We start from the raw sequence: 72,089 nt of genomic DNA, 5'->3' as shown, positions 1-72,089 counted from the left end.
CTCAAAACCATCACTTCTAATCCACCATATACAACCATCCCTCTCAAACATCACTCCCAGTGCCTCACTGTCAATCCATCATTTCCAATCCCTTACAATAACCCCTTTTAATCTCAACCATCACCATCAATCCTCAAAACCAACCCACTCAGCCGCAAACTTAATCCTATACCTTTTTACTTGGGGCTCCTTCTTGGAGGCGTCACCCCATGCTTTCTTTTGCCAAATTCCCACCTTCTCACTCTAGGGGCTTCTCTTCCGAGATGCTGCCGTCCTTCATTCTTTAAGTCCAACTAAATCCCAAAATAAACAACATTTAGCCTAGTGCTCGGTTTGGACGACGGCAATATGTTAGTTCCGCTCTCCGAAGCATCACACCTCAAGAAGGGGTCTCAAACAGGCAAACGTTGGCAAAGATATGCAAAGAAGATGATATGATTCGTGCTTTTGAAAACCCTCAACCAAGCGGACCTTCTACTTCAAGGATCTGATACGCATTGTCCCCCTTTCTTAGCTAGTAGTTTCACATACCTAGGCAAAGTCTGTCAGAGTCATCCACGTCTCGTGTCAAACCTTAGTTTGGTGTCACGTTCACGTCAGTCTGTCAATCTGCGTCCATATGAGTCAATCTCGTTACAACTCACGTGTCTTGAACCTATCAAATCATGGATATATGAGCATCAAACTCTAAATCCTAAAAACATTTATGCTTTACAACTTTCAAAACCTCTATCTCCCCACACGCGAGATAGTACGTGTTAATTGCTTACATGCTTATGTGCTTATATGCTTACTCGCCTGCGTGCTTGTCTATGAGACTGCGAATTTGTGTGACCACTAACCATGCAAATAATCTTGAGAAGCAAAACGCACTTTAACTGAGTACTGAGTTCTTCATAGCAAACGCCAACCCGTCAAGGCCAAGGGATTTAAACGCGTTAATTACTTGTCATACTTTACCTCTCGGCGAGCAGCAACTGATGTCCCTAGTGTGTCCTGGCAAGTTTGTAACTCCCCAGCGAGTACCGATTTTTAATTGAAAGACACACAGGTCTTTCGAAGATCCTCGTAACATGATTCATGATTCCGAAGCAGCGTTCTTCCTAAATGGTTTTTCAGAGAGCCTTGCTAAGATGGTTTATCCCAACGTAGTTCGTTTAGGGCCCTGAGAAAGCTGGAGTTCATTTCTCTTTAGCAAAACCTCTAAACGTCAATATGATAAAGAAGTCACTACCCTAAGACACCTGGGATATTTAAACCCAATAACCTAGAACCCAAAGAAACTTTTGGCCACACAGTTAACCCTTAGGTTATCTAGCGTAGACACTTTATATCCTCATTAGACTCCTTAGTCTTTGCTTAGATTTCTTGACCTCCTTTGAACTGTTTTAGAGAAACCTTTTTAACTCGTTAAGCATATCCAACATCAACCTATAATTTAAGCTCCTTAGTAACCCAAGGTTTCCAAACTTTGAGCCGTTAGGACTTTTCTTGAACACTCTAAGTCTAACCCTTTAGACTCTTGAGATTACCATATATCATCATATTGGCTAGATTCTTTAATCTAGATCTACTCGATGCTATCCACTACGCTAACATGAATCCTTTAAGAAATCCTTAACTTTCTAGCACCACTCTTAGATTGTCTAGTCTAACCCTTCGGTAATCAAGTCTCTGCTGTGCATCCTCCAGAAGGTATCCTAGGCATGATCTCTTCTTATGGCTGGCCAGGCTTTATACATAGTCTAATGGACTTTAAACGACCCGCATCGACAGTCGACAAACTCTAAAATGTTCTCGACGGCAAGTCCTTGACTCAAATCCCCGAGTCGCCTCGACATCGCCCTTCCCGCCGGCAGGTCCTTGGCTCAAACCCTTTGATTTAACTGGGGGCTATGCTTTGACTTTCACCATGTCCAAGCCTCGGTCAAAGTGGGTGCTCTGTAGATACCCAGTATTTGCACCTTCTAAAAAACACCCGATGATGATCGGTCTTGATATGCGTGCGTAAATTGGCTATACATGAGACGGTTTAATACGTTACTCGGATATGAAAAATAATGTCAAAATGGTTTTCTAACTTCATTTGCATTAAAACAACACTTTTTAGAGTTAAAACCGACTTCAGACCCAAAATCAACTCAGAAACCCGCAACCCGAGTCTTGAACATCTAAAATAATGCCATAAATGGTTTATTCATGCCATTTTCATTAAAATGAAACTAACTAGAGTCAAAACCGACACCAGGCCAAAACCGACTCAAAATTTAAATCCATACTCAATACAGGTCAAACCCGAGTCAAACACACAAAATACCCACCCCAAATAACACCCAAAGAAAGCTTAGACGGCTAAGCAATCACATAAGCCACAAAACACAACCAACCAAAACATTGGTTAGAACAAAGAAAAAATCCAAATTTTCGAAAAGGACAGGACACCCCATTGAGGCACTAGGCTACTCGCGCCTTAATGGGCTTCCTCCTTAACCTCCAAGCAAACTCAACCGACCTACCATCCCACATTTCTCTATAAATACCCCCTCATTTACACCACTTTAGGGTACACGAGTGTTCCACCCCTTCACCTCTCCCTTAAACTTCTAGACCTCTCGACTTACTAAGTCAAAAAATCGACTTGTGTTTCGACCTACTGATCGAAAACACAAGCCTTACACATTTTAAGCCTACTCTATTACCTGAAATCAATCTACTCCCCAATATTTGGTTCATCACAAGTTTTTAACGAATACACGGTCAACGAAACGGTTGAGTAGGAATATCTAAATAATAGGGATAAATATAAGAATAACACAATCAATTATGCAAATGCTCAAAAACCCGTTCACAATTCCGAACACCGATACATACTCCGAACAACCATAAATACTCCGAACACCCATAAATGCCCGAACACCCATATATACTCCGAACACTCATATATCCCGCCAATCTGTGGACCGGGTCTTCATACAACAACAATACAAAAGTATGCAACATGGATAATAATTAATCAACGGATTAACAATAACAATTCTTGTCAATAAACATCCAACAAACAATTTTCAATTCCAATCATAATCCAAATATTAAATTTTGTAAAGGCATATTCAAGTTGAGTAAATAACCTATCTCAGCAGCTATAATCCAATAACGCAGTGCAAAGAATAATAATCAAAAGTACTCCACTTTAAATCCGTCACCTAAATACAATATTATAATTTAATTACTCATTATTCGATTTACTTAAATAATTCAACCAATTATAATTTAATTACATTAATTATATTCCCGTATAATTTATAATTCAAAAACCCGTTTTAATAAACAAATCCCATTACCCATTAAAACCTATGTCAACCCGTTAATAACCAACCCATATCACCCACACAAAGCACGGTTGAAACCATAAAACTAGGATACTGGTCTCGCATTGCAGCTTCAGCTTCCCATGTAGCTTCTTCCACCTTATAATTAGACCATAAAACTTTCACCAACGCTGTCTCACCATTACGAGTCTTCCTCACTTTTATTTCCAAGATTTCTTTAGGCTCCTCAACATAAGACACACGCTCATCTATCTCAATATGCTCATGCTCTAGTACATAAGTAGGATCACTCACATACTTCCTCAACTGTGAAACATGAAGCACATTATGGACCCTATCCAAAGCTGGAGGTAGTGTTAGACGGTAAGCTACCTCTCCAACTCTGTCTAAGATCTCATATGGCCCAATATACTTCTGACTCAGCTTCCTTTTCTTCCCAAATCTCATCACTCCCCTCATTGGATACACTTTCAACAACACTTTATCTCCCACGGAAAATTCTATATCACTTCTCTTCAAATCTGCATAGCTTTTCTGTCTATCCTGCGCCGCACGCATCTTCTGACGAATAATGTGCACTTGCTCCACCATTTCTTGTATCATCTCAGGTCCTAACACAACCGCATCTGTTCTGTTATCCCAATACACTGGACTCCTGCACTTCCTCCCATACAATGCCTCAAAAGGTGTCATGCCAATACTAGAATGGTAACTGTTATTATAAGAAAACTCAATCTAATCCAACCTCTCCTCCCATGATCCACCAAACTCCATCACACAAGCTCTCAGCATATCCTCCAATGTTTGAATTGTTCTCTCCATCTGACCGTCTATAGCTGAATGAAATGTTGTGCTCATCTTCAACTGAGTCCTCATCAAAGATTATAATTCCCGCCAGAATTTAAATATAAACCTTAACTCACGATAAAAAATAATATCCTTAGGCACATCATGAAGCTTCACCACATTCTTGACATAAGCTTTAGACAACTCAGCCTTATTCCAAGTATCTTTCATAGGAATGAAGTGAGTTGACTTAGTCAATCGATCCACAATAACCCATATCATATTATTCCCCTTCTGAGTCCTAGGCAACCCCACAATGAAATCCATCGAAATGCTCTCCCACTTCCACTCAAGTACATCCAAGGATTGAACTCTGCCTTGTGGTCTCTTATCCTCTCCCTTTACCTTTTGACAAATCGAACACCTTACAACGAACTCAACAACCTCCTTCTTCATCTTAGGCGACCAGAAAGTATTCTTCAAATCTTTATATAGCTTATCTCCTCCAGGATGAACAAAATATGGAGTAGAATGAACTTCAGTTAAAATATTTCTTTTTAATTCTTCATCATCAGGTACACACCATCTCCCATCAAATCTCAAACTACCATCACCGGCCACAGAGAACTATTTCCCCACGTCATTTTCCACGGCATCATTCACGGTCCCCTTCCAGCGAGTCACTCGTGCATCTTCCGCTTGCTTTTCTCTAATCTCAACATACAACTCTGGCTCAATTGTCAAATCTCAAATTATATCTCCCTTCTTAATCATAGAAATGCCCATGTTCTGCACCTCTTCATGCAATCTCGCCCTAGACATAGCAGTGCACAAAGCATGGACAGATTTCCAACTTAGTGCATCTGCCACCACATTAGCCTTCCCTTCATGTTAAATTATCACCATGTCATAATCTTCAATAAACTCTATCCACCTCCTCTATCTCATATTTAGCTCCTTCTGAGTATAATGTACTTTAAGCTCTTGTGATCAAAAAATATCTTAAAAGTAGCTCCATAAAGGTAATGGGGCCACAATTTCAAGGAAAATACCACTGCTTCCAATTCTAGATCATGAGTTAGATAACTTGCTTCATACTGTTTCAGTTGTCTCGAGGCATAAGCTATCACCTTCCTATTCTGCATAAGTACACATCCCAATCCATTCTTCGAAGCATCTGTATAAACTTCAAAATTCTCACTCCCCTCAGGTAAGGCTAGAATAGGAGCTGTAGTCAGGCACTCCTTCAAGGTTAGGAATGTCGTCTCACAACTCTCATCCCACTGGAACTTATTCTCCTTCTTCATCAAAGTAGTCAAAGGCTTAGCTATTTTTGAGAAATCATTTACAAACCTCATATAATAGCCAGCTAACCCCGGAAAGCTTCTAATATCACCCACATTCTTTGGTCTTTCCAACTTGGACACCGCCTCAATTGATACCGTCGTCAGGTATCAAAAATAAAATACCTAGTTACACTAACAGAAGCTAGCAGTAAGTAGGGTCGATCTCCACATGGAGGCGGTCACTATCTACTTGTCTACTCGGTCTGTCTAAGGTCACAGGATAGGGGTTTTAATTGATTTCTAAACTACTGAAGATTAACGGAAAGAGAAATAAAGGCAGAAAATGTGATAAAGATAACAGATAAGAGAGAATATGTCAAGATTTCGGTTCACCATGGTAGTCAATCGACTCAGTTGCAAATAGCCTAGACAATCTACTGTGAGAAGGATAACGGAAAGGTCCTTCTGGTCCACTTTCTATCCTAGAATTCCACTAACTTAACTTCCGTCCTCATTAGGGTAGTCTACTGTTCATAGCAGGTCTGTTCATTCCAATCTTCCGATCCAGGAACGAAATTAACCAGATTAATGTAATTTAGAAGCATGCATTCAACTAAATTGGTGTACAGTTATATTGCTATGGGACAGATTCTCACAAGTAAACCATCTAGTCTATTCGCTACATCGTCACAATCCTACCATGGATTTCCTAGTCCTAACATAGGAGAAATTAGCTACTCATATTACTAACGTTGTCAATACTAATAATAATGAATAAAGTAATTAAAGGCATGATAGAACAACAATAATTATGCATAAGATGAATTAGGGCAGAAATTAATATACAGAGAAACTAGGATTAAAGCAAGGAAATAATAGATTAAGATTAATAAGGGAAGAAATATTACAATCACAAGAGTTTCGGCGCAAAGAACAAATCCACTAGCAAGAGATTAAAGAAAGAGCAAAGTTACAGTGGAGAGAGATTAGAGAGATTCAGAAAATGAGAGAAGCGTAAGTAAAAAGTGCGTTTATGAACTAATCCCGACTTCCCTTATATAGGGAAGTCATTATCAACATAAAATAAACAAAACACGGGATAAAAATCCCGAGTATAATAGCTAAACACTCGATCGAGCAACTTTATATCACTCGATCGAGCAAAACCAAGCTAAAACCTCTCGATCGAGTACTTTAGGTACTCGATCGAACACTTATTAAATAGGCACTACTCGATCGAGTAGAAAAAGGAGTCGATCGAACACAATTGTACTCGATCGAGTACTTTCCAGTGCACAATTCCTGCTTCGCGCACTGAACTTCAAACAGATGCCATGTCTTCGTTACTTGGGCAAATAGGGCGTTTCCGGTGGCGTTGGAAAGCTAAGAGGACAAGCTTTCATATCCAATTGGAATAACCTGAAAACTAATGTAGAACTCGAGATATGGCTCTTCAAAGTAGGCACTAGCAATTTGAAGTTCTTCCTTTACTCGCCTAGCTATCTTACTCCTTTGCGCATCTCAAAATAGTAGTCTTAAGGCTCCGACTCAACTCATCTCCTAAATGCATGCATAAGGACATGTTTTAGACTTGATTATGCTCCTTTCCGGTTTTATACCTGCAAATAATACAAGACAAACCAAAGTAGACAATTAGGGGGACATTTGTAGCTAAATACTACACAAAATACATAGAAATGCGTGCAAATAAAGTACAAAATACTTATATAAAATGCACGCATCAAATCTCCCCAAACCAAACCTTTGCTTGTCCCCAAGCAAACTAAATGCAAACTAATGAAACGGAAAAATAAAGCTCAGAGCTAGCTATAACTTGTCTACTTGAACCAATTTAATGCAACAGAAATCAACAGTCATAGCTACAATAGTTAATACGCAACGAATTATAAGATGTCCATAAATAAAGCTGACCTATCGACCTTGCAAGACCAACAAATCGGACTCTCACGTGATCATTCTTCTCTCATGAAGCAAAGGGTGAATAATTATGTGTAAGAGGGAAAGAGAATACAGTCACTCACCTAAACTGCGACCTACATAACATGCATGCAACAAAAATGATAGACGATTCAAGTACTATACATACATTGCAATCAACAATGTCCGTCACAGCTGAGGGCTTACAAATGATATGGGAAAGTGAGGTTACAGGTGAGAAAAGGCGAAACAGATTATGGTAGTGTGGAGGTAAAGCGTCAAGCTAGCTCCTAAACAAGACCATATAAAGACCATCCAAAACTTAGCTGTCTAGAAAATAAAGCTCAAGTGCCCTTCATTGGCACACATCTCACTATCCAATACACTATCTCCTCAAAAAGATGTAAATAAAATAGAGGAGTAAGACCGTCACAAGATAGAAGTAAACACAGTCGGTCTCTTTTATTCATACAACTCAATTCAATTTTTTCTTTCTTTTTTCTTTCTTTTCTTCTTTCTGTTTCACGTGAACTTCAACTTTTTCATTTTTTTTTCTTCTTTTCACGTCTCTTTTTTTTTCACATTCTTTCTTTTTCTACCAACTCCGCACAGTGGATATGAGCCAAATTCGCAACAAGGATAGATATACCACAAAAGTCACACTAAACTAGCTTGACTGGAAGGCTAAATTTGGGTGTAGCTAATGGGTCAAAAGGCTATTTTTGGCTAATGTGGAGCTAAGTGGGTGAAAATGAAAGAAAGGGAATTTGTAAGCACCTCTCTGCATGTGACACCAACCACAAACCCGAATGTATGCAAATGACAAGAAATCGAATTTCATAAAACTGCAAAAGTAATGGACATGTTATGCAAGGAGTATTACTCTCAATTCCTACATAAACAGGTCATGAATGTCACCAGTTATAAGGCTCTAAGTCTCAGAAATTGTAAGTAGGTTGCCAATTTATCAGGTCAAGTCTAAACAGTCAGCTAAATTTTTGACATTAACTCGTAGATAAGCGCAGGACTAAACTAATAACTGTCAATTAGATGCAAGGCTCAAGTAAAAATGACAAGTTAAAGTGCAATATCATCACGGAAATCTACCGTTCCGACTCAACCTATATGCAAAAATAAACGTGAAATTTTTCGAATTTTTTTGAAATTTTTGAAATTTTATAAGATTTTTGAATTTTTATAGAAATAAACAACAATGCATACAGAAATTAAACGTGATAACAGAAATGCAATAAAAACATAAATGCAGACACAGATATGGATGCATAACCTCCCCAAACCAAACCGTACAATGCCCTCACTGTACCCAAAAATAAGGAAAGGAAATGCAAACTAAAAAGGAGAGGGAAGATGCGGAAAACTTACAAGATAACGCGAAGTAGGGACCTCCCCAAACCAGCCAGCAACATGGGAGGTCACAAATAGCTGCAGGACATCATCACAGGAAGCGAATCAAGGAAAAACCAACTCGATCGAAAGAGAAGATTACTCGATCGAGTGCAATGGGCAGTAGAAGTGTTCGATCGAGAAAGTAGGGCACTCGATCGAGAAGACACATTATTAAACACACACCAAAAATCGAAATGTTAGAAAAACAACTAAAAAGCGTAAATTCCGGGTTGCCTCCCGGACAGCGCTAGTTTCAGACAGGTCCCAACTCGACCTTCTTTTCTTCAAGCCTCTCTAATTTAGCCTAGTCAAAACAGCTCAAAGCGCGCAGCAACTGATCAAACAGCTGCGCATGTGCTACATAAAACTGTAAGTAGCACCATAGTAGATAATAGCATAGGAAAATAAAATAGTAAAAACGTTTAAGCCTAACAAATTTCCTATGACAGCTCCTAAATTTGTCCACAAAATAAATTAAGGAGCTCGGGAGCAATTAATAATAATCTAGGGCATCGTTTTAGTTTAACAAATTTCTGACGACAAGGACGGTGAAAAACTGTTAAATTATTTGACCGACTGGGAGGGGGTATAGCATTGAAATACGAAGCATAAGTCAAGTGAGGCAATGTACTATTCAAACAAACAATAATATAAATATCGTTAACTACCTCGGTTTGGTTGCTCTCAATGATGGAATCATTGACAAAGGAAGATATTACCTCTTCCGCGCTAGGAGTGATTACTGACTCAGTTGTCTTCTCGTCACCCTCCTCTGTGGATTTCGTCCCATAAATCGCGGCCTCAAGCGCATCCAGCTCGGCTTTGAAAAGGGGAGATTCACCGTAACCATTGTCTTTGTCAAAATTGTCTTCCAAAACGAACCAAGATGACGTTTTATTGCTCTCCATGGCCAAACTTCTCGATCGAGCAGCTATGGAACTCGATCGAGAGGTTTCTTCACACATTTTACTCGATCGAACAGAGTAAAGCATTCGATCGAGGTCCTCTAATTCAGCATTACTCGATCGAACAGTGTGGGGTGTTCGATCGAGGCCTTCTTCACACAAACCATTCGATCGAGCGGTTAAATCTACTCGATCGACTTCCTCATCATAGAATTTACTCGACCGAGCAATGTGGACTGTTCGATCGAGTGGATTAGGCTGGACCGTGGTGAAGTGCTTGAGAAAAGCTTCATCTTCATTATCACCTTCAACTTCGGAGTCATAAATGTCTTCATCATCACTAGACAACTCGGGTCTTTCATGGGAAAGACTACTGACAGGAAAAACAGCATATTCCATCTCTGAGTCGCTAGAATCCAACTCGGCAGCTAATTGAGCTACTTGAGATTCAAGTAGCTCGAGGTAAGCTTCCCTAGATTTATCGCTTTCTTGCATTTGAAGCATAAGTGATTTTATCATAGACTTCAACTCGGCAGCCACTTCATTCTCTTCAACGGGATAAACGGAGGCTTTTGATAGCCTCGTTGATAAGGCAAATGTGGCGGCGCAATTACAACTGAATGGCTAGCTTGTCTACGCAGCTTGAACGCACAAACCTCGTGATTTTCAGCTAAGCAAAAAGCTGCATTGCGCCCAGCAGCACCACATCTCCCGCAATAAATCACCTGCTGCGCCATATAACGAAACATAGGTGATGGGTCAAAGGTACTCAAGCCTTCCCTTTGACGATCTTTTACCTAGAATTGTCTAGGTAGGACCTATAGTACCTATCAAAACAGCACTAAAGAAAAAGATGAGAACGGCCTCAAGGGAAAAATCCTTTGAGGCTAAAGACAGAAAAAATTAAACAAATAAATAAAGTAGTAGCCTCCCCGGCAACGACGCAAAAATTTGATACCGTCGTCAGGTACCAAAAATAAAATACCTAGTTACACTAACAGAAGCTAGCAGTAAGTAGGGTCGATCTCCACAGGGAGGTGGTCACTATCTACTTGTCTATTGGGTCTGTCTAAGGTCACAGGATGGGGGTTGTAGTTGATTTCTAAACTACTGAAGATTAACGGAAAGAGAAATTGTGGACAATGAGGCCCACGGGGGCGCTTGGGAGAGAGAACAAGCGTTTGAATTTTGTGGAGTCGCCACCAATTTTTATGGGAAATTGGAACCGTTTGAATACCTCGTGTCATGTCAAGACACAAAGTAGTGACATGAACACTAAGCAATCGTTACCCTTAGCATTCTATGTCTAGAATGACTCTCGTGGATGCCAATGAACACGGATGTTCACAGAGATCTGGAGTAAGGGGTGAGGGTACGTATTAGGAAGCTCTTTTGATCGAACACCTAATCCCGCCCGCCTCGATAGCGGCCTCTACTAATGATTAGGGACATCATCTATACTCGATATATCGTCGATTATATGCATGAAATGCAACATCCAAGTTTTAATCCTAGCATGTGAAGAATTAGACTAAGTCGGTTAACAATCAATTTAACATACAATTAATGTCGAAGTAGGATTTAAGTTCAATTACATGTGAAAATACACAATGATACAAGATACAATGATAAATATAATAAACAAAATTACAATAATGAAAAAATACAATAATTACATCGGGTTCATTGATCTATGTCAAAAACACCTTTAAAACGGATAATTTGAGAAAAAGAATAAAAGAAAGAATTAACGAACAGATCAGTGGGTGATAATATGATTAATAGTTAATTATACGTAAACTAATTAAACTAGGTCAAGCAACAACGGAGTTCAGAGACAGAACTCAACCTGGAACAGGCGCAGCAGGACTGCGCCCTTTGGAAGAGGCGCAGCAGTTGCTGCGTCTGTTCCAAGGGTGAGTTCTGGCTGTGAAGCCGGAACTGCAAATCGTTAATGTAAATTGGTGATTTTAATGGTTAATTAATATATTTACTCGGATGGAAGTGATTAAATACGTTATTTACATGTGAATAAGGTCATAAAAGCAATAAAACATGGATGAGGCGGATGGAAAGACGGATTAATTACATGAACGAACGATTGATTAGTGACATAGGTGAACAAAATAGGTTAGACATGACGAATTAACGACAAATTAATGACGAATACGACAAAAGACAGATGAAAATATATCAAAGATCGAATTCCAGAAACTCAATATGAACAAATCGAATTCCTACAACCCGGATTGAGTTTTAATGAAGAAAACCCGCAAATATGAGATTATAAGGGATTTAAGTCGGATTTAATGATGAATTACACGTGTTAATGAATGAACAATATTATACAGATGAAATTATTATGATTGTATCAAAGAATTAACGAAAACAAACAAAAAAGAAACGAAAGAACGAATTACAGAGGACGAAGGAAGAAGAAAGGAAGCAGGAATGCACGGCCTCACGAAGAGGCGCGATAAGAAGAATCACGCTACTTCGAAGAGGCGCAGCAGTTGCTGCGTTCTTTCTCGACAGTTTGTCTTCTGGAAATTCGTAAAAAGGGGTTTTGAAGCACGGTTTTAGAAATCGGTTTTAAAGAGGTGTTTTCGACATAAACCTTACATTAATGATAATACGAAAAGTAAAGAACAATAAATAAAAGAGAGATTTACACCCTCAGACTTACATGCTTGACGAAACGAGAAGTACTAAGTTATCGATTAGTGATGCTCGACTCGAATGTACGAAAGTGCCCTCGTAAGAGGAAAACGATTAAGATTAGTTAAGTTGATTAATGTGGAGTTGGTCAAATTGGTCTGTCATGCAAACGAGGCTGGTACTCAGAAGGATCCGAGCTTACGTGGTCGAATGTTCAAGCACGTAGATGCCAAAAAGTAAGAACGTGGTCTAGAATACAAAGGGAGAAGAGAAGGGCGGACACTTGCGTGAGAAATATAAGGGGCGAAGGCTCCTATTTATACTAATCACGTGAAAGAAATAGGGTTTTCGGAGAGACTTCGGAAGTGAATCTCGGAAAGATATGAAATAGATACGAGAAAAAACGCAGAAAAGGACCTGGGAAGAGGCGCAGCAGTCACTGCGTCTCTTGGAAGAGGCGCAACACCTGCTGCGTCTATTCCCAAGCGGTTTCCTCCTGCGGAAAAAAGACTTCCGTGTTTAGTTTATGGAATGACGGGATAATCTTATTTTCCTTAATATTTTGTATGAATATTACGGGAAATTATTTACCAAAGAATAAAAGATTGTGAAATATTTATAAAACATGGAATAGAAATATCCGGAACATTCCAGAACATTCCGACTCGGGATTTAACGGTTATCAGAAAATGAAGACGGTTTTAGGCCCGGACTCCAAATGTACTCTAATTACTGTCAAAACGACCGTATCGACGCGTAGATGACAATTAAGAGGTAGGCATCAGTGTTTGAGCAATCACTTGACGATAAACTTACGAACTGTCACAAATCGTTCCGCGTACCAAACATGCGGCCCAATCATCACCGGGTAGTTTGCGGGAGGTGCAGAAATGAGGTATCTACAGAGCCCCCACTTTGACTGAGGCTTGGACAAGGCGAAAGTCAAAGTATAGCCATCAGGTCAATCGAAGATTACAACCTGACGACTATGGCGACGCGAGGCGGCTCAAGAGGTCTGAACCAAGGACCTGTCGTCGGGAACATTTTAGAGTCTGTCGACAAATATTTTGAGGAAAGAAAGCAGGACACAGTCTGGAACTGCTGGGAGAAATCTGTTCGTGTTCAGCTTCAAACAAACTTCGGAAGAATTCGGGGTCAATGTTGATCTCCATGTCTCGAGAGGAAGTGATTGTCGGTCGTGAACTCTCGTTGGGGAACATAATCGGGAACTTATCTCCATGTCTCGAGAGGGATAGTCTATCCGCTTACTCTCGCTGGGGAATATAACGAAGGCGTGTCGAAACACCTGTGAAGAAATACCCGCTCATTGTGACAAGCAAAGTCTTGGAAGCGATAAATAACGTATAACAGTCTGCTGTTGGCTTGGAAATGCGGGTCTGAACGAAAGATAATCGTCAAACGGACCAAAAAAGATAAAATGGCATCGAGGAAGAGGCGCACCAATGATGGGCCCACAAATAACGAACTCATAACGAATTTTTGAAAACTCGTATGGAGGGAACACCAGGAAGAGGCGCAGCAAGAGCTGCGTCTCTTGGAATAGGTGCAGCACCTGCTGCGTCTGTTCCCAAGGGTGTCTTTTCTGCGTAAAAAACGCGATAAACAGAGGGTTTAAGTTCATTTGTTCGAAACACAATCCCTCAATTTCTCTCTCAAATCTTAACCATTTCCGCCAAAATTTGATTCAAGAGCTTGCATTCATCATGACTAATCGAGGTATGTATATCATTCTTGCATCAATCTTCTATAAAGGATGAATTTGGATCGAAAAAATTAGGGTTTTCAACCCAATTGATTCGAAAATTTGGGGCTTTTCCCCCAAATGGATTTGCCTTGTAAAATTGGTATTAGAAACGGATAATTGGTAGTATAAGGATCGTAACCATGTATTTGTTTCAAATTTTCGTTGAGTTTTGAGCATTTGAGTGAAATTGAGACGGTTTCACAGCTAAACCGTAAATTGCTTCGAAAATAGCCTTAGGATTGCCCATTTGCGATGAAATTTGATATTTGGGATCCTTGGATGATGGCTAAACTTCCTAACATCTCCGAATTTTGGTTTTTGACGGCTTTTTTAGGACACTTTTCTAGGGCATAATCGCCGTTATAACGAAATGCTGCCGAAATTTCGACTCGAACCCATGACTGGGTTTCAACTTAGGCTTGACTTGACCCTAACTACCACATGAGTGATCGGGTTTGTGAGAATGCGGCCAAAGATGGCGAGAAAAGAGCGATTTCAGGGCTTTCGAAGGCTCGAAAATCCTTTAACTAAGGCTCGTCATCACGTGATGCGGCCTAAATTTGCTTTAATGTTGCAGGTGATGAGGCTTCTACTTCTGGGAGAGCTCCCATGGAGATAGACGCTGCTGTGGACCCTTCTCGCACCATCGAGGAGGCTTTCACTGCCGCGGTGATTGCTGCTGAGGACGAGGTCCGCGAGGAGGAGGAGGCCCCGAGGAGGGCCAACGTTAAACGAGGGGGTCGTCAGCTGAGAGGAGCACCCGCGTGGGCTGAGACCTGGGACAGCAGGCACTTGCTTTGGGCTGCAGAGGGTCACCTGTCCTACAGGACGGTGAAGAGCTTGGTAATATTGAATTCATTACTCATCACTCATCTTCTTTCATTCGATTTGCTCATATTTTCCCAACTTTCACTAAAAACTAAAGATATCTTTTGTTTCAAATCACAATAGGAGGCCGGAAACATCAGGCCGTTCTCGGGTTACACGACATCGATGGAGTGCTACGAGCGGCTGTCAGCGGAGGAGCGCGCCATGATCGAGCGTGGAGCGTTTGGTGCCTTGGTGCAGGCCTGGAGGGATATCGCGAAGAGGAAGCTGCGGGCTAACCTTAGCCTGGTCCGCGCTATCTTGGACCGATTCTGGAACACGACTTCCACTTTTCACATGCCTTTCGGTGAGGTGGGGGTCACTCTCGAGGACTACGGCATGATTTCTGGTCTGTCGTGTGGGGCGAGGGTGGAGGTGGCCGAGACGCCATGAGGGTGGACTCGGCCGAGGCTAGGACGTTGATCGGTACCGGAACTTATCGGCAAAGGCTGTTATAGTGCCTGTTTGGTGCCCGTTCCTATGTCCGAGACTAATTTCTTTGGGAAGACCCGCGCGGTGACGATTGATGGGAGAGAGACGGCCCCTCCTCCCCGTCTGGTGAAAGGAGGGCCCGTTTGTGGCTTTGGTGGTTTCTGTCTACGATCTACCTCGGAGACAAGGGAGAGAGGTCACGTCGACGAAGCTTCTTCCCTTCCTTTCTGACCTGAGCTCCCTAGGGCGTTGGGACTGGATCACTGCTGGTTTTGCGGTCCTCATTCGCTTTATGAGGGCCATGGTTCGTCCGGAGTTGATGGAGAAGGGGACTTCTCCTGGTGCTGTCGGACCTGGACTACTGCTGGAGGTATGAACCTTCATTTAGATTAAAATCAATTCTTTTCTTTATCAACTTACGAAAGATCGTTATTGACTACCTTGCTTCACAGGCGTGGGTGTACTCCTACTTTCCGAACCTCTCACCCAAGAGGAAGGAGCCGCTGGAGAGGGCCTATCCCGTCGTGAGGGATTGGGTGATGTGCAGGACGAGGAGCAAGCGTTCCTCTCACGGCGTTTACCGGCGGGACGTGAACGCTCTTCGGCTGGACAGCGTGAGCATCTCACTTATACTCATTTGCTTCTATATTGCCTTTAATCGATCATAAGAATGATTCCTTGTTTGTCTTGTCTCAGTGGGTGCCCAGGACTTGGGCGGAGTACGATGGAGCGCCTCCTTTTGTGGCTGAGGTCCTTCGTCCTAGGAGCTCGAGCCGGCTACTGTTGAGGACGTCGATGGGTCATGTGTGGTACTTGGGCGAGCGCTTGGCTCTTCAGTGCTCTCGGGATGTATTGACGGTTCCCATCAATCCTCCTAGGACGATGTTCAGGGAGCCTTCTAAGGCTGAGAAGGACGCTGACTTGGCTGGTGTTGGTGGCGACGCCCTCCTTCTTCCTGGCGAGGATTACTCGGCGTTCCTCTACGGGAGGTTGGCGTACTGGCCGGTTGTGGTAAGCATCTTTCCTCTCCTTTATTTGATTTTGAGAATAGGATGAAAGATCATCGATTAATGAGAAACATCTGACTTTGCAGGAGGTTGAGGCGGCGGGCATCGAGCCCCCAGAGTACCCCGAGACCCTCGAGTACACTGAGGCGACCGGGAGGACGACGATCTCCGAGCTGCGTGACTTTGACGTGGCTGTGACGGATGCTGGCCTGGACGATTGGCAGCATCTGATTCGGACGGTGAGCCTCTAATTTTCATAATTTTTGTGTAAGAACACATTTGATTGAACTTATTCAAATATTGAGAATTTTCTTTTTGAAAATGCAGGTAGCGCCGTCTCGGTTCGTGGCGTTATGGAGGGTGGCCAACCGGCTGCGAGCTACTGCCGTCGAGGCACTTGTCGGCGGTCGAGGTCGTCAGGTATGAACCTTGTGTCTATTTCATTTTTGAATTTTGATTTTTCGACTTCTCTTGTAATTGCTTGAAATGATATGACATGAGCCAATTTTGTTGTTTACAGGGGGACCGCGAGCTGGAGCGAGAGTTGGCCCAGTCTCGGGAGGAGACGGCTCGCTTGTTGAGGGAGCTTGAGGTTCGAGATGTCGAGGTTGCTGCTCTCGCGGCAAGAGTTGCGGAGCTAAAGGGCGACCGGCAGTAGTTTTGTTTAGTTTTGTTTGTTTTGTATTTTGCACATTTGTACATTTTGGACCTTCATTTTGGACATTTTGGACTTTGCTTGGGGCTCGAGCCCCCAGTTTGCTGTACATTCCCCTTTTTTGGTTGTATATATGATGGCCTGAGTGCCTTTGCTGCTGGGTTGTGTTGCTTGTACCTGCAGGTTAGCTTTGAACAGGTTTGGTAGATGACGGTTTACGCCGTCATGTTGCCGAAATTTACATAGAAATCACGTAGAACATACATTTGTATATACACACGGCCTGAATTAGCACAAAACGAATGACTCAAAGGAATGCAAGAAAAAATGCGAAAATGAGAAAATTTTGGCGGAAATGACCGGATGGTAGGGAGGGTTACCCCTAAGAAAAGAAAAAAATAGAAACCTATAAGTTAGAAATGAAATGAGAAAAAAAATAAATATATAAAAATAAATATATGAATTTTGAAATGAGTTAATTTACAAATGAAAATTATTTCCTAAAATGAATTACATTCAAGTGTGGTAAAATGACGAAAATGTTGATATCGTCTCGAAACGCGTGCCCGCGGAATTAGGAAACACGAAATATGGCAATTTCCACGTATTTACCAAAATAATAACCTGTAGGAATAGGAAATTATTCGTCAAGGAATTTAGGAAAGATCCAACGCGGAAAATCACAGAAATCTAGCTGAGGAAGAGGCGCAGCATGAGCTGCGTCCCTTTGAAGAGGCGCAGCAGGTGCTGCGCCTGTTCCCAGGTGTGTCTGTTCTGGCAGATTTTAGGAAACAGAATTTAGTATAAATAGAGACGTCGATAGAGCTTTTATTCACACAATTCTTCCGTCTCTTCTTCGTCTTATTACATAAAATTCTTAATATAATCACTCATCATGAATACTTTGGAGAGTCGCCTAAAAGAGTGGACTAATGAGTTTTCCAACATGGAGAAACACGACATGGGCGCCTATAATCTTGGATCATTGTTGAGTTTGAAGCTCATCAAGGTTGTCAAACCGTTCTTGGATGCTTGTCTTGATTATTTGGACCCGAATTACCATGTTTTTGCTTTCCTCGGAGGTGACATTTGCCCATTTCCTTAAGAAATTGCTGCGATCGGTGGGTGGGACCCGGAACACTTGCCCGCCATTCCTTCTACTTCGCAAGGGTATAAGAGCAAATTTAGAGACTTGCTTGGGTTGACTAGAATTGAGGTGGACCGTTTAGTGACCTCAAAGGGAGTGCGAATGTTGGACTTCATTGACCGTTTCATTAATAGGGCCGACCCCGCCGTTTCTTATGTTGCTAGGCGAAGGGCATTTGGATTTTGCTTGTTGCATGTGTATGTCTTCCAAGGGCATGTTGATGAAGACTTGAGAGGTGATCCCCGACTTCTGGACCTTGTTGAGCAAATGGAGCTGCGCAGGAGCCCAGCTTGTTTATGGTTAGGAGAGATCCTGTTGGGCTTGGATAATAGGAAAGCCAATCGTGACCTACCGTACTTGGGAAGTCCCGTTATTTTGCAGGTAAAAGAACATTTTCTTTTCGTTTTTTTTTTCTTCGTTTTTTTTTTTTCGTTGATGTCTAATGCCTGCTTTTGGTAGGTTTGGCTTATGGAGCGTCTCCGATTGATCGAGCCCCCAGTTCATGTTCCTTCTTATCATGCTCGTTCGATTGTAATGAGGACTAGGCTGTACATGGTGGACTTCACTTGAGTCTGCAATTATTGGGAGAACAAACTGAAGAGTGATGATGGCTCCTTGATTAGGTGGATTGTACCATGGTGGCACCTCAAATATGTCACTGGAGTATCTTCCCCGGATCCTACTCGATCTGCGCGCATTCCTAGCTTGGAATTCATGGTGTGCATCTTCCCGGAGAGGTTGATGAGACAGGTTGGACTAAAGCAGACGATCTCGAAGCTTGATACCGTCCCGCAGACTGCCGTGGCGCTTACTACTGAGAGTCGAAGGGAGTGGGCCATTAAATTGGCCCAAAGAAACGTGTGGTTCTTGAACTCCTCTGCTAATGCCTTATGGGTGTCGGATTCTTATCTGCGATGGAGGAAAGCTACTACTCCGGAAGAGCGCGAGAGATTGAGGAAGCGCGAGCCCGTTGACTACAAGGTGCGCGAGGTGGAAAAATAGAAAGAGAAGTATTTGACTGAGGGAGAGGAAGAAGTCGGGTTTCGAGTTGTTCACCCTTCGAAGAAACCGAAGACCCCTCCTGTCGTGGATAAAGTGATTGACAAGAATGGGAAGTTTAGGCCTCGAGAAAGACCATTGGTGATTAGGTCCGAAGTGGCGCAAGAGCGTCCGGCTCGAGGTCGCGACGAGAAGTATGACAAGAATGACAAGGGCAAAGGGAAAAATGGAGGAATAGCCCAAGTCTTTATTATTATTTATTATTATTATTATTGTTGTTGTAATAAAAAGGTGGGGCTTTTAGAATCCTAGCCTATTATTTATTTTTTTATTATTATGTAGCGTATTATTATTAGAAAAAAATGAATGAAATAAAAAAGGTTAATTGTTTATGAAACCGTTGTGATTTTCTATTTATTATTCTTGTCGAATTCCAAATGCAATGCAAATGTCCTTCTATTTACATTTTTTAAAATAATGGGTTGTATCATGTGAAGGACTGCCTACGTATTCATTAAAAAATAAAATCAAACCCTTGCGCGTAGTTCGAGTAAATGTAAAAGAATAATTGTTCTAAGCAAGAGCTTGGAATGAACTTTAGAAAATAAGCATGAGCTTTTTGCTTACTCTTAAGGTGCAAATTTAGTTTATTTGATGATATGAGGATGACAAATTTGTCAAAATGCAAGAGCAAAGTGACATTAGCTTATTTTAGCTTGGCCAGGGGCCGTTTATTTAGTGCCACAAGAGCAACACGTGGGGTTACGCGAGGCGCGTTTTTGTTCCTATTCTAGGCATAATACTGCTTTAGTTGGTCGAGGTTTGTCGGGTTGGAAAACTCATTCCCATCTAGGTCTATGATCCTAACCGCACCCCCTGGAAGTATGGACTTGACTAGGAATGGCCCGGCCCAATTAGGTTTGAATTTTCCCCGTGGATCAATAGGTAAAAGAGCTCTAACTGACTTGAGTACTAAGTCTCCTTCTTTGATGTTCCTTGGCCTAACCCTTTTGTTGAAAGCTCATTTGATACGTGCTTGATATGTTTGGACATTATGCAAGGCGCGTAGCCTATGTTCATCCAGGAGGATGAGTTCTTCATATCTATCCCTCTTCCAATCGGCTTCTGGGATTTGACTTTCGAGTAAGATACGCAAGGATGGTATTTCTATCTCGACTGGTTGTACAGCTTCCATGCCGTAAGTCAAATAGAAAGGGGTGGCTCCAGTGGGCGTCCTAATAGATGTGCGATATCCCCACAAAGCAAAGGGTATCTTGCTTGGCCAATCTCGGTAGTTGTCAATCATTTTCTTGAGAATTGTGACAACGTTCTTGTTTGCTGCCTCTACCGCGCCATTAGTCTGTGGTCTATAGGCGAAGAGTGGTGATGCCTAATTTTGTACTTGGCTAGCAATTGCTCCGTCTCAGCTTGGAAATGTGATCCATTATCACTAATGATCTCATGTGGGCAACCGTATCGACAGATGATGTTGTTTTGTATGAATTTTGCCACGTTTTTAGCCGTGAGACTAGTGTAGGAAGCCGCTTCTACCCATTTGGTGAAATAGTCAATTGCCACTAGGATGAAACAGTGACCTCCTGTTCCGGCCGGGGTTATCCTCCCGATTATGTCAATTCCCCAGGCAGAAAATGGCCAAGGGGATGTCATCGTGTAGAGCAATGAAGGAGGGACATGTTGTACATTCCCGAAGATTTGGCAATTGTGGCAATGTCTTACGTATTTGATGCAATCGGATTCCATTGTGGTCCAATAATACCCCAAACGTGTGATTTTCTTTGCCATCATGGGCCCGCTCATATGAGGACAGCATTCTCCATCGTGAACTTCTTCCATCACTTTCCGTGCCTGTGAATGATCAAGGCAATGTAGGATTACACCAAGAGGTGTTCTTTTGTACAACTCTTCTTGCATGAGAACGTATTGGGAAGCTAGCAGGCGTATAGCACGTTGTCCCCTCTTGTCCATATCCGGTGGATAGGTGCCGTTGAGCTTGAAATTTAGGATTGCTTGGAACCAAGGTTCCTGTGCGATTTCCTCTTCATCGTTGATTTGGTGGACATAAGCTGGCTCTGACGGTTGTTCGATACCTAAAGGCATTTCTACCATGTTATCTGGCATATTAATCAAAGATGCAAGCTTTGCAAGAGCATCTGCAAATTGATTTTCTTCCAGAGATAGTTGTAGATATGTCACGTGATCAAAGAATTGGGCAACTTGGTCTATTCTGGCTTGGTAAGGTGCTAGGCTTTTGCTTCGGATTTTCCAAGATCCCGTAACTTGATTGATGATTAGGGATGAATCCCCATGTACTCGGAGGTTTTTAATGCCTAAGCTCACTGCCGCTTGTAGTCCAATGAGACAAGCTTCGTATTCTACAGCATTATTTGTCACCTCGAAGTCGAGTTTGACAGAGATTGGTGTATGCTCACCTTCAGGAGAAATGAGCAACACTCCTATTCCAAATCCTCTTAAGTTTGATGCTCCATCAAAGTAGAGGTCCCAGGAGTCTACATCAGTTTGGAGTATATCCTTGTCTGGAAATGACCAAGTGTCTATTGTTTGTGCATCATTGATTTCTTTCTCTGCAAATAATTCGGCAACGGCGCGCCCTTTTATAACTTTCAGGGGCACGTACTTGAGATCGAACTCTGAGAGCATCAAAGTCCATCTTGCTAAACGTCCGTTGAGAACGGGTTTTTCGAAGAGGTATTTGACTGGATCCATTTTGGAGTATATTTTAACGGAGTAGCTAAGCATGTAATGGCGTAGCTTCTTCGTCGCCCACACAAGAGCGAGGCATGTCTTTTCGAGTTATGAATATTTGCACTCGTACTCCAAGAACTTCTTACTAAGGTAGTAGATAGCCCTTTCTTCTTTTCCTACGGTCTGAGCTAGCATGGCACCCATGGCTGATTCGGTTACCGTGAGATACAAACCAAGAGGTTGATCTCGTTGAGGTGGCATGAGCACTGGCGGTTTAGCCAATATCTCCTTGATTCGATCAAATGCCTTTTGACAATCATCATCCCACATGGTGTGATCTGTTTTCTTGAGCTTCTTGAAGATAGGCTCACAAATCATGGTGAGTTTCGATATGAATCGACTTATATATTGCACTTTTCCCAGGAATCCTCTGACTTCTTTTTCTGTTTGAGGTTGTGGCATTTCGATCAAGGCTTTGATCTTGGAAGGGTCTATCTATATACCTCGTTGGCTAACGACGTATTCCAGGAGTTTGCCAGATGTTACTCCGAATGCGCACTTCTGAGGATTGAGCCTCATGTTTTATTTTCGTAGCCTTGCGAAAAATTTGCGAAGGTTCGCAATATGCCCCTCTCTATCCTTGGACTTGACAATCATGTCGTCTACGTATACCTCCACTTCTTTGTGCATCATGTCATGTAAGAGTTTAGTTGCGGTGCGTTGATATGTAGCTCCGGCGTTGATTAACCGAAACGGCATTACCGTATAGCAATAGGTTCCCCATTGAGTGACAAAAGCGGTCTTATGCATGTCTTCTATGGCCATCTTGATTTGGTTATAACCCGCATACCCATCCATGAAGGATAGTAATGCGTGGTCTGCAGTATTGTCCACCAATATGTCGATATGTGGTAGAGGGAAGTCATCTTTAGGACTTGCTTTGTTTAAGTCTCTAAAATCAACACAAACACGGATTCTCCCATCCTTTTTGGTACAGTACTCGGTACCCAAATCAGAATACTCGGAAACTTTGATGAACCCGGCTTTGAATTGCTTATCGACTTCTTCCTTGATCTTGAGAGCCCATTCTGTTCTCATTCGACGAAGCTTCTGTTTTACAGGCTTGAAACCTGGCTTAATCGTAATTCTGTGTTCGGCGATATCCCTGTCGATCCCTGGCATGTCTTTGTAGGACCACGCAAAAACGTCTTTGAACTCGTGTAGGAGGTCTATGAAGTCGGCCTTTTCGGTAGAGCTCAAGGTAGTCCCTATCCTAAGTTCTTGGGGTTCTAGTTCGGTTATTTTCAATTCCCTTTATTATTTTTATTACATATTATTATTAGTATTGTATTATTAAATTCACCGTCATACACTCCCATATTACACGAGTCACACGTGTGCCACACGTGAGCTCCAACAATTCCTGACTCACTATTATTTAATTATTTTATTTTCGTCTTACAACTTAATTATCTAATTTATATAATTATTAAATATCTTTTAAAACACATTTTAATATAATTCTACCGTCTTAAATACGGGGTATTACACGTACCCTCATCCCTTACTCAGAACCTTTGGATAGTGGACGACCTTATCCTTGGCAACGAGAGTCATTCTAGCAATAATAGGATGCTAAAAGAGGGACGAGTCTGTATCTTTAGTACCTATGTCAAGTACCGCTTTTTGCTTCGTTTGACCGAGTTATAAAATGGATTCGAACGGTTTTCAAGCATCCCATAATTTCTTGGTGGCGACTCCGAACATCTCTGTATCGTTTCAAGACCTTCATCGAAACGAAACCGACCGATCTAATGTGATCCGGTCAAAGCATTTCTATGTCACGGAACTTAGCTTTCGGACCGCTGCGATGTCCACGGATCGGTGTGCAGGTGGCCCATGTCCACAGGTACTTAATCGATCGAGGCACTGCATTACTCAACCCGTGTTTTATTTCCTAATTCCGTGACGGATTTGTTGAGGAACGGATCTAATACCACTTTCTAGACTTGTCTCTTGAATATTTACGAAAAGGTAAGGATTATCTACTCAATCTAAGCGTTATTTGATATGCAATTGTATGATTTGTTTTATTTGTGTTGCGACGGTGTTACAAGATGATATTGATATTGTCACATATACTTGAGACGGTTTATATTGTGAAGATGAACATTGCGATTAATAAGATGACGGGTTATTGCATATTATATTAATGTGAAAGTTATATTGTGATGAGATGTTGATGTGTACTGGTGTCGAGGGAGCGTGTTATTGATGATGCTACAATACTAGTGTCGAGGGAATGTACCTAGCATATTTATATATGGTGATATGGCACAGTGTCATAGAGTGTGCGATGGACTGAGACAGTGATGGCACGCGGGTAAGTTGTGACCATGTATGGTGATGAGGTTGTTGGTTCTATTAATGTAACTTTGGGTGACAAATCTATTTCAACTTTGTGATAAACCAATTGATATTTTCGGCAATTAGGTAGTAGTGAGACTAGCAAGTAATGGTTTGTGAGCTGTGTTGGATGCTGCGTGGGAATGGGACGATACGTGTACTTGGAGGAGTCAATCACTTAGTTCATGACATTGTTTAAAAGTTGTTCATACTAATGGAAAAAACCCTTATTGTGTCAGTTGTAGAGGGCCTTTTGCGTCGTATTTGGGGTGACGTATATCGAGATGTCCATCAGTTGTTTAGACTTCCGTTGTTTTCGGTTAGACTTTGGTTTATCAGTTATCTAACTGTTGGATAAATTGTAAGACAGTTCAAAAAGTTTCACAACAGTAATGTAATTTATTTAAAGTACCTTTTATCGTTGTCTTTTCTTACTCACTACCTCGGGAAACCGAGATGGTACATGCTCATTTAACTGAGAATGGTCTTGCTAAAGACTCAAAGTGGTATCAGAGAAAACGATCCTATGACATAAATTAATGGATCAAATGAACCGAACATGTGCCTAATTAAATGAACCCTGGGTAGAAACTTTTAGAATCCCCTCTTAATATGGTGAGGGAGACGTCCTTAATATGTACCATGCCTTTTTCAATCTGAACCGGTGACAGGGGAAAGTGTAGAGTGTGGGTAGATATAGTGTAATGCTATGTGGTTAGTTGTACTAGAATTTTTTATAAGTTCTTGAAAGTATGATTGGATGGATGCGAAATTTGAGCTACTATGAGATTGATACAATTGTGATATGAAGTGAGGAGAATATGATATACTGAGAAATTGGTTGGATGTACTGTTAATTCCTGGAGTATGATGTCAAGCTATGAGTTATGCGACTAAAATTGATTCATATGTCTAGTTTAATTAGTTAAGCGATAATGTTGATAGTATGTGATTTGTGGCAACTGTATGACGGTAATTTGATTTGAGCTAAAGTGAAAATATGAAATTACATGTAAAATTGGTTGGTTTTAGAATTACAGTATTCCGTGCATCATACGGCCTATTTGTATATTTTATTACTAGTTTAGATCTCGCACAATGAATGCGCGGTATTTATAAAGTTTTTATTTCTGTATTACTTAATCATGCTAAATTAACATCTCGTTAAATTTTCAAATTTCACGTCATTATTTTTAGGAAAATGATAAATACAGCCCTTAGGGCTGTATTTAAAGTGCCAAAAAAGGAATGAAAACCTTAATTCAAGCATTAATGACATCAATTTACGCGTAATTGTGTCTTAAATTCCTAATTTAATTCCATTTTTGGGAAGTAATTTAGTTCTTAAATACTGTATTTATCATTACCGATATTTTTATATGAGAAAAAAAAATTGAACTGCAAAATTATTTAAGAAAACTAAGTAAAATTGAACTATAAAATAATAGTGGTATCTCATTAACGTAATTGTTCATATTTTCTCGTTATTGTGTTTTGTTTCAAGAAAAAAAAAATGAAAATTAATCCAAGAGAACTGAGTAATGTGCTGAAATGTATTTTTTTAAAAAAGTTTTTTTTATACCACAAAACTAATGATTCCAATTTATAAATTCTCTTAATTTTTTTTGTCATGAAAGTAATCAAAACGATTTATAGTTTTGTTTATACATAGTACAGAGTATGAGTCAACTCATTTTGAAATAATAGCATCAATAAAGGATTTAATATTTTATAGTTTTATATTATTTATATTTTAATTAAAATATTATAGTTTATTATTTAGTAAAAATTATATAATTTGATGAAAAGATTGATTTTAATGAATAGAATTTTATAATGAAATACATTATAATTATTAATTTTATTATTTATTTAGTGAATACAATTAAATTATCAATAGTTTCCTTATTTAAAAAGATGCTTGTTGGAGGGAAATTTGTGAGTTCACCTATTCATTTAGTAGATAGGAGATTATAATTGTAAAAAAAGGTTAATCTTTAACTAGTGTAGATCCCCGTGCTACAGCACGGTATTTTTTAGTTTTGTTTTATAAAGAGACATTCTCATTAAATTAATTTTTTAAATGAACTGTGTACCTTTAATGTTATAATGTATTAATATAATCTTAGTAAGAGGTAGAAAATGAAAGTTTATTACCATCAAAGACACTTTGAGTTAAGTTATTTTGGCCTTAAACCATTTTTATTTTTCTATAAAATTTAACTCTATAATGCTATATCGTTGCATGAAACTAATTTATGACATTAAATTACAATTAAGTGATGTAAAAATGTAAAATCTAATTAAAATGCGTATAAACCTTATAAAAACCAGGTAAAAACAGTATACCACACACTCAAAAAAACGATTTACGAATAATTAGACTAATATTTTTTTTTATTTAAAAAATACATAAAAATTATTACGCCCTTTGAAATATATACTATATTTAAAGTGTAACTGATGAAGGGTTATATAAGAAACAGATTTACATAATTTTAGGGTGTAAGGCCCAGTTCTTTTGGACTGAAATTGTCTCAATCAATCAATCAATCGAATGGAGTTGAATCAACTCAATCAATCGAATCAATTGAATCGATCTCAATCGAATCAATCAATCGAAATAATAATAAAAAGATTATTATTATTATTATTATTATTATTATTATTATTAAAATAATAATAATAAAAATAATAAATATTATAATAAAAATAATACCAATAATAATAATAAATATTATTATAATATTATTCATTAATAATAATAATATATTAATATAATCTAATAAGATATATAAAAAAATAAAATATTAATATAATAATAAATAAAGTTATAATAATAATAATAATATATTAGTAATATAAATGATAACATTATTAATAATAATATAATATATGGGTAGAGTTCCGGTGAGAACGGGGCTTATCGTGAGAACCGTGAGAACAGCTCTCAACCGTCCATCAAATAAGACTCACGGCTGAGATTAAACGCGTGCTGCTCTTAAAATTTCACGAAAAACAAAAAATAAGAGTGTACATGTCAGCAATATCAAGCCTACGTAACAAAATCAAACCACACGAAACAAAATCAATCGATTTCACCATTAATCCTTCCTTAATTTGTAAATTTTTGTCTTTCGATATCAAATTTAGTGATCTAAAATCGCTTATTCATCATCAATTCTTTGTGTTCAAGCGCAAATCGAGTCAATTTGTTCAAACTTTTGCATTCATCGGCTATTCGCTTATTTCAAGATCAAAACTTTGTAAGAAAAATCGGAATTGATTTGGTCATTCATCCGAATTATTGTTTTCTACAAATCAATATTGAGGTATGTTCATTCAATATTATTTAATTCGTTTCTGAATCGTTGTTGAATTGATTTTATGATGATGTTAAAGTTAAATTTGATTAAATTCAACTTAATTTCGGATTTGATTAAATTTAATTAACTAGATGTAATGTACAGAACCACAAAAACATTAATTTTATAATGAAAAGTGTTAAATTAGGGTTTATAGTTTGTTTGTTTGGTTTTAGAAGGATGATAAACGCAAATGTACTTTGTGGTGAGAAACAATGTACTAAAAATAATGAGAAAGGAAAAGTGTGCAATTTGAAGTAACTGAAAAGTAATTTTGCATGTAAAAATAATGTGCTGTGTTGTGCTGTGTTGTGTTGTATACGTTTCATAAGGAAATGTCCAATCAGTCTTAGTGAAATGTGCATTATATATAATAAGTATGTGCATGTAATAATTACGTTTTGCAAGTGGTCTTGCAACTGTTCAATATGTCAAATGACGGATTGTAAGTTTTGCTTAAGTGGTGAAAAGACACAACTATTCACCTTAATTTCAATATTAATTCTAAATGTACATTATATTAATTATAAAAAACATGTTCCATCAAATAAATTGTCCACTATCTATAGTATATTCATAATTTGCATTTTCTCGATAATTAGGTACAACTAAAATATCATTAAGCACTCGTTTTTGGAAAATGTACATTATATAATATTAAAAGGTACATTAAATTATTTAAAAAAGAACATGGAACATTATTTGGAAAATAAATGTGCTTTCAGTTTAATTCAAATGTCCATTACGTATATTTATAGTGTGAATATACTGTTTTATGCGAGACATTTAACTAACATAGATAACTTCTCCCAATTTATTAATTACCATGATTATGTTTGTGGCAGTTGAAAAGACACAACTGTTCACCAAATTTAATCTCTTCTACTGAATTAATCCACTATATAAACCAAGGAGTACACAATTACTTTTCCATCTTACCTTCATTTCTAAAACCTTTTCCAATAACCAAAACTTTTAATCTCTTGAAAAAGTATTTAATTTTCTTAAAAAAAAACAATGGACTACTCAAAATGCACGATAGTTGCCTACAAGAATGATCTCACAAAGAAAATTTCATGAACCATTATAGGGATTGGAAAGTAAGCCAGTTTTCTTCAAACTGGTTTGATGGAGATGACATTCCCGTGGAGATGGATGTACCATCTCCCGAGTCCTTTACATTATTTCCTTACTATCGAGGCTTTGCTCCAAATTTTGTTTGAGCGACTTGGGAGGGAGGAAAAGAAAACATGGCAATGGTGTGCAAGGGCTGGTCAAGTGGTTCCTTATAGGAATGGAGTCGAGGGTAAAGGAAAGGGATTATTATCGAGGGTGGTTCGGGAACAAAAAATGGTATAATCACATCACACAAAGGATCAGCGGCTCCTAGAAAGATTCGCTTTGCACGACTCTATCTAGTCGTGCAGAAATAATTAGACATCATAAACAACAAGAACGACAATTTAGAAACCGAAGAGAAGAATATGAAATTGAGGAGCAGTCTGGTGATGAGGGTTATTATGACTCAGACTATTAGATTGGTTTAGAAATATATTAAGTTAGTTTTCTATTTTATTGTTATTTTGTATTATCTTGTGTTTTTTTTTCTTTTTCAAAGATAAGCCTTAGTAGGCTTTATCATTTTGAAAGCCTTAAATGGCTTTTGTAAATATTTTACTAATATTAATGAAATAGTATTGTGTCTATTTGTTTGTTTACTGTCATTAGAATTCAATACATTTTATATATGCTCTATCAAAATGGACAACAATATTTCCTATGAACATTAGCAGTAAAATAAATGTTCCTTTAAAGGCATGATAATGGACATTCGAAGGAATACATTATATATGAACCTTTATTTGTACGAAATAACTTGCTTATGTGGTGAAAAGACGCAATTATTCACATTAATTTGAATATTACTTCTAAATGTACATTATATTAATTATAAAAAAACATGTTCCATAAAATAAATTGTCAACTATATATATTTGTAATTTGCATTTTCTGATAATTAGGTACAACTAAAATATTATTAAGCACTGTTTGGAAAATGTACATTATATAATATTAAAAGGTACATTAAATTAATTAAAAAAGAACATGAAACATTATTTGGAAAAAAATGTGAATTCAGTTTAATTCAAATGTCCATATACTGTTTTATGCAATAGATTAAACTAACATAGATAACTTCACCCAATTTATTAATTACCATGATTATGTTTGTGTCAGTTGAAAAGACACAACTGTTCACAGAATTTAATCTCTTTTAATCAATTAATCCACTATATAAACCCAAGAGTATACAACTAGTTTTCCATCCTACCTTTTCCAATAACCAAAACTTTTAATCTCTTCAGAAAAGTACTTAATTTTCTTTAAAAAAAAACAATGGACTACTCAAAATGCCTGATAGTTCCCTTCAAGAATGATGGTTACAAAAAAAATTTCATGGCTCATTATAGGGAATGGAAAGTAAGCCAGTTTTCTTTAAACTGGTTTGATGGAGATGACATTTCTGTGGAGATGGATGTACCATCTCCCAGTCGTCCTTTACATCAATTGCTTACTACTCAGGATTTGCTCGAGATTTTGTTTGAGCGACTTGGGAGGGAAGAAAAGAAAAACATGGCCATGGTGTGCAAGGGCTGGTCAAAGTGGTTCCTTATAGGGAACGACCCAGAGGTAAAGGAGAGGGATTATTACCGAGGCGCGGTTCACGGAAATGAAAATGGTGTGATAACTATCACAAAGAATAATCGGATGCTTGACAGATTCTGCATCTGCACGACTATGACTAATCGTGCAGAAATAATTAGACATCACAAAAGACAAGAACGACGATTTTTAAAGGAAAGAGAAGAAGAATATGAAATTGAGGAACAGTCTGGGGATGAGAATTATTATGACTCCGACTGTTAGATTAGTTTAGAAATATGTTGTGTTATCTTCTGTTTATTGTTATTAGGTATTATCTTGTGTTTTTTTTTTCAGTATAAGCCTTAGTAGGCTTTACCATTTTGAAAGCCTGAAATGGCTTTTGTAAATATTTTCTAATATTAATGAAATAATATTATGACTATTTCTTTGTTTAATGTCATTAGCATTCAATACATTATATATATGCTATATCAAAATGGACAACAATATTTCCTATGAACATTATCATTAAAATAAATGTTCCTTTACAGGCATGATAATGGACAATGAGCATATTAGAATTGGATTACTGCATATTAGAATTGGATTACTGCATTATTGATGCAATAATATTTAATATACTTACTTACTTAACTACTGTTGAACCAGACAATGAGTACAAGTGATGCAACTACGTCTTCTTCTACAAATAACAGCTTTAAAACACCAAGGACAATAATTGAAACATTAAATGCAATCCAGTACATTCCATTCTGTCCAGAGGAAAAGAAACCTAAAGTAGGACAAGTATTCGAAACGCTAGAATCAACAGAGTTATTCTACAAAGAATATTGTACAATCTGTGGGTTTACGCCAAGACTTGCAACAACAAAAAGGATTAAAGGCAATAAGTTACCAAACAGTTTTGCATTAAGGAATGTTTTCTGCAATAGGCAAGGTGTAAAGGAAAGTAGGAAAAGGAAGAGGACTGATACTGATACCGATACTGCTGAGAATGATGCAGAATCTGATGTGACAGACATAAGCCGTGTGAGGCCGATTACAAGAATTGGCTGTCGTGCATTAGTGCAGTTTAAATACCAAGAAAATGGAACTTATATTGTTACCAGATTCGATGAAGCGCATAACCATCCACTTGCTTCGCCTGAATCTACAATATTCTTGAAAGGAAACCGAAAAATGACAGAGGTACAGAAGCAATTTGTCACAAAGGTAAAGGTGCTAAAACTAGGTGGTGTGAAAGCCTATAGAGGTTGGAAGGAGCTGTGTGGAGGTTACAACAACATTGGGGCTACTGAGGTTGATTTCAAAAACTTTGTCAGGGACATAAAAACCTACATTGGTAATTTTGATGCACAAATGTTTGTTGAAAATCTTATAGGGAGAAAAGACACATGCAATTCATTTTACTTTGATTTTATAGTAGATGAAAACAAGTGCCTGGCTGGAGTGTTTTGGGCAGATCCGATCTGCATAAAGAACTACATGCTGTTCGGTGAGGTTTTATCAGCAGATGCTACATATAGAACAAACAAGTATGATATGGTGTTTGTGCCTTTCACAGGAGTTGATCACCACAAAAGGTGCATAACGTTTGGAGCTGGGTTGTTAGGTGATGAAAGTATTGAGTGTTATACATGGTCTGTCAAGACATTTTTGGAAGCAATGGGCGGGTGCCAACCGAGAATTATAATTACTGATCAGGACAAATCAATGAAGTCGGTGGTCCCGGAAGTGTTTAAGGAGTCAACACACAGACTGTGCATGTGGCACATAATGAAGAAACTAAGAGAGAAAGTCAGTTATCAACTGTTTCAAGATGAGGATTTTAAGACCAGGCTCAATAGGTGTGTTTGGAACAACCAACTTGAACCTGATGAACTCGAAGAACAATGGGGGAAGATAATGACTGATTATCAACTTGTAGAACACGAGTGGTTTTCAGATTTGTACGATCTCAGGGAACAGTGGATCCCTGCCTACTTTAAAGATGTTTCAATGTCTGGCTTGATGAGGGTTACTTCTAGGTCTGAGAGTGAAAATAGTTTCTTTGACAGGTTCCTCACACCTCATTTGACCCTTGTTGAGTTTTGGGTGTGCTATGAGAGTGCCTTGGAAGCACAAAGACACAAGCAGTCCAAATTGAACAGTGACAACAAACACTCTGAAATCCCACGGAAAACAAAGTCAAACCTTGAAGTCCATGCTTCTGAAATGTACTCGCACAACATTTTCAAAGACTTCCAAACAGAATTGGTTGCGACTTTGTCGATTGCCGTTTTAAAGATGTGGAGAAGATTGATGAGACAAAAATATATATTCTAACAGACTTGCGGATGCCAAATAAGTCATGGAACGTAGCATATTCACCGGATAACATGGAGATTACTTGTTCTGTTCTATGTTTCAGAGAATGGGCTTGTTGTGCGAGCACTTGCCTTTGGATTCTACACAACCAAGATTTTCGAAAATACCGAAACAATACATAACGCAAAGATGGACAAAAGCTGCAATGAGTAAGCTGTCTTTGACAAAGATGGCAAATGATAAATGTCTCTCAAAAGTTTTACGGCCGGAAAAGTTTGAGTACTTGAGTATGGCAAGAGGTTTATTCTTGTGTCGAGCGTAGCCGAGTATGATGATAATGACATGAAGCTTTTGATTGAAAAACCGAGAGATATTAGATTGGATATGATTAGTAACAAAGTGTACCAGCAAAAAGAAGAAAGACAAGATGAAAGAAATAGAAAAGTACGTGGGCTGCAAAATACCCGAGAAGTTGGTGATTCATGTTCCTAAAAAATCTAAAAACAAGGGTAGGACCAAGGGCAAGAGAATTGAATCACAAATGTTAAAAGCCCTAAAGAAGAGAGGAAAAGAGAAGAGGTATTGCAAAACATGTGGCCGCCAAGGACACAACTCTAGAACTTGCAAAGAAACAAACCATCCGACGGTATCTATAATTTGGTTTCTTGTTAAAGCATATTACATTAATGTTAAATAATTATTAAATTATACAAGCATAGCGGATAGTGTTTACCTTCCAAAATCTTCAATCTTATATGGAGGCACATAAGCTCTTTGTGCAATGAACATTATGGTTGTTCTAAAGGCACGAGATGAAAATTTCAAAGAATGTATATTTGGTTAACATTAAATCTATTATCAATTTAGTTGTTCATTTTGGCCATTTTCTCCTTATAAAATCTGATATTTAATTTACATTTTGATGCATATTCACCAAATACTACCATGAAGATGACGACGATGAAGGAGATGAATCTGATGATGTGGAGGACGACGATGAAGAAGATGAATCTGATAACGAAGTGGAAGGTGCAAATTTTTGATTCAAGGATAGACATCCATAATATACACTACGAGAACATTCTTAAAGGCTTGTATGCACAATTCGATTATACTGCCAAAGTACATTACTCTTATAGGGAAAGTATATTTCATTTTTATTAAAGCATCATTATTGTTGTTGTGCAAGGAACATTCTTAAAGGCTTGTATGTACATTACTCTTATAGCCAAAGTACATTACTCTTATAGGGAAAGTATATTACATTTTTATTAAAGCATCATTATTGTTATTGTGCAAGGAACATTCTTAAAGGCTTGTATGTACATTACTCTTATAGCCAAAGTACATTACTCTTATAGCCAAAGTATATTACATTTGTATTAAAGGTTCATTATTGTTGTTTACTCAAGGAACATTCTTAAAGGCTTGTATGTACATTACTCTTATAGCCAAAGTACATGACGCTTATAGCCAAATTATATTACATTTGTATTAAAGGTTCATTATTGTTGTATTCTGCGGGGACAACATCAACTTGATTGGAATTGTTTTCCCAGAGTACAATAATTTTAAGGCGTTTTGCACAATAAACATTATTGTTGTTCAGCAAGAACATAATAAACTTTATTGAAATTTGTTTCCGGAATATAACACTCTCTTGAATTAAAATTTTTTCAAACTTCGGGTTGTACGACTGTGACTTCCTCAATATATGTTACATTACTCACACACATGTCACAAACGAAACTAAAAAAAATTTTTACGGCTTCAATTCAGCATCTTCCTCATCTTCATCATCATATTCTTCCCATGGCAGTGGGTTTGAACGGAAATCCATTGCCTTCTTTAGTACAGCATCAAAACATACATTGCCTTTTGTTGAAATCATATATGAAATGTATTTCTTCCGAGAATCGTAGGGGAGCATCCTAGTAAAATAAAGAAAACAAGGGATTAGAACATGTACAAATGTGTACTGAATTATGTATTAAAAATAATTATATTACTTCTGAAACTCACATCGCCTTTTTTAAGCCCACAGGTCCAATTTAGATTATCCTTAAATGTCTCCATATGTCTCATAACGTAAACACCACAATCAGTCTTGTTAGTGTTGTTTCTCCACTTCATCTTTGCAAGAATAGGCTGCAGTTTTTTAATGCGATCAACTTTTACCTTTGAAACACCGATGTCTTTCAAGTATTCTGCTAGAACATTACGTTGGCGGAGAAGGGGTGCAGGAAAACATTAGGACACTAATAATTATGAGGTACAATATCACAAAAATTAGAAAATTAAGACAGACACAAAATTTTTGGGGAAGGTACACTCTATGTAAAGTCATTGTACATTCACAATAATGAATAAGAACAAGTATGTAGTCTTTGTTAAGCAAAAGAGAGCATAGAATCTTACAAAAGACAGTGGTCTATTGTGGAAAAATTCTTCTGGTTTTCCGTCACGATACACATTATCAATGATGATGAACTTATACTTGTTGCTGTCAATGACTAGTAAATTGTAATGCCTTTTATATATAACTGGGAAGAAGAACTGTAGATTTTAAAAGATTTAATTAGGAAACAAGAAAATTAAATATAACATGCAGAAAGAGTGTATATTGTCAATGCTAACCAAATCAATTCTATCTGGGTTAACCGAGAATTGGGTAAACTCTTCTTTCATTATATCCTTAATCACGATAAAATTTTCAACAGTGTCCAGTTCTCCATGAAGCATCATCTGTATGCAAGACAAGTAAAGTTTTTGATGTTAATCAAGGGAAAAAACATTACAAAATTTACTTGTTGAAATAAGTTTATATAAATATTTGACTTACAGACACAATCTTTGTGGTGAAAAAAAAATCGATAAGGCTCGGAAGAGTTTCTTCTAGATTCCTTGGCATTCAAAAGTTTTGCCCAACAATCGATCACATCACTCGTTAAATATTTAGATTATCGTAGCGTTGCCATTTCAATACGCCGAAGAGAAATTTCACCCACATGCACAAGAAGTTCCCTGTTCGGGACTACCGGTGTTAACTCAAAACAGGATACAAAACATTTTAAATTTAAATATTGTACATTAGTAGAGATATATATATATATATATATCTGGCTAAATCGGTATGTTTTCCTCTACTATACGACACATAATCAGCAATGCAATTAAAACTCGATAAGAGGAGTAATAATGCATGTATCGTGCTTAGTAAATTACGATTTGCAAGGATGCTCGAGACTCGGTTGACTTCTTTCATGTTCATGAACATTTTCATTGTTGATGACTTCGCCCTTGGTAGTGTCACCATTGTCAACCAGATTATGCTCATTTATACTCTTGTCGTTTGTATTACTCACATCTGTCATGTTCTCATTCTTCTCAGAAGCATCATAGCCATCTGGTATAATATTCCCTTCTGTACAACCTACCTCCATTCTTCTCTTCTTAACCATAACAGTCTCATTGTTGTCAGGGACACCAATATCATCGGTACTCTTCTCTTTCTTTCCAACTACCTCATCTTCTATCGTCTCATCCCCAACAGTCTCATCACCCTCGTAGAATTCTTCATCGAGAATCCAGTTTCTTTGGGAAGGGCTTCTCTTGATACTGCTTCACCTTTGTTAAAACGTCATCACAAACAATGTTGCACTTGGATGAAACCAAAGTGCAAAGATATTTGATTCTTAATATTCGAAGTCCATCCATCTACAAAAGTTAAAATATCTTTAAGATAGGTAACTTGTAAACAAGAATGTGCTTTTAATACTTTAAGAAAGATCATTTAATTAAACCAAAAGTACATTTACAATTATTGGATATAAATTGTTTAGAAACTTACGTTGTTTTTTGTCAACACACAAGTCCAATACTTACCCCCCTTGTACGTTTCCATGTGTTTCATTGTGTAAATACCACAGTCAACAACATTTTGATGGTTTCTCCAAGGCATTTTCAATACAGCAGGCTCCATTGCTCTTACTCTTTCCTTCAAATCACCAATGTCATTGAAATATTCTGCTAAAGCATTACGCTGCATGGAAAAATTCAGATCAAACTATATAGAGAGACCGTGCAAAAAATATGACATTGTAAAAGAAAAAAATAACCAATGAAAGGCAACTGAACAATTACCATATTCCAAGGTTTGTTTCCATAACGAGTTTTTGGGGTTTCATCATGCTGTTGATTATCAAGAATGACAAACTTGTTCTTCTCCATATTGAATACGAGCAGGTAAAAATGCTTGTCGGATATTATTGGGAAAAAAAACTGTTTTATATAAGAAATGATTAGAAGATACAACAGACATAAAATTAGCAAAAGAAAAACACTTTGTATTGACTATATATATTGTTTGAGCTAACCATATCAACTTTTGTCACATCAATAATCCCAAAGATGATTTAACTCATTTCTAAAATGCCTCTTGAATACTTCCAATTCTCTTTCAAATTTGAATTCTTTCCTTTGCCCTTGAAATGCTTGCTGCACACACAGAACATAATATTGTTCTATTAATATACACTTGTATAACATAAAATTATTGTAACATAGAATGAAATAAAATTTTACATACAAATACGAGGGTTGAAGCAAAGAATCGACGTGGTGCTGAAGATTTTCTTTCAACTTCATTGAAATTCAAGTAAGCTGACCAACAATCAACCACAGCATCTGCTATATACCGAGGTGGTTTTAGAGATGCAAAAAGATATCGGGTACCCACGATATTCTTAAACTCAAAGAGCTTCTCACTGGTTCAGACGTTACACAAAACAAGTCAGTTAATTACACATATGTACATTATCTTTATTAATAATGCACATAATACCCAAACGAAATGTACATAATGATTAATTAAAAGGAACATAATGAGTAGAATAAAATATACCTAGCAAGAACAATGCCTTTTCCCTTGGTGTAGTAGACGTAGTCAACAATACAGTGCTGAAACTTAGATGGCTCTGTACATGCGTCAGTGTCTCCTCTTAGTAAATCAAGTTCAGTACTAATATCTAAGCTTGGATTGGGAGTGGTTTCCTTGGGTTCTTCACTATAATCTTCAGATAACATGCTACATACAAGGGTATTTATAAGATTATCCGTATTGGCTTCTTCCTCATTCTCCGCGTCACTATCAACATAAAGATGCTTCGAATCATTTCGTACATTTTTGTCATCATCTTTCTTGTTGTCAACATTCCCATTTTCACACTCCCCTTCTGACACCTCTTTGTTGTTGTCACACTCCCCTTTTGACACCTCTTTCTTGTTGTCTTCATTCCCATTTTCAACCTCAACTGATTCAACTTTGTTTTCTTCCGACTCTCCTTTTGACACCCCTTCCTTGTTATCTTCATTCCCATTGTCAACTAATTCACCTTCTTTTCTCAATGCACAAGGCTTCTGGAATAGTTGAAATGTATCAAATTAAAGAACAATACACTTAAGCACCAAGTTAACATAATATAACAAAAAATATGATCAACATATTTACCTTTTTGTATGTATAAAAAATCGGCCTCTTCAATGACATGCTTTCAACCTGAATACTATTTTTTAAAGTTATGTTTACATTATTCAAAGCTTCAACAACCAAAGGATGATTACTAACATCAATCTCAAAGCAGCAGAACAACATCTGGAATATCAAGAACATTAATACCAACAGAACTTTCACTATCGGCGGAGTCATGCTCATTTGACAAATTGAGTAAACTAAATGCATGATCACACAGCTTAAAGCAGTCTGTTCTCCTTAATTATTGATGCTCCTTTTTCTAACTTAGCCTTAACAGATGATATGTTCTGAGCTAAACTAGTTATACATTTAGCAAGATCAAGAATATACTCCTCCGTGTAGTCCTTTGTTTGATAGACAGATTCGACACCTGTATTGTCAACCACCTCCTCCATTGGTGCTTCCAACTTACCATTTCCAAACATACCGCTTTTCATCTCATCCTTCTCTCTCGATGTTAACAAACTACTAGTCCAACCTACCAACGTATAATAATCTCTTTCAACTTTTCGTTCCACATGAACAACGCGATCAACATAGATAAGCTTAAAAAAAAAAAAAAAAAAAAAAAAAAAAAAAATTAATTACAAGAGAATGAAAACGTACCTTCCAATGTTGAATTAATTTATGAACTTCAAATATATTTTTTGGGACTTTTTACCTCCAAAAACAACAGTGGCCCGCCGAAGTGAGTCTCCTTTTCCACCCACTCAATCTTGCTTTCTTGTAAACTTTTTAACAAAAAGGAACACCAATTGTAATCTTTGATTTCATCAACATTCATCAACGATTTTAAAACATGATGATTAACCAAAGGCTTTTGCGTGTTTCTCATTAGCAAAGAAACAACAAACACAACAAAGTTAACCTTGAATTCATCACCACCATGATCATGATTTATCAACCAATTCTCAAGCGTTTTGAGTGGAACTTGTCCATCTTTTATACCAAATTGTTGCTTCCATTTGCCATAAAACTCTTGAAACTCTTCTGATTCAGTATGAGTTTTTGATAATTCAACTGTTTTAGGGCCTATTGGAAATCCAAATGTTGATCTTACATCAGAAACCTTCAAGTACAACTTCTCACCATCAAGAAGATCGATACAGTTTTGGTATGGGTTATACTGCTTAATTAACCAGTACCCAAGCTTTAAAGGAATGGAACGAACTCTTAACCAAAACAGCCCACTAAATCCAATCTCTTCTAGCGCACCACTGTTCGTATGACAAACGTTCAACTACCTCAACTACTCCTGTAGGAGACATTCTCGTATATGCACTTTTAAACGAAGAGAAATCAAACTTCTGCTTACACTTGGAACCCAATACCATCTTATTACTTACTTTACCCTTTTGAGGACTTTCTTTCTTTGCAGTAACAATTTGTTTACTAACAGAAACAATTTGTTTCTTAACTGCAAGATCATCGTCACTTTCTTCATTTATCTTCTTTGCGAAAGATTTTATAGACTTAGATTTACTGTTAATAGTAGCTGATTTACGCTTTCTTGTAAATGGAGCACACTCATTTTTACCATCAGTGGAACTTTCAGTTGGTGAAAAAATAAAAGTAACTTTTCTCCGCTTTTCGATTTTTTATCTTCTGCTCCATAGTCTGTAATAATAAAATGAAATTACGAAACAAGTAGAGATAATCAGCAGTTATCTAATTTTAGGAAATGTACATTAATCGCAAATATAATGTTCTTTTAGATGATTCAGAACAATTTCTATATTAATAACAAACGGCACATTAATTTAAGCTGAATGTCCATTATATTATTACCTTCAATTAAAAACCCAAAAATTCACAATTAGAGATAATCATCAGTTACCTAATTTTAGAAAATGTACATTAATCGCAAATATAATGTTCTTTTAGATGATTCAGAACAATTTCTATATTAATAACAAACGGCACATTAATTTAAGCTGAATGTCCATTATATTATTACCTTCAATTAAAAACCCAAAAATTCACAATTAGAGATAATCATTAGTTACCTAATTTTACGAAATGTACATTAATAACAAATATAATGTTCTTTACATATTTCAGAACAGTTCCTATATTAAAAACAAACGGCATATTATTTTAAACTGGATGTATTATATTATTACATTCAATTGAAAATATAAAATTGACATGTAGAAATAATCACCAGTTACCTAATTTTAGGAAATGTACATTAGTCACAAAGATAATGTATTTTTAGATGATTCAGAAAGATTTCTATATTAAAAACAATACGCACATTAATTTAAAGCTGTATGAACAATATATATTATTTCCTTCAATTAAAAATTCAAAATTAACGAAAACTAGAAAGTAAATGTTAAAAGAATACTTCAGAGATATAAAATTGGGGAAGAACAATGCGAATGTGTTTCTAAAGGTAGAAAAAATAATTCAAGCACATTAATCCGAATTAATTTTTAACAGTAAAGTAGTATAAATATCAGAAATCAAAACATCAAAATTATACTGCTATTGAACAATTAAGTGATCCAAATTAAACATTATATTAAGTTATGATAGAGAAGAAACGAAATTGAAAAGAAAATACCTTAGTATAACGGAGGAAATTGGGCGTAACTTCAAAATTATACTTTCTTTGTTGAACAATTCTCCTATGACAACGTCTATACTTGTAATGTAAAACGACTGAGCTAAAAACTGGTTACTACTTTTTTTTTTTTTACTCCGTTTCTTTTTTCTTGTAGGTAGTTAGTTACTATTATAATGTAACTGTTAAAAAATAAAGGAAATGATAAATACATTTTAATACCCTAAAATAGTTAGTTAGTTACCTTGAAGCTTGGCCACTGCAGTCCCCGAAAGGGGTGGCTTACATGCTCCATGTGTTGGTGCGAGAATGCATGGACCCGGGGGGATTCAACCCCCTCGTCAACATAATTTTTTTTTTTTTTTTTTTTTTTTTAAAAAAAAAAAACGACACCCGACGGAGCAAGTAAACCTTTTTTTTTTTTTTTTTTTTTTTTTTAGTATAACAAGGGCGGGGGGAACGGGACGAGAAAGATTTTAGAGTTGGATTAAGCGGATCCTTGCTTCTCATTTGAAGGCGGCAAGACACCCTAGAGGGGCCGGGTATCCTAAAGAGGGAAAGGGTTTAGGGTTTGATTAGGCGGACCGCTACCGCGGATCCCCCTAATCAAACCCTAAACCCTTTCCCTTGTTTGTCATTCGAAGGCGGCAAGACAAAAAGACACCCTAGAGGGGCCGGGTATCCTAAAACGGGACGGGAAAGGGTTTAGGGTTTGATTAGGCGGACCGCTACCGCGGATCCCCCTAATCAAACCCTAAACCCTTTCCCTTGCTTCTCATTCGAAGGCGGCAAGACAAAAAGACACCCTAGAGGGGACGAGTGAACCCTTTTTGAGGGGCCGGGTATCCTAAAACGGGACGGGAAAGGGTTTAGGGTTTGATTAGGCGGACCGCTACCGCGGATCCCCTAATCAAACCCTAAACCCTTTCCCTTGCTTCCCATTCGAAGGCGGCAAGACAAAAAGACACCCTAGAGGGGACGAGTGAACCCTTTTTTGAGGGGCGGGTATCCTAAAACGGGACGGGAAAGGGTTTAGGGTTTGATTAGGCGGACCGCTACCGCGGATCCCCCTAATCAAACCCTAAACCCTTTCCCTTGCTTCTCATTCGAAGGCGGCAAGACAAAAAGACACCCTAGAGGGGACGAGTGAACCCTTTTTTGAGGGGTCGGGTATCCTAAAACGGGACGGGAAAGGGTTTAGGGTTTGATTAGGCGGACCGCTACCGCGGATCCCCCTAATCAAACCCTAAACCCTTTCCCTTGCTTCTCATTTGAAGGCGGCAAGACAAAAAGACACCCTAGAGGGGACGAGTGAACCCTTTTTTGGGGGGCCGGGTATCCTAAAACGGGACGGGAAAGGGTTTAGGGTTTGATTAGGCGGACCGCTACCGCGGATCCCCCTAATCAAACCCTAAACCCTTTCCCTTGCTTCTCATTCGAAGGCGGCAAGACAAAAAGACACCCTAGAGGGGACGAGTGAACCCTTTTTTGGGGGGCCGGGTATCCTAAAACGGGACGGGAAAGGGTTTAGGGTTTGATTAGGCGGACCGCTACCGCGGATCCCCCTAATCAAACCCTAAACCCTTTCCCTTGCTTCTCATTCGAAGGCGGCAAGACAAAAAGACACCCTAGAGGGGACGAGTGAACCCTTTTTTTTTGGGGGGGTATCCTAAAACGGGACGGGAAAGGGTTTAGGGTTTGATTAGGCGGACCGCTACCGCGGATCCCCCTAATGAAACCCTAAACACTTTCCCTTGCTTCTCATTCGAAGGCGGCAACACAAAAAGACACCCTAGAGGGGACGAGTGAACCCTTTTTTGGGGGGCCGGGTATCCTAAAACGAGATGGGAAAGGGTTTAGGGTTTGATTAGGCGGACCGCTACCGCGGATCCCCCTAATCAAACCCTAAACCCTTTCCCTTGGCTGTCATTCGAAGGCGGCAAGACAAAAAGACACCCTAGAGGGGACGAGTGAACCCTTTTTGGGGGGGCGGGTATCCTAAAACGGGACGGGAAAGGGTTTAGGGTTTGATTAGGCGGACCGCTACCGCGGATCCCCTAATCAAACCCTAAACCCTTTCCCTTGCTTATCATTCGAAGGCGGCAAGACAAAAAGACACCCTAGAGGGGACGAGTGAACCCTTTTTTGAGGGGTTGGGTATCCTAAAACGGGACGGGAAAGGGTTTAGGGTTTGATTAGGCGGACCGCTACCGCGGATCCCCCTAATCAAACCCTAAACCCTTTCCCTGGCTTCTCATTCGAAGGCGGCAAGACAAAAAGACACCCTAGAGGGGACGAGTGAACCCTTTTTTGTGGGGGCGGGTATCCTAAAACGGGACGGGAAAGGGTTTAGGGTTTGATTAGGCGGACCGCTACCGCGGATCCCCCTAATCAAACCCTAAACCCTTTCCCTTGCTTCTCATTCGAAGGCGGCAAGACAAAAAGACACCCTAGAGGGGACGAGTGAACCCTTTTTTGGGGGCCGGGTATCCTAAAACGGGACGGGAAAGGGTTTAGGGTTTGATTAGGCGGACCGCTACCGCGGATCCCCTAATCAAACCCTTTCCCTTGCTTCTCATTCAACCAAGACAAAAAGTCACCCTTGAACCCTTTTTTGGGGGGCCGGGTATCCTAAAACGGGACGGGAAAGGGTTTAGGGTTTGATTAGGCGGAATCCCCTAATCAAACCCTAAACCCTTTCCCTTGGCGGCAAGACAAAAAGACACCCTAGAGGGGACGAGTGAACCCTTTTTTGGGGGGCCGGGTATCCTAAAACGGGACGGGAAAGGGTTTAGGGTTTCATTAGGCGGACCGCTACCGCGGATCCCTCTAATCAAACCCTAAACCCTTTCCCTTGCTTATCATTCGAAGGCGGCAAGACAAAAAGACACCCTAGAGGGGACGAGTGAACCCTTTTTTGGGGGGCCGGGTATCCTAAAATGGGACGGGAAAGGGTTTAGGGTTTGATTAGGCGGACCACTACCGCGGATCCCTCTAATCAAACCCTAAACCCTTTCCCTTGCTTATCATTCGAAGGCGGCAAGACAAAAAGACACCCTAGAGGGGACGAGTGAACCCTTTTTTGGGGGGCCGGGTATCCTAAAACGGGACGGGAAAGGGTTTAGGGTTTGATTAGGCGGACCGCTACCGCGGATCCCCCTAATCAAACCCTAAACCCTTTCCCTTGCTTATCATTCGAAGGCGGCAAGACAAAAAGATAACCTAGAGGGGACGAGTGAACCCTTTTGGGGGACGTGATTAAAATTAGGGGGTTGAGTATCTTAAAACGGGACAGTGAAGGATTTATGGTTGCATTAGGCAGACAGCGGTCTGCTTAGTTCAACCTCAAACCCATTCCCTTATTTTAAGAGGATAATCTTTGAAAGAAATGCGGGGTTAAAGCTTTGGTACATCGTTACATAGTAGTATGGACATTTTTAAAATGTTGAAAGTACATTATAGTTGATCAGTCTTGTAACTGGCTTTACATTAGAAAGGGTCAATTCTAAACAGTTAAAACTTAGGTAGATGATAATAATTTAGATTCAAATAAACATTCATCATAAACTGCTAATATGTTCTGACAATAATACTTAATCAAAACGCATATGTTTCTAAACTTAACCTCATATTATAATTATACATAAATTAACATCAAAGTTCTTAACGCTTTCTGCGTTTACTGCAAACAGATGGATGAACACTGCTCTCACCCTCCAGCAAGTCCTCCTTTAGATGTCTCTTATAACCGTCTATTAATTCCATAGCCTTCACGATTTGCTGGGCCAAGGTATAGTATTTTCACCATCAAGAAGAGCATATGATTCTCGTGCAATTGTGACACCGGTGAGAAACGACGGTCCATGTCACCTCTGTGTCTTTTTTTTGTCTATTAGCTTCAAGTTGTCGGGCTATGCTGTCTCTTTCAGCCGTGATAAACTTCATCTGCGCTTCAGCAATGTCCAGCCTCTATTGTAGTGACTTTGCATTCATTTCAGCTATTTCCAGTTTCTCGTACAGCGCTTCCTGATGTTCTTCTAATACTTCGTTTTTACCAAGCACCTCAATAAGATGTTGATCCAGTGAATCTCTTTCACGTTTAGTTTCAGCGAGATCATACTCAACGTTAGCGAGTTTTTGCTCGATATCCGACATTATTTCCATATTGGTAACCGAACTCATATTCTGGTTCAGGCAAAAAATAAACGTATTTTAAAAAGAGTGACAATAAACTTAAGGCGATATGGGAAGTACCAACTTCAACCATATTTAAGGCCATATTGTAGGGTAAAACAAATTAACGTGGGCTTTCACATTGTATAATCATGCAAAGAGCAAACAATGTTATTGTGAAAACAGATTACAAAGAAAAGGTAAAATAATCTTCTCCTGCAAATATTAAGCACATTGCCAGATTGAAATATCTACTATACTTAATTTTGGCAAAACGTTCGAGCCACAAATGCGGTTTGATTTTCGGACACAAACAACTTTTAATTCATCTGGGACTATAGTATATATTTCTTTTCACAAGATTAAAAAACATACTGATTAATCAAATAATACTTATAAATGAAATAATCTGAATGTTATATAGGCTACTATATTACATAAACCAGATCACCTTTTCAAGGGAGTGAAGACGTTTTCTATATGATTATTCCATAGATTTTGTAATTAGCACACTTGTTTAGACAAGTATTTATAGTGAGTTTTATATTTAAACTGATTTTGAAACAGTCTTGAATGGCTTTTGTAAGTATTTCTAATATTAATTAAATAGTATTGTGTCGTTTACTGTCATTAACATTCAATACATTTTTTATATATGCTATATCAAAGTGCACAACAATATTTCCTATGAACATTATCAATAAAATAAATGTTCCTTTAAAGGCATGACAATGGACATTGGCAGGAATACATTAGATAGAAACATTTATTTGTATGAAATAAATTACCAGAGCATATTACTATTCCATTACTGCATTATTCTTGCAATAATATTCGATATACTTATTTACATGAAGATATGCATTTCTTTTGCAGGGAAAAAATAATAAGAACAAAAAAAAAAAAAAAAACAGAAATTAGAGTACCTTTTAAAGGCAGTGAAGACGGTTTGTATGAGTATTCCTTAGATTTTGTAATTACCACAGTAGTTTAGGTAAGTATTTATAGTGAGTTTTACATATAAACTGCTTTGGATAAGAATAGGAGAAGTTACAATTTATGAGTGTAGTATTATTTGTCTTTTCACATGCATTAGTTTACAACTTCCATTTGACACATGTCTCATTTAAGCAAATAATCATGAATAGTGGTGTCTTTTCACCTGAATTATTTTACAACTTGCATCTGAGAGTGTAATTATTAGATGCATTAATTTATATTATTTAATTTAAATGGTACATTGTTAATGCACGTAATGGACATTGTAAATACAATGATGGGACAATTCTTTTCATGATGTATCGAAAATTCAAAAATTACAAAAGGTACTACGTCAATATAATGAAATATCATTAACAAATAAGAGAATGTACTTATATTCTTATATTCTGAATGGACATTGAAAATCAACAGTAGGTACAAGGGGTATGAGGTAAATATAAAACTTATACTCAAATGTACCTCAAATTTTTTATATATAATATTACTCGGTTTGATTTAATAGAATAAAAGCAAGTTCGACCGCTGGTCGGGAAATTGACGTTGGGATAGAGTCAAAATCTTCTTCTTCACTGTCTACAACAACAAGATTTTCTAACTCGGGTGCCAAATGATATTGAAACAGGTGCAATGTCCTCCTTGTTAAGAGATTGTCTGTCAAGTAACAAAGACACCTTCGGAAAACCACTACATTATCCCTGGTAGTCGTTCTAACCCCAAATGAAATGCTTGTCTGTAATCTGCTTTCATATTCCTCTCTTAAACGGGCTTCCTCATTGTGTAGGATAAACATCTTAGCCCAACACTTGCATACTGCTTCCATGTTATGTTTGTCAGCTTGATTAACTTTTTGAAAGATTTGTAGCATGTAAGTTTCATCTTGTAGTACTGTGTTTTTTGCATAGTTATCCTCCACCCCTGCAATTATGGCGTCCTTCCCATTGAATAGCCATCCTAGCATTGTCTTCTTTGCATCAAGATGATGTGCAATGAATTGTTTTCTGTCTTCCTCTTCAGAATTTGTTACCAATCCCAAGCAAAATAATGACATGATTTGCTCTGTAGACAGATTTAAAATGGTTATGCCAAAATGTTCATTGGACGATAGCATTTAGAACATCATATTGTAAACTTTAAAAACACTATTAATTAAACGATGAACACTGTGAGCAATATTCGAAATTGAGTAAATTGTACAATTAGTATTTTAATTTACCTATTACTCGTATTTCATATGTTGTACACAATTTTCGTACTTGCCCCAATTATCCCAACACACGTAAAATCTCACACAATTGTAAACAATAAATAACATCCCATTAAACTTGACATGAACATCCAATTAAATTGAAAACGATGAAAAATGTAACCAACAAAAGAGGCGTGATTTTCAGGTGATTTTGTCAATGATTTAAATCAACCAAGTATAATTACCTAAGAAATACACCAAAAGAATGGACGAAATTCAGGACAATTTAGTAAATGAACGTGATTACCTGGCAATGAAGAAGTATTGAAAACGAAGGTGGAGTATAACCAAAATTTATGGAGAAGTTACCTAATACTCCGTAGTTGAAAGAACTATTTTCTTTGGAAAGATTGTTTGAAAGAAGTATTCCTTTTATCTATTTTAGATTTACACCTAATTGTGTGTTTTATAATTGAACATAAATTGGCTATACTTCCATAATAGGGTATTATTAGGTCCACCCTAGATTTACGTGTGTTGGGGTTATTTGGGCAAGTAGGAAAATTGTGTGCAACATATGATATACTTTTTTGTTAAATTAAAATACTACGTACTAATTGTACATATTTACTCAATTTCGAATATTGCTATTAGTGTATACGGAGTATATTTTTTTTTTCCTTAAAATGAACATTCTTGTATTAAAATGACCACGCACGATATAAATTAATTGTATCAATTGTGAGATCCTAAAGCAAGAAAGTTACACAGGATGTAAAATTGTTTTCCTTAAAATGAACATTCTCGTATTAAAGCAAGAAGATCATTGATTTTGGTGAACATTTGTTTTCTTTAAAATGGACAACTGATCATTATAGAATGTACATTATAACAAGTACCTTGGGTGAATGCACATCCAAGACAACTTCAATGTACATACGCCAAAGATCAAAAGTACAAAAGCAAACTAATAAATCATATTCGGGAACTATTTGTGAATGTCGTTACATGCTAATGCATGTCTAATAATGCTGTTACGATGTTTGTTGTGCTCAAATGTTAGTAGCGTGCATAGGTACTTGAATCTCAGCATTGTCAACGATCTCATCTGCAAAAAAAAAAAACATGAAATTAGAATTTAATAACCAACAAAATAACATTGATTTGTTCTAAATAAGTTACAATTAAAATGTAAAACTCACATCAATTTTGGACAGTCCACAGTCCCAAGTGGCTATTCCCATAAATGTTTCCATGTGCCTCATGGTGTAAATACCACGATCAAAAATATTTCTTTATTTCTCCATGGAAGCATTGCTATTGTAGGATCCATGCCCATTACTATATTACTTTTCTCCATAGTTGATTGATTTTCACCCAAAAACCGTGCAAAAGCATCACCTGTAACACAATAATAAAAATTAGACGAGATGAACCATAATATACATGAATTTACCAATGCAAGTGAACGATAATAATTCATAGTTGAGGAGAATGTAAATTTACCGTTCAAGTACACTATCACCATACTCTTCTAAGACACTCCCCCTTCTAATGCGGTTGTCAAGAATAATGAGACATTTCCTTGGCAGGTCGAAAACGTACAACACAAAATGATTCTCAAGTGCAATAGGGAAGAAGAACTAGCATCAGGGAAAGAAACAATTGTAAGGTCACTGACAAATAAAGGTTAATTTCATGTTAAGTAATAGCACATTTTGAAAACTTTGACAGTACATTCACTGACTTCTATTTAAATAGACTACTACAGTAATACTGAATTTAATTTCAATTACTAAATGAAGTGAGGGACTCACTAGTTCAATGGATGGAAGATCAATCCACTCAAACTCATTTAATTCTATTTCGATGCGGCGCTTGAAAGGTTTGTAACGATGATCATCAATAGAAGCACCTGTGTTCTTCATTAATAACAACTGCACAATGAAGATAAAATTTTAGTAATGTGAAAATGTTGGAAATAGTAAACTGAAACACGTGAAAACAATGACCAAACTTACATATGTAAGTGTACTAAAAAAGAATCGTGTGGGATTGGTTGGATTCCCATCCTTTTCTTTGTAGTTTAGATATGCCGACCAAGAATCTATGACAAAGCTTGAGATATAGTGATACGGTTTTAATGACAACAGTTGATCCCAACCAAGGACATTATTTTTGAACTCAAATAACGTATTCTTGCACAAAAAACATAATAGAATTATGATTAGCGGCGAGATATGTAAAGATGAACTATGTAAATGAATATAAAATATTAAATCTTCAGTATGTAATTACCAACTGTTATCCACAGAGCCGTGGCCAGTGAACACATAATTTGAAATCTGATATTGCATTGATGTCAAAGGTATGAAGGGATTCGTGTCGTCAATAGCATCAAGGAGAGGTTCACAGGAAGGACTCTGACTAAAATGATATTGATTCCCTGTTTTTGGATATAAAGATGGACGATCAGCAGACAATTTCTTTCTTTTTTTACCCCGCTCCGGTGCTGCATAAACAGAAGAGTCCTCATCTTCTGGGAACACACCTCAACTGAATGACACAGCGTTTGTAGGCGCATCCTTATTCCGTTCAAAGAATTAATTTTCTCACTTTACGAAGAGCCGCTATGTGTTTGCTAGCAGAAGTGGGCTGTTTGTTGAAAACCTGGTCTGTTTGATATGACGTTTGAATTGGTGTTTCAGTTAAATGAGCAAGAATTTCTATCGGTGGCACTTCTGCACAGCTTGTTCCTAAGGTAGCCCTAACAATGTCATGTTTGTCCCTCACAGTCTGTTTAATGCGTGGCCAGTTACAAGATGGATCAACAATCCCATCTTCAATGGGGCTGTCAGGAACATCAATCAACAAAGGATAAGAGGAGTTTTTTAAGATGCTACACGAAGTGCGGCGAACTCTAGGACGATTAACAATCTCGTCTATTGTAGGGCTGTCGGCAACATCAATTATCGCAACAAAAGAATTTTTTTGTCAACTGTTTGTAAAGTATGACAAATGCTAGGATGATGTACTACTCCTATTGTAGGACTGTCGAAAACTTCAATTATCTCAGCAGAAGAAGAGTCTTGTTGAATCTTGATGGAGGTTGACAAACGGTAGGTGAATCGGGGTGATTTGCACAACCATAGTGACATCTGTGTTCTTGATTTTTAAATGTTGTTTTTTTAAAAAAATAAAAAGAGAAAAAAAAACATATAAGACAGAAACATAAAGCCTTTAAAAATACAGATATCCAGAAAGAACATGCTAAACATTAAGAAAGTACATGAAGAAAATACATCCTAAATATTAAGCCATAGCAAAGAACATCAAAATTATTAGGAAATAATGTGTACAAATTCCAACATATTAATATGAAGCACATGTATCCAGAAAGTAAATGCTAAACATTAGTAACAAACTACATCAAAATCATTAGCAAACAATTCGTATAAATTCCGACATATTGATATGAAGGACACGTATCCAGAAAGTAAATGCTAAACATTAAAAAAGTACATGAAGAAAATACATCCTAAACATTTAAAAATATTAAGCCATAGCAAAGTACATCAAAATCATTAGGAAACAATGCGTATAAATTTAGACATATTGATGAACACGAGAAATAATAGTAGGACTAATTTATAATGAACATCTTCGAACATTAACAACTAAGGAAACTATGTTAAATTCGAAGCAGATGAAAAGTAAACACAGTTGTTTTTAGCAAATAATTAAAGGCAAAGAGTATAACCTTCATTCCGATAGAGAGCGATAAGAGTAAATGAACGATCTGAGAATGAGAAAACGTGCAGGTACAATTTAATTGACAGGTTTATCAAAAAGTAATAAGATATTAAAGAGAAGAAGTTTAAAGTGGCGGTTTTTTTTTAAAAAATTGGGTCATACTATAATTCCGCAAGTCCATTTTTTATTTTATTTTTCTTTTTTTTTATTCCAACTACTAGAACCATTCAATTGGTCTCCTTGTGACGGGTTACCATTTGTGACGGATATTTTGTGAGATAAAATGGTAATAAAATGGGTTAGTGGAGAAAGGGACTAGAGAAAAAAGTGGGTACATTGCGAGGTAAAATGGTATCCGTCTTGACTTGTGACTAGAAGAACCATTTGATACTCTACTTTTATATACCCATTTTATAATTTAAAACTTCAGATTAGGTCAAATTAGGATATATGGCCATTTAACACAATGGTAATGTTATAATTTGTCAATGTATTTTCTAAAAGTTCTAAATGTACTTTTTTGACATTCATAATGGGACGGGAAAGCGTTTAGGGTTGCATTAGGCAGACCGCTACCGCGAATCAACCTAATCCAACTCTAAACCCTTTCCCTTATGTGTAATTTGTATAGCCGCAAGACCAAAAGACACCCAACAAGGGGCGAGTGAATCCATTTTTTGGGAAGGGATTAAAAATAGATCTTTGACAGATTTATTAAACAGTTTTCCTGTTTACACTGTATATATTATGTAATTTATCTAAACAGTTTAATTAAAATGTCCATAATCTATATTCATAATGTGCATGTTTTGATAATTAGGTGCAACTAAAATATCATTAAGCACTGTTTGGAAAATGTACATTATATTATATTTAAAGGTACATTAAATTATTTTAAAAAGAACATGAAATATTAATTAAATTGTAATGCATGTGATCGTTTAATAAGATAGAAAACTTCAAAAGTTCATTCATATACTTAGATTATGATGTCGTTATAGATAGATCTTTGAAGTGATTTTAGACCTATTTCCCTGTTTTCAATGTATAATAGTAATAAATGTGCTTTCAATTTAATTCAAATGTCCATTATGTATGTTTATAATGTGCATGTACTGTTTTATAGAAGAGATTTAAAAGCAGACCTGAAATGTACATTATATTATTTTGCTAATTCAGTACGTCATAAGTCGCTATTCAAGGAGATAATAACGTTCAAGTAAATAGCACGCCAAAAATAGACAAAAAAGTACTTTAATTAAGTGCAACAAAACATTGGTTCACAAATTCAACATTTTGCTTATGCAATTACAAATCATTACACATACTAACGTACACTAGAATTTAAAACATCATACTACATGAACAGGGGATGTCATCGGACAAATTCTAACATCTTTGCGTAGATAATATCTGAACATTAAATGTAATCACTAGCTTTAGAGAAATGACCCTTCTTCGCATGATCAGCAACAATTTCATGGCAATCGTTGTGCTCGAACATAAGTAATGTGCATAGATATTTGTATCGTAACACTTTAAGCACGCTCCATTTGCAAAACAAAGCCAACAATTAACAAGATAGGCAAAACACAATGAACATGAATTTCTTTAAAATAAGAACCAACACTCACATCATTTTTCATCGTGCCACATTTCCAAGAGATTAATCCCATAAATGTTTCCATGTGTCTCATTGTGTATATACCACAGTCATCAACATTGTAGTTATTTCTCCAACTAAGCTTTGCAACAATGGGATCCATAGCCAACACAATGTTGCTAGAGTCGAAAGTTTTGGGTTCTCACCCAAAAACCTTCCAAAAGCATCAATCTATGACAAAACATTGTAAACCAGTGTTAAGCGTGACTAATAGTCAAAAGTCAATAGAACAACAAAAATGTGTCAAATTCAAACATACTGTTAACAGTGGAGATACACCATATTTCTTGATGGCATCTTCATCTGAGAGTGAGTTGTCAAGAATGACGAAACGCTTCCTCACCAGGTCAACCACGTATAAGAAAAAGTGTTTCTCGTGTACAATTGGGAAAAAAAAAACTGAAATTACAAAACAAATGACGTACAACCATAAGTACAGTCAAACTCTTCAAAGGGTACATTTTAACTAATCATGAGGCACATGTAAAAAATGAGAACAGGACATTGCAATATAAAGTGATCTTATTTAATACAAACGCAAAGAAAATTCCCTTTGACTCAAGCAGTTGAAATAAAACAAAAGCAGAATGTAGACATGGAATGATAGTATGACTCATGGTCTATGTTCCCAACGTGTGCATATAGTTGCAACTGCTCATGCATATAAGATATTCCCCACATTGATAAATTACAACATTAACATTGTAAATATTTTAAAAGTACATTTAGGACGTTTAGAAAGTACATTGAGAAATTATAGCATTAACATTGTGTTAAATGGCCATTTATCCTACTTTGGCCTAATCTGAATATTTTTAATATAAAATGGGTATATACAAGTTGAGGTTCAAATGAGTTTAGTAGTTGGAATTAATCAAAAAAAAGAAAGAACTTATGCGATAATAGTATGTCTCAATTTTTTTAAAATGCAATACAACAATGGCAAAGAAAATTGCAAAGTATGTCAAGCAAACAATAACAACTTACGAGTGCGATAGAAGCTATTTCTATTCCCGGAAAAAGCTGCAACTCCATGTTTGCACGAGCCTCGAATAATTCATAAATTTTTTCATCACTTAAACCTGGGCTGGGTTTCGCTAATACTGATCGCATGGGAAAGTAACGAAAGAGGGAAGTACAATATTTTAAAATACATATTACACACAACATTTAAGAGTGTATGTAAATGTACTTACATGCACAAGCGTGGTAAAAAAGAACCGCTTCAGAGTACCAAGATTGTTTTCTTCCTCTTTACAATTCAAATATGATGACCAAAGAATCAATGACAACACTCGAAACATGTTCAGACGGCTTTAATGACCACAAATGCATTCGCGTTGCAAAATAAGTCTTGTACGAATATAAGAGCTCACTAGAGCAAAAAATATAACAAATTACTTGTCAGGTGTGAAACAGTGAAAATGACATTCACAAAATGTTAATTTAACAAGTTCACATTTTAGATTACCTGAACGACGATTGTTAATGCCCCTGGTCACTTTGAAAACATAATCACCACTTGAAGGTGAACCGCAAAGAAGAGCGTTAACACATTGGTGTCATCTTGGATAGCAGAAAACAACGGATCAAAACGAGATGAGCTTTGTTGCTTGTTGCTTGTTGTTGGATAGAGGTATATAAGAAGGACTTGCCATGAAATGAACCCTTTTGGTAGCTGAAGAAGATTCACCAGTGACAGGGCGATCCCGTTTAACCCCTTTAGCTGCGGCTAACCTTGCCTCACTCTCAGCAAAGTCTTTCTCCAACCCTAAATCGAACGAAAATTCACCAAAGGATGTACAAATGAATTTCTCCACTTAGCACATTGTTCTCTGTGTTTAGCACGAGCAAGTTTCAATTTGTACGCTTTCTCAGCTGCATTTGCTACAGCAATAAACTGTTCATCCTCATCTAGTGTGCTGGATTCCCACGGCGGTGCACACGACACATCTTCGGTACCACCACCATATGTCAAATATACAAATTCAGTTGCTGAATGGGCCTGTTTGACACACTCTTCACCTGGGAAACATTGCAAACCAACCGCGTATTTCTCATCTAACACAACCATATCTTCCATGACTCTCTTTCTTTGAAGCAAAGTGTAGTCATCTGCAAACTCTGGACAAGGCACGTATGAAGGTACATATTTAGTACTATGAAGGTACATCTTTAGTACTATGAAGGTACAAAGAAAATATTTCAAAGTGAATCTTGAAAAGGAATAGTGAATACTTCGAGAATCAATGGATATACCTCCGGAGACGAGTATGAAATTGGAGATTTTGTATCAGTACTAACATCCCTCGACACTCTCCACACTTTTTCAACCACTTGTCTACATGGATTAGAAAATCTAATTCTTTCCATCAATCGACCTTTTACACGACCAAGACCAAACTGACCAACTTCCATCTCCTGCTTTTCCCTTGAGAAAAGTGCAGCAGATGTCCAATTCAAAAGAGTATAGTAATCTCTTTCTACGAATCGTTTTTCATGGACAACACGGTCAACATAAACAAGCTGCAAGTAAAAACAGGATTATGACTGGAAAATGGCAGGTTTTAAAACCATAATAACTAACAATAAATGTAACGCATAAGATTTGTACCATTAGAAACAGGAGAGGTCCACCAAAGTGATTCTTCTTCCCCTTCTTGACCCAATCCTTTGTGTTATACCGCAAACTCTCCATGACAAATTGACACCAATCAAGTGACCAATGGCAGACACATTCCTCAGCGATTTTAGTACATGGTGATTGACGAACGGCTTCTGATTGTTGCGCATTAACAAAGACACAGCAAGCACCACAAAATTAATCTTAAATTGATCACTGTAATCATCATGACAAATAATATGCTCTGCAAGGGTCTTGATATCCACTTGACCATCAACATGAAATTGAGCTTTCCAATGCGCGTAAAAACGCATCACATTACGCATCTTCATCACTACGAAGATGAAAGTAAAACAGGTTTTCCTCCAATTGGGAAGCCAACAAGATCATGAATACAAGAAGCGAAAACACGAAAGCGGCTGTTTATCGGGTAGAATGATGAAATCCGAATACGGGTTGTAGTTCTCAATTAACCAATAACCAAGGCGTAAAGGAAGCCTTGTAACCCTTAGCCAAAACAATGAAGAAAAACCAATCTCTTCCAGAGCACACCATTGGTTGTAATCAAGGTATCAAAGGACATCAACAAAACTTTTAGGTGACATCCGGGTGGTAATACGGGAGAACGTTGGAGTAGGATCATCAACAATGTAGGGACGAGGTTGTTCAACCTCGGAGAAATACGGCGTGTAACAGCCTCAGGATCGCCTTTGCGCTTCAATAACTGAAAGTAGTTTTGCATGTAATATTAATCAGTTCTGTTGTGTTGTACACGTTTCACGAAGAAATGTCCTATCAGTTTTATTAAAATGTACATGATCTACAACAATAATGTGCACGCAATTATGACCTTTTCCATGTGGTCTTAAATTGATGCTTCTTACGTTAAAAGTACTTTAAATTCAACAAAAATTCAAAAAAGCACAAATTAGATCAAACTAAAAAACAACAAACAAATCGAAATGTATAAGCAAGTTACGAAATCAACAAACAATGCGACAAATACAAATTCCGATAGCATGCAAATGAAAACACAAATTTCGATTTTAAAAACAATACTGAACTCAAAATTCATCAATAAAATAAATAATCCGGCAAAATGAACATAAGAAACATTAATTTAGATTACAGTAGAGTTACATAAATTAAGGACGAAAGCAAGAAAAGCTTGAAGCTAAACAGTACTCACCTTCATGACGAAATAGGTAAGAGAAAATCCAACAGAAAGACGAAAATGCAACTCCACAGAGAATAAGGAGAGAGAAATAGTTGAAAGCTTAACAAAGAAGGTCGGAATCCATGGTTGAAAGCTTAACGAAGAAGCGCGAGGTAAATTTCAGTGAAAAAGAAAGACAAAGCCCTCAAGTTTTGGTAAAGCAGCGCGCGTTATAGGCCCTTAGATTAGCCGCGTTAGACAAGATCCAACGACTGACGCGCGTTCTCACGGTTCTCACGCTTGTGCCATTCTCATATGATCCGAAATCTATAATATATTAATAATAATAACTAAAAAATAAATAATATAATAATAATAATAATAATAATAATAAAAAAAAAATAAAAAAAATAAAAAAAAATAATAATAATAGGTCTAATATAATAACTTATTAACATAATAATATTAAATATAATAATAATAATAAATATGTGATTAATAATATTAATAATGAGTATATTAATAAAATAATAAATATTAAATAATAACTTATTAATATAATAATATTAAATATAATAATAATAATAAATGTGTTATGAATAATATTAATAATAATAAATATATTAATAAAATAATAAATATAATAATAATAATAATAATAATAATGATAATAATAATTATTATTATTATAAATGTATTAAATATAAATATAATAATATAAACAATATGAATTAATTATTAATAAATATAATAGTAATATAATAAATATAAAAATAATATAATAATAATAATAATAATAACAATAGTAAATACATTAATATAAAAATAAGAATAAGAATATCAATAAGAATAATAATAGTAATGTTGAAATAAACCGAACTGAACTGATCTGATATGATCTGATCTGAACTGAACTGAACTGAATTGAGCTGAACTGAACTGAACTAATGGAGCTGAACTGAACTGATTAGAACTGAAATTAAGTCCAAAAGAACAGGGTCTAAGTGATGACAATAATTATGTTCAAGACTGCGTAATTTTAGAATGTAACTGATGAAAAATAATATGTGTGGAAATGGAAATGATTGCATAATAAATTATGGATTTTAATGAAAAAGTCATACATATGAATATATTAATTGAAAAGATAATAATGTAATGAAAAAAAAAATTTACTTGTTACCTTATTTAGCTAGATGTCTTTTGGAGGGAAACTAAGAAATTTTTTATTCTCTTAGTAGTAGCCAGTAGGGGGGAAGAATCAATAAAAATACACTTAAAATAAGTGTTTTTATAAGAAAATAAATATTTTTAGTTCAGGTCAATCGGTTCAGTTCTTGTCGATTTGAATATATTCAGGTTATGGTATCACTAGATTATGATTGAATTTAGTTTAATTCCAATTTGATTCTCGTATTAAGTCGTGTTTCGGGTGCTATTCAGGTTACCCATGTAGGGTGTTCTATCAATTACCATTTCACAGAAGACTACAAGACCAATTACGGAGTATTACCAAAAAAAATAGAAGCAGTCAAGTAAGAAAATGAGAAGTGCGATAAATCGGGGGATTCGAATGGCTATATCCGCAACGGCGAAATCGGTCTCGGGCGCCCGGAAACCAGATAATACCGGTTTATGGACAAATTTCCGATCCAAAACTTTCGCCGGTCATCCTCAAGTTTCCGACCAAAATCAATTAATCTTCGGAAAAATTGGGGAAATTAGGGTTAGGTCAACATCACAATTGATTCGAATTTGGGAGCAGCAGAAGCGCAATTACTCGATGAATCACCAGGAAATGAAACATCAGGAAATCGAAGGTCCAACGGTTGAGAGAGACATGTCCGAGGTTGCCAAAGAATCGCGATTAGTGACGGAATCGATGATGAAGAGCATGTATGATGTTAGTAAGTCTGTCGCGGGTTTAGCGGTTTTTCAGTTAGCTGTTGGAGGTTACTTGTCTTGGAAATGTTCTAGTTCGGGTTCGGGTTCGGGTTTGGGGAATGATGTGTTGAGTATGGGTGTGAGTGCTGTGGCTTTCGGGTTTCCGATTTCGATGGCGTTGATGATGAGACAGTCGTTGAAGGGAATGCAGTTTTTTGATAGGATGGAGAAGGCGGGGAGGTTACAGTTGTTGACTTCTAGTATGCAGATTTCGAAGCAGATTCGACTGTTTTTTCTTCGTCTTCGTGTCGTTGCTTATACATCGCTTGGTGGACTCTTCTTCTCTTTAGTTTACTCTCTTCTTGCTCCTGTTATTAGTTCTACTTGATTTTGTGTATTGCATTCGCAGCGAATTTTAATCAAGTGGGATGTGCACTAGACTGATAGTACCTTCATTTTATACACGATTCGTTTTTAGGTAAATAATTGCCATTGATTATGAAATTCTAATGGTTTGAGTTTCAATGCTGTAGTTTTCGATGAATTGTTAGTTATTTTGGTAATTATGGAGAGGAGGAAAAGTGTGCAATGCTTTATACGAGGCAACCTGCAGGTCTTGTAATTATATTGAACGATGCACTACTTTGCTTACGAAAAATTTGCGTATTGAAAAGTGATATACTACAATTTCCTGCTTCTTTGTACAATTCTGAAACGACAATCACTTTGCTGGTAAATTGTGTACGATGCAGTACTTAACTTCCCGGAAAATATATTGATCATTAATTCTTGGTAGGTCTTCTCTGATTGTAACTCTTCTCTTTCTGTCTGCTGCTTCAGCAAGATTATTTACTGTCAATTGCCCTCAAAATCAATTTGTTTTCCCTCTGTTATTGGATATAGAGTACCCTGAATCGCTAAATGCATTGTCTGAGTTTTCGGCCTGATCTCCTGTCTGGGGATTTGCAGCCCTCAGCTCGTTAGTTGTTTTGAAATGTTTCATCGAGTAAATGGTCAATTGTCATAGTCGTCAGTAATTCCTCTCTTAAGTTATGGCTGGTGGCTGTCAATTTGAGAGTAGTATTAGAGTACCAATGCTTGTGGCTGTCAAGCATTAGCTATAGTTTTCGATGTAATGTTAACTGTTTTGGGTATTTGTCGAGTGTGCAATGCTTTATATGATGCAACCTGCAAGTCTTGTAACTGATACACTCATACAAAGGTATAATGAGTACCAATCGTTGGTTGGCGCAGCGGTAGCATGGGGCTGCGCTTGGTAGGGAGGTCTGCGGATCGATCCCCCACAACTGCGATTGGGAGGGGTTTAAATACCGTAATCCTTGGACATGCCCCAAAATCCGGATTAGTCGGCCCAATGTGGTTCGGATTACCGGATGGTTTAGACCAAAAAAAAAAAAAAAAAAAAAAAACAAAGGTATAATGAGTAGTTATATAGGACTCGAGTTTGCTTGTTGAAAAGTGATGTACTGCAATTTCCTCCCTCTTTATACAATTTGGAAAGGACACTCACTTTGCTGCTAAATCGTGTATGATCCCTAATTTGTTTACGAAAAATATATTAATCCTGAATTCATGGTGTCTTCTCTGATATTAACTCATGTTCTCTTTTCGTCTGCTGCGTTAGTTGGATTATTCACTGTTTCTTACAGTTACAACTGCCCTAAAGTTTTGTTTCCCTCCTTTATGGGATAAAGAGTACCTTGAATCGCCAAGTTCATTGTCTGAGTTTTCGGTCTCATATCTGGATTTGCAGTCCTTTGCTTGCGAGGAGTTTGAAATATTTTCATCAAGTAAATGGTCAATTGTCGTCGTCGTCAATGATTCCTTTTCTTAAGGTATGGTGGGGTTTTGATGCAGATCCTTCTCTCTTGCTTGGTTATGAAAGTTTAGATCCCCGCAATGATTGCGCAGTATTTATAGATTTTTTTATTTTTGTATTACTTAATCATGCTTAATTATCTCACTAAGTTCATATTTCACGTCATTTTACTTAATTTTTCATATTTCACGTTTTTTTGACAATGATTTTATATATTTCGATTAGTGAAAGATATATTTCGAGATTTGTAATATATGAACTCAAATTTTTTTGGCAATGATCGAGAATTTTTTACTTCGAGATTTGTAATATATGAATCCAAATTTTTGGCAATGATCGAGGATTTTTTACTTGTAGCAATATAGCAATGATTGACGGTATATTTTTTTTTTTTTTTGCAATGATTGGGATTTTATACTTATTTTTTGGCAATAAATTTTTACATTATTTTTGGGCAAGATCATTGATATGATCTAGATTTAGCACATAGTAAAATAGGACGTTATACATTTTTTTTGGGAATCATTTTTTACATTAAACTTAAGCCCATAGTAGAATGCAAAAATTAAAAGCCCAATTAGAAGATAATATTTTAGGTAGGAAAAAACGTAGATTGACCTATTCATTTAGTAAATAAGTGATGATGTTTAATATTTTACTTATAAATAAAATATATTAATATTGTTTTTTTTAAGGTTTAACTTCAAAGTATTTAAAATACAAAACATAATTTAGTCTTAGTAATGGTTCATTTCCACATTATAAAAATTTATCTTACAGTAGTTACTGAGTTTTTTCTAAATAAATACATGCAATGACTCTTATACATACTCTTATACATATATATGTGTTTCTTGATAGATCTGGAATCGAACCGACCACTTGTTTAAGAAATAAGAGTCCTTAGCACTCACACCAGCCAACTTTGGTATATTTTGATTCATATTGGAATATCTAGGGCTTTCTCATCACATGGTTGTTCAATGGAGATTTTGTTGATAGTACGATTGGTGGTCTATCCATTTCAGATTTAATATCCAGGGTTTTTGCATATTTTTTTCAAATTATGTCTATCTATTTTCCCTATTCCGTCTATTATTTTCATCCTTAATTCAGAGTTCACATTCTATCTATTCATTTCCCGAATTCCTATTTTCATCCTCCATGAATCAATCTCTCACAAATCTCTTCTTTAAACCCTTCATTTATTTTATACTTACTTCGTTTCTCTCATTTCATCTAATTCCTCTCATTTTTCTAGGTTTTTAAATAATCGCCACCATAGTCTGTAATTGTTGTACTATAGAAATATAATTATGTATATCTATTTTGCGGTTTCTTATGATTTTATCGGCAAATCGAGCAACGAAGGAAATTGTAATGGAGATTCAAACTTTATTTCTTTTAGATTTAGTTTAGGATCATTAGTAATTAATATTAACCGATCTTATTCTAAATCTAATTCAAATCTTTCCATCTTTTATTTATTTTATTTTATTTATACTTAGTTAATTTTCCAATATGATTTCATTAATAAACCAAATAGATTTTATAATTAATCTACCGTAACGATCCAACGGGTCTAACTTTCACAGTCAGAACCCGCCTAAGAGCACATGCATGAAATGTTGTGCCACTTCCAAAGTCCGCACCTTCCGCTGCGCCTACTCCTAGTCGTTTTTTGCCTCTGATTTTTTTTCTCGCTTTGACGTAGCTTATATTAATTAGTTATTATTAATCGACTATTATTACTACTATCGCCTAACTAGTTATAGATTCTAGCCATTTAATATAGTTCGTCAAGTTTTTCTTATTTATTTATTTTATTTTATTCTTTATTTTTACTATTTCTTCTTTCAAATCCCATCTTTGGCATTTATATGAAGTACACTCGTCATAATCGTTTTTAATTTATATTTTACTTATTTGTATGTATTATTTATATGTAATGAATGTAAATATTCAATTCAACCATTAATTCTAATTGCTAAGTTCACCGACTTAATCTAATTTTCACATGTTAGGACTTAATACATTGTTTGTTGCATTTCATGTATTATAATCGATATAATCAACGTAAACGACAATCCTAATCGTTAGTAGAGGCCGCTATCAAGGCAGGCCGGATTAGGTCATCGATTAAAAAACACCCTAGTATGTACCCTCGCCCCTTACTCAAGATCTATATGAGCACTCGTGTTCATTGGCATTGCGAGAGTAATTCTACACATACAATGCTAAGGGTAACGAATTTCTTAGTGTTTATGTCAATACATTATGTCTTGACATGGCATGAAGTATTCGAAAGGTTTCCAATTTTTCACAAAAATTGGTGGCGACTCCTGAATTGCTGGCTTGTTCAAAACTTCCACCGGTTTCTAAGCCTCTTAAATCGGTTATGAACCCATGAGGTGAAGATGTGTCGAGTTGAATAAGATGTAATGTTGTGTTAGGTTTGTGGCATTGAGTTTGAATTGATTTATAGTTTTATGTAAGTTTACTAGATGTTTAGAGAACATTTAGTATAGATTAGCTTAATAACTACTCCCTCCATTCAACTCCACTTTACATGTTTGCTTTATCACGTTTGCCAACGCGACTTTTACGCGGTAAATATCTTTAGCTACATATTTGTAAAAATTATAAAAGTTAGATATTTTTAAAGTACTCTTAAAGACGAATCAAATAAGATCTCACATGAATATATTTTAACTTATGTATCGAGAGAAAACTGAAATTGAATGTCCGCTTGTGAATAGTGTGCAAAAGAGAAACCTGCAAAGTGGAGTTGAATGGAGGGAGTAAGACATTTGTGGGATTATTTGTATTTTAGATTGTATTTGGAACGTTGTTGGGTTGAATAAGATATAATGTTGTTTTACATGTGATATATTAGAGGTTGGTTGGATTTCTTGTTGCAGGTTTTTAAGTTTCGGTATTCGGATTGTGAGTTTTATGGGGCGGTGCTGTTGAAATTGCTATTCGGCAGCAAATCTTTATATAAAAAAAAGCACAAATAAATTACGTCGGTTCTTTAAAGAAATTATGCAAATGAGAAAAATGAATTGGCCCTAAAACAAAATATCAATTGCATCAATTATGATAACAAATGACGCAAAAAAAAATAAAATAAAGAAAATGCATCGGTTCTTGTGGACATGGCCCATGAGGGCGCTTGGGAAACAAGCGTTTGCATTTGTGGAGTCGCCACCAATTTATTGTGGAAAATTGGAAACCGTTCGAATACCTCGTGCCATGTCAAGACACAAAGTAGTGACATGAACACCAAGAACTCGTTACCCTTAGCATTCTATGTCTAGAATGACTCTCGTGGATGCCAATGAACAGTTGCTGCGTCCTTTCTCGACGGTCATCTTCTGGTAATCCGTGAAAAGGGTTTTAAAGCTTGGTTTTATAAATTGGTTTTAAGAAGTATTTTCGACATAAACCTTATATTAATGATACAAAAAGTAAATAACAATAAATAAAGAGAGATTTACACCCTCAGACTTACATGTTTGACGAAACGAGATGAACTAAGTTTCTGATTTAGTGATGCTCGACTCGAATGTAACGAAAGTGCCCTCGTAAGAGGAAAACGATTTAAGATTAATTAAGTTGATTGATGTGGAGTTGGTCAAATTGGTCGGTCATGCAAACGAGGCTGGTACTCAGAAGGATCCGAGCTTACGTGGTCGAATGTTCAAGCACGTAGACGCCAAAAAGTAAGAACGTGGTCTAGAATGCAAAGGGAGAAGAGAAGGGCGGACACCCGCGTGAGAAATATGAGGAGTGAAGGCTCCTATTTATACTAATCACAAGGAGGGAATAGGGTTTTCGGAGAAACTTTGGAAGTGAATCTCGAAAAGATATGAAAAGATATGAAAAATACGCAGAAAATGACCTGGGAAGAGGCACAGCAGTCACTGCGTCTCTTGGAAGAGGCGCAACACCTGCTGTGTCTGTTCCCAAGTGGTTTCCTCCTACGGAAGAAAGATTTCCGTGTTTGGTTTATGGAATGACGGGATAATCTAATTTTTCTTAATATTTTGTATGAATATTACGGAAATACTTTACCAAAGAATAAAAGATTGCGAAAGATTTATAAAATATGGAATAGAAATATCCGGAACATTCCAGAACATTCTGACTCGGGATTTAGCGGTTATCAGAAAATGAAGACGGTTTTAGGCCCGGACTCCAAATGTACTCTAATTACTGTCAAAATGACCGTATCGGCGCGTAGATGACAATTAAGAGGTAGACACCAGTGTTTGAGCAATCACTTAGACAATAAACTTATGAACTGTCACAAATCGTTCCGCGTACCAAACATGCGGCCCAATCATCACCGGGTGGTTTGCGGGAGGTGCAGAAATGAGGTATCTATAGAGCCCCCACTTTGACTGAGGCTTGGACAAGGCGAAAGTCAAAGTATAGCCATCAGGTCAATCGAAGATTACAACCTGACGACTATGGCGACGCGAGGCGAGGCGGCTCAAGGGGTCTGAGCCAAGGACCTGTCGTCGGGAACATTTTAGAGTCTGTCGACTTCCGGGGAGGGTCGTTTAAAGTCCATTAGACTACGTAAGGAAGCTCGCCAGCCATTAGAAGAGATCATACCTGAAACTTCTTGAGAGACGTTTCCGGAGGTGCATAGGAGCTAAGGGTAAGCGTAGGAGCTAAAGGATAAGCGTAGGAGCTAAAGTATAAGGGCAAGCGTAGGAGCTAAAGGGTAAGACCTAAAAGATAAGTAAGGATTGTGCTAGGGTGTGGGACCCTAAAGGAAAGCATCAACGGGAAGGAGGCCCAAAATATAATTTCAAACTGAGGGATAACTCAGGCTGGTCTGGGAACCTCTGGAGAACGATACCTTTATCGTACTCCGTGGGGAAACAGGAAATATTGTGGGTAGCAGGACACAGGCTGGAACTGCTGGGAGAAATCTGCTTGGGTAGTCTTCAAACAAACTTCAAAAGAATTCGAGAAGAACGATTATATGTCGTGAACTCTCGTTGGGGGAAAATCTTATCAGGAATTTATCTCCATGTCTCGAGAGGGATTGTCTATCCGCTTACTCTCGCTGGGGGAATATAATGAAGGCGTGTTGAAACACCTGTCAAAGAATACCTGCTCGTTGTGACAAGCAAGGTCTTGTATGACAGTCTACGGGTCTGAACGAAGAATCATCGTCAAACGGACCAAAAAAGATAAAATGGCATCGGGGAAGAGGCGCACCAAAGATGGGCCCACAAATAACGAACTTATAACGAATTTTTGAAAATTCATATGAAGGGAAGCTAAGGAAGAGGCGCAGCAAGAGCTGCGTCTCTTAGAATAGGCGCAGCACCTGCTGCGTCTATTCCTAGAGGTGTCTTTTCTGCGTAAAAACGCGATGAAACAGAGGGTTTCATTCATTTGTTTCGAAACACAAATTCATCCATTTCTCTCTCAAACTTCAACCATTTCCGCCAAAATTTGATCCAAAAGCTTGCACTTGCCATGACTAATCGAGGTATGTATATCATTCTTGCATTAATCTTCTATAACGGACGAATTGGATCGACAAAATTTAGGGTTTTCAACCCTAAAATGTCGAAAATTTGGGCCTTTTCCCTCAAATGATCTTGCCTTGTAAAATTGACCATGTAAATGGCTAATTGGTAGTATAAGGATCATAACCATGTATTTGTTTCGAATTTTCGTTGAGTTTTGAGCATTTGAGTGAAATTGAGACGGTTTCACAGCTAGACTGTAAATTGCTTCGAAAATGGCCTTAGGCTTGCCCATTTGCGATGAAAGTTGACATTTGGAATCATTGAATGATGGGTAAACTTCTTACCATCTCGGATTTTTGGTTTGTGACGGCTTTTTCAGGACACTTTTCTAGGGCATAATCGCCGTTATAACGAAATGCTGCCGAAATTTCGACTTGAACCCATGACTAGGCTTCAACTTAGGCTTGACTTAACCCAAATTACCACATGAGTGATCGGGTTTGTGGGAATACGGCCAAAGATGGCAAGAAAAGAGCGATTTCGGGGCTTCTAAAGTTCGAAAATCCCCTAATCAAGGCTCGTCGTCACTTGACGCGGCCTAAAATTACTTTAATTTTACAGGTGACGAGGCTTCTACTTCTGGGAGAGCTCCCATGGAGATAGACACTGCTGTTGACGCTTCTCGTGCTTTTGAGGAGGCTTTTGCTGCGGTAGGGCAGCCAGGGAGGTTGCTGAGGACGAGATCCTCGAGAAGCAGGTTGCTGAGGAGGAGGAGGCCCAGAGACGGGCCAATGTGGGGCGAGGAGGTCGCCAGCTGAGGGGGGAACCTGTGTGGGCTGAGACCTAGGACAGCAGGCACTTGCTTTGGGCTGCGGAGGGTCACCTGTCCTATAGGACGGTGAAGAGCTTGGTAACTTTGAATTCATTACTCATCACTCAGATTCTTTCGTTTCATTTGCCCCAACTTCTTTCCCAATTTCATTCAAACTAAAGATAGCTTTTATTTCAAATCACAATAGAAGGCCGGGAACATCAGATCGTTCTCGGGCTACACGACGGCTAAGGAGTGCTATGAGAGGCTGTCGGCGGAGGAGCGGGCCATGATCGAGCATGGAGCGTTCGGCGCCCTGGTGCAGGCTTGGAGGGATATCGCGAAGAGGAAGCTGCGGGCTAACCTCAGCCTGGTCCGCGCTTTCTTGGACCGATTCTGCGATACGACTTCCACTTTTCACATGCCTTTTGGTGAGGTGGGAGTCACCTTGGAGGACTACGGCATGATCTCTGGGCTGCCGTGCGGGACTGAGGTGGTGGAGTGGCCGGAGATTGCCATGAGGGTGGACTCGGCTGAGGCTAGGAGGTTGATCGGCTGGAACTTGGCGCCGAAGGCTGTTACAGTGCCTGGTTTGATGCCTAGTTCTTATGTCTGAGACTACTTTGCGGGGAAGACCCCGGTGTTGGTGATGATCGACGGGAGAGAGACGGCTCCTCCTCCCTGTACAGCTGAGCAGAGAGTCCGCTTGTGGCTCTGGTGGTTTCTGTCTTCGATCTACCTCGGAGACAAGGGAGAGAGGCTGTCGACGAAGCTTCTTCCTTTTCTTTCTGACCTGAGCTCCGTAGGGCGTTGGGACTGGGTCACTGCTGGTTTTGCGGTCCTCATCCGCTTCATGAGGGCCATGGTTCGTCCGGAGTTGATGGAGAAGGGGACTTCTCCTGGTGCTGTCGGCCCTGGACTACTGTTGGAGGTATGAACCTTCATTTGGACTAATAATCATTTATTTTCCTTATCGAATCACGAAAGATCGTTATTGACTATCTTGTTTCACAGGCGTGGGTGTACTCCTATTTTCCGAGCCTCTCGCCCAAGAGGACGGAGCCGCTGGAGAAGGCCTATCCCGTTGTGAGGGATTGGGTGATGTGTCGCACGAGGAGCAAGCGCTCCTCTCACGGTGTCTACCGGCGGGACGTGAACGCTCTTCAGCTGGACAGCGTGAGCATCTAACTTATATTAGTTTTGCTTCTTTATTACTTTTACCGATAATAAGAATGATTTCTTGCTTGTCTTTTCCCAGTGGGTGCCCAGGCCTTGGGCGGAGTATGCTGGCGCTCCTCCTTTCGTGGCTGAGGTCCTTCGACCTAGGAGCTCGAGCCGGCTGCTGTTGAGGACGTCGATGGGTCATGTGTGGTACTTGGGCGAGCTCTTGGCTCATCAGTGCTCTCGGGATGTCTTGACGGTTCCCATCGATCCTCCTAGGACGATGTTCAGGGAGCCTTCTGAGGCTGAGAGGGAGGTTGACTTGGCTGGCATTGGTGGCGACGCCCTCCTTCTTCCTGGTGAGGACTACTCGGCGTTCCTCTAAGGGAGGTTGGCGTACTGGCCGGTTGTGGTAAGTACTTTATCCTTCTTTATTTTTGATTTTTGAGGATACGATGAAAGATCACCGATTAAGGGGAATCATTTAACTTTGCAGTAGGACGAGGCGGCGGGCATCGAGCCCCCAGAGTACCCCGAGACCCTCGAATACCCTGACGCGACCGGGAGGACGACGATCTCCGAGCTGTGTGACTTTGACGTGGCTGTGACGGATGATGGATTGGACGATTGGCAGCATCTGATTCGGAGGGTGAGCCTCTAATTTGTATGATTTTCTTGTGTAAGAACACGTTTGATTGTACTTATCCCATTATTAAGAACTTCTTATTTAAAAATGCAGGTTGCGTCATCCCGGTTTGTGGCGTTATGGAGGGTGACCAACCAGCTGAGAGCTACTGCCGTCGAGGCACTTGTCGGCGGTCGAGGTCATCAGGTATGAACCTTTCTTCATTTTTGGATTTTTTTATTTTCTTATGATTGTTTGAAATGATTGACATGAGCCAATTTTGTTGCTTGCAGAGGGAGCGTGAGTTGGAGTGGGAGCTTGCCCAGTCTCGGGAGGAGACAGCTCGTCTGCTGAGAGAGCTCGAGGATCGCGACGCCGAGGTTGCTGCTCTCGAGGCGAGAGTTGCGGAGTTAGGCGACGACCAGCAGTAGCTTTGTTGTTTGTTGTTTTTGTTGGCTTTATTTTGCACATTTGTACTTTTTAGGACCTACATTTTGGACATTTGGACTTTGCTTGGGGCTCGAGCCCCCAGTTTGGTGTACATATCCCTTTTTTGGTTGTATATACGGCGGCCCGAGTGCCTTTGCTGCTGGGTTGTGTTGCTTGTACCTGCAGGTTAACTTTGGACAGGTTTGGTAGATGACGGTTTACGCCGTCATGCTGCCGAAATTTACATAGAAATCACATAGAGCATGTATTTGTACATATGGCCTAAATCAGCGCAAAACAATGAGTTGAAAATGCAAAAATGCAAAAAATTGTTCGGAAATGACCGGACGGTAGGGAGGGTTACCCCCTAAAAAAAGAAAACAATAAAAAACGTATAAGTTTGAAATGGAAAGTGAAATGATTTCTTGAAAAGAAAATTAAAATAAATGTACAAGTGTGCTAAAATGACGAAAATGTCGATATTGTCTCGAAATGCGCATCCGCGAAATTAGGAAACACGAAATATGGCAATTTTGACGTATTTACCAAAATAATAACCCGTATGAATAGGAAATTATTCGTTAAGGAATTTAGGAAAGATCCAACGCGGAAATTCACAGAAACAATGCTTAGGAAGAGGCGCAGCAGGAGCTGCGTCCTTTTGAAGAGGCGCAGTAGGTGTTGCGCCTGTTCCCAGGTGTTTCTGTCCTTGCGGATTTTAGGAAACAGATTTTAGTATAAATAGAGACGTCGATAGAAGTTTTATTCACACAATTCCTCCGTCTCTTCCTCGTCTTATTACATAAAGTCCTCAAAATAAACATTCATCATGAATACTTTAGAGATTCGCCTAAAAGAATGGACCAACGAGTTTTCCAACATGGAGAAACACGACATGGGTGCTTATAATCTTGGATCATTGTTGAGTTTGAAGCTCATCAAGGTGGTCAAACCATTCCTAGATGCTTGTCTTGATTATTGGGACCCGAATTATCATGTTTTTGCTTTCCCCGGAGGTGACATTTGCCCATTTCCTGAAGAAATTGTTGCGATCGGTGGGTGGGACCCAGAACACTTGCCTGCTATTCCTTCTACTTCACAAGGGTATAAGAACAAATTTAGAGACTTGCTTGGATTGACAAGAATTGAGGTGGACCGTCTAGTGACCTCGAAAGGAGTGCGAATGTTGGACTTTATTGACCGATTCATTAACAAGGCCGACCCCACCGTCTCTTATGTTGCCAGGCGAAGGGCATTCGGATTTTGCTTGTTGCATGTGTATGTCCTTCAAGGGCATGTTGATGAAGATTTGAGAGGTGATCCCCGTCTTCTGGGCCTAGTTGAGCAAATGGAACTGCGCAGGAGCCCAGCTTGTTTATGCTTAGAAGAGATCTTATTGGGTTTGGATAACAGGAAAGCCAATCGCGACCTACCTTATTTGGGGAGTCCCATTATTCTGCAGGTAAAAGAACACTTTTCTTCTTTTTTTTTTTTTTTTTTTCTTTTTTCCTTTTTTTTTTGTTTCGTCTTCTTTTTTTTTTTTTTTTTTTTTTTTTTTTTTTTTTTTTTTCTAATACCCGCTTTTGGTAGGTCTGGCTTATGGAGCGCCTTCGACTGATCGAGCCCCCAGTTCATGTTCCTTCTTATCATGCTCGCTCGATTGCTATGAGGACCAGGCTTTACATGGTGGACTTCACTCGGGTCTGCAATTACTGGGAAAACAAACTGAAGAGTGATGATGGCCCTTTGATTAGATGGGTTGTACCGTGGTGGCATCTCAAATCTGTCACTGGAGTATCTTCCTTGGATCCTACCCGATTTGTGCGCATCCCTGGCTTGGAATTCATGGTATGCATCTTCCCGGAGAGGCTGATGAGACAAGTTGGACTAAAACAGATGATCCCAAAGCTTGACACTGTCCCGCAGACTGCCGTGGCGCTTACTACTGAGAGCCGAAAGGACTGGGCCATTAAATGGGCTCAAAGGAACGTGTGGTTCTTGAACTCTTCCGTTAGTGCCTTATGGGTGTCGGACTCCTATTTGCGGTGGAGGAAAGCTACTACTCCGGAGGAGCGTGAGAGATTGAGGAAGCGCGAGCCCGTTGACTACAAGGTGCGCGAAGTGGAAAAGGAGAAACAGAAGCATCTGACTGAGGGAGAGGAGGAAGCCGGGTTTCGAGTTGTTCATCCTTCGAAGAAACCAAAGACCTCTCCTGTCGCGGACAAAGTGATTGACAAGAATGGGAAGGCTAGGCCTCGAGAAAGACCGTTGGTGATTAGGTCCGAAGTGGCGCAAGAGCGTCCGGCTCGAGGTCGTGACAAGAAGTATGACAAAAAATGATAAGGGCAAAGGAAAGATGGAGGAATAGCCCAAGTCTTTATTATTATTTATTATTATTATTATTGTAATAAGAAGGTGGGGTTTTTAGAATCCTAGCCTATTTTTATTATTATGTAACGTATTATTATTATTATTATTATTATTATTATTATTATTATTATTATTATTATTATTATTATTATTATTATTATTATTATTATTATTATTATTATTATTATTAGGAATGAATGAAATAAAAGAGGTTAATTGGTTATGAAACCGTTGTGATTTTCTATTTATTATTCTTGTCGAATTCCAAATGCAATTGCAAATGTCCTTATATTTACATTTTGAAATTAATGGGTTGTATCCGGTGAAGGATTGCCTACGTATTCATTAAAAAAATGAAATCAAACCCTTGCGCGTAGTTCGAGTAAATGTAAAAGAATAATTGTTCTAAGAAAGAGCTTGTAATGAACTTTAGAAGATAAGCATGAGCTTTTTACTTACTCTTAAGGTACAATTTAATTTATTTGATGATATGAGGATGACAATTTGTCAAAATGCAAGAGCAGAGTGACATTAGCTTATTTCAGCTTGGTCGGGGGCCGTTTATTTTAGTGCCACAAGAGCGACACGTGAGGTTACGCGAGGCGCGTTTTTGTTCCTATTCTAGGCATAATATCGCTTTAGTTGGTCAAGGTTTGTCGGGTTGGCGAATTCATTCCCATCTAGGTCTGTGATCCTAACCGCACCCCCTGTAAGTATGGACTTGACTAGAAATGGCCCGGCCCAATTAGGTTTGAATTTTCCCCGTGGATCGACAGGTAAAAGAGCTCTAACTGACTTGAGTACTAAGTCTCCTTCCTTGATGTTCCTTGGCTTTACCCTCTTGTTGAAGGCTCGTTTGATACGTGCTTGATATGTTTGGACATTATGTAATGCGCGTAGTCTACGTTCATCCAGGAGGATGAGTTCTTCGTATCTATCCCTCTTCCAATCGGCTTCCGGGATTTGACTTTCGAGTAAGATACGCAATGATGGCATTTCTAACTCGACTGGCTGTACAGCTTCCATGCCATAGGTCAAATAGAAAGGGGTGGCCCCAGTGGACATCCTAACTGATGTGCGATATCCCCACAAAGCGAAGGGTATTTTGCTTGGCCAATATCGATAGTTGTCAATCATTTTCTTGAGAATTGTGACAACATTAT

The 72,089-nt window shown here is 37.9% G+C and overlaps 1 protein-coding gene and 2 long non-coding RNA genes across 3 annotated transcripts; 1 reads left to right on the top strand and 2 right to left on the bottom strand.

Annotated features, from left to right (window-relative positions):
* Positions 1-3,356: 3,356 nt before the first annotated feature.
* On the bottom strand, positions 3,357-4,442 carry LOC141588605 (uncharacterized). The gene is made up of 3 exons (XM_074410038.1): positions 4,243-4,442; positions 3,796-4,029; positions 3,357-3,711 (listed from the first exon to the last, which is right to left on the bottom strand). Exons 1-3 carry the CDS (start codon positions 4,440-4,442, stop codon positions 3,357-3,359), a joined length of 789 nt encoding a protein of 262 aa, XP_074266139.1.
* Positions 4,443-23,870: 19,428 nt separating this feature from the next.
* On the top strand, positions 23,871-58,711 carry LOC141587210 (uncharacterized). Its single transcript, XR_012519724.1, has 2 exons — positions 23,871-23,939; positions 57,752-58,711. It is a non-coding gene; the product is annotated as an uncharacterized LOC141587210 (long non-coding RNA).
* On the bottom strand, positions 52,662-53,625 carry LOC141658954 (uncharacterized). Its single transcript, XR_012549541.1, has 3 exons — positions 53,517-53,625; positions 52,789-52,928; positions 52,662-52,700 (listed from the first exon to the last, which is right to left on the bottom strand). It is a non-coding gene; the product is annotated as an uncharacterized LOC141658954 (long non-coding RNA).
* Positions 58,712-72,089: the final 13,378 nt, after the last annotated feature.

Source organism: Silene latifolia, chromosome 6, assembly GCF_048544455.1.
Source record: "Silene latifolia isolate original U9 population chromosome 6, ASM4854445v1, whole genome shotgun sequence".
Taxonomy (NCBI): domain Eukaryota; kingdom Viridiplantae; phylum Streptophyta; class Magnoliopsida; order Caryophyllales; family Caryophyllaceae; genus Silene; species Silene latifolia.
Note: the sequence above shows the minus strand (reverse complement) of the source record. Positions and strands in the feature narration are given on the sequence as shown.

Bases quoted from the DNA above. Each gene is read 5' to 3' on its own strand.
- LOC141588605 (XM_074410038.1), bottom strand. From the start codon at position 4,442: ATGGATTTCATTGTGGGGTTGCCTAGGACTCAGAAGGGGAATAATATG. The intron at 4,030-4,242 runs GTTTATATTTAA...TTACCATTCTAG, and splicing joins ATTTTTTATCGTGAGTTAAG to TATTGGCATGACACCTTTTG. The intron at 3,712-3,795 runs GTATCCAATGAG...GATCTTAGACAG, and splicing joins GATAAAGTGTTGTTGAAAGT to AGTTGGAGAGGTAGCTTACC.